The 63,261-nt window shown below is 36.8% G+C and overlaps 1 protein-coding gene across 1 annotated transcript; it reads left to right on the plus strand.

The window, feature by feature from the left end:
* Window positions 1-20,323: 20,323 nt before the first annotated feature.
* On the plus strand, window positions 20,324-50,276 carry SAR1B (secretion associated Ras related GTPase 1B). The gene is made up of 7 exons (XM_072629918.1): window positions 20,324-20,448; window positions 35,541-35,616; window positions 39,079-39,198; window positions 41,547-41,612; window positions 46,426-46,529; window positions 47,573-47,704; window positions 49,626-50,276. Exons 2-7 carry the CDS (start codon window positions 35,559-35,561, stop codon window positions 49,740-49,742), a joined length of 597 nt encoding a protein of 198 aa, XP_072486019.1. The 5' UTR covers window positions 20,324-20,448; window positions 35,541-35,558; the 3' UTR covers window positions 49,743-50,276.
* Window positions 50,277-63,261: the final 12,985 nt, after the last annotated feature.

Consider the following 63,261-nt stretch of genomic DNA (forward strand, 5'->3'; position numbering starts at 1 on the left):
GTGACTTGTGTACCTAACCTATTCTCCTGATCTACCACTCTATTCCTTAGCCAGTACCAAATAGTTTTCTTGATTGTTGCTTTCTAATATAGTTTTAGATGTATGACTAGGTCACCTTTCTTTGTACTTTTTTCATTAATTCCCTTCATTTTCTTGATGTTTTTCTTCTTCCAGATAAATTTTGGTTTTTTTTTGTCTAATTCTATAAAATAAATTTGTGGTAGTTTGATTGGTATGGCACTGAATAAATAATTTCATTTAGGTAGAATTGCCATTTTTATTATATTAGTTTGGTCTACTTATGAGCAGCTAATATTTTTCCAGTTACTTACATCTGACTTTATTTGTGTGAAAAGTGTTTTATAATTGTGTTGCTATAGTTCCTGGGTTTGTCTAAGCAGGTAAGATTCCCAAGTATTTTACATTTTCTACATTTATTTTAATGAAATTTCTCTTTCTATCTCTTGTTGCTGGGTTTTGCTGGTAATATATAGAAATACCAATGATTTATGTGGGTTTATTTTATATCTTGCAAGTTTGCTGAAGTTGTTAATTATTTTAAGTAGTTTTTTTTAGTTGATTAAAGAGTGATAGCTTTGTTTCCTCATTACCTATTCTGATTCCTTCAATTTCTTTTTCTTCTCTTATTGCTAAAGCTAACATTTCTACTACAGTATTGAATAACAGCGGTGATAATGGACATTCTTGTTTCATCCCTGATCTTATTGGGAAAGCTTCTAGTTTATCTCCTTTACATATAAGGCTTGCTGCTAGTTTTAGATATATGCTACTTATCATTTTAATGAAAACTCCATTTATTCCTTTGCTCTCTAGTGTTTTTAATAAGAATGAATGCTGTATTTTGTCAAAAGCTTTTTCTGCATCTGCTGATATAATCATATGATTTCTGTTCATTTTGTTATTGGTATAGTCAATTATGCTGATAGTTTTCCTAATATCGAACCACCCCTGCATTCTTGGTATAAATTCTACATGGCCATAGTGTATTATCCTTCAGATAAATTGCTGTAATCTCTTTGGTAATATGTTATTATTGCATCAATATTAATCAGTGAAATTGGTCTATAATTTTCTTGTTCTGTTTAGGCTTTTCCTGGTTTAGGTATCAGCTCTATATTTGTATCATAAAAAGAATTTGGTAGGACTCCTTCTTCACCTGTTTTTCCAAATAGTTTATATAGTATTGGAATTAATTGTTCTTTAAATGTTTGGGGGGGGCGGAGCCAAGATGGTGGAGTAGAAAGACGCACATACACATAGCTCTGAACCCACAACCCATAGAACATCCACAAAGAAGTAACTCACGGCGAATTCTGCACCCAGAGGCCACAGAACATTGGAGCGAGGGAGATTTCTGTTCCGGAGAGACCTGCAAACCTCTCGCAAAAGGTCCTTCGCGCTGCGGACTGGGCGCCAGGACTGGGAGCTGAGTACAGCCCTGCCGCGGCCACGGCACCGAGAGGAAAAGATCCGAGTGGGCTTCAGGGACGGGATCTCCAGTGGCCACGCGGATCCCTCCACCCACAGGTGACAGGGGTCGGTGAGAGGGTCTCTTTGGCGGGTCGAGAGGGGAGTGGGGTGCCCCCATAACTCAGGCCCCCTTGGGAGGCAACAGTGGAGGCGGGAGCAGACGGGGGCTCCCCAAGCAGGCAGGAGCCCGGATCCATTGTTAAAGGTCTCTGCATAAACCCCCTGAGGGAACTGAGTCTGTGAGGCGGCCCTGCCCCGACCTGAGCACCTGAATTTAATCTCACACTGAATAGCAGCCCTGCCCCCGCCCAAAGCAGTGAGGCTGGGAAGCAGCATTTGATTCTCAGACCCCAAGCAAGGGCTGGGAGGATCAGGAGGCGAGGTGGGTGTGAGGAGAATATTCAGAGCTCAAGTCACTGGCTGGGAAAATGCCCAGAAAAGGGAAAAAAACCAAGACTATTGAGGGTTACTTTCTGATGAGGAAGAGCGGTGCTCACCATCAGGGGAAGACACAGAAGTCAGTGCTTCTACATCCCAGCCCACTCAATGGGATCGGTTCTGGGAAAAGGTCTTAAAGAGCCCAAACAATTTTCAAAATCATGATAGAGAGGTAGAGGAAAAACTGGGAAGAGCAATAAAAGACTTGCAAGCAAAGTATGAACAACAAATCAGCACCCTGCTAAAGGAGACCCAAAAAAATGCTGAAGAAAATAACACCCTGAAAAATAGGCTAACTCAATTGGCAAAGGAGGTTCAAGAAGCCAATGAGGAGAAGAATGCTTTCAAAAGCAGAATTAGCCAAATGGAAAAGGAGATTCAAAAGCTCACTGAAGAAAATAATTCTTTCAAAATTAGAATGGAACAGATGGAGGCTAATGACTTTATGAGAAACCAAGAAATCACAAAACAAAACCAAAAGAATGAAAAAATGGAAGATAATGTGAAATATCTCATTGGAAAAACAACTGACCTGGAGAATAGATCCAGGAGAGACAATTTAAAAATTATGGGCCTACCTGAAAGCCATGATCAAAAAAAGAGCCTAGACATCATCTTTCATGAAATTATCAAGGAAAACTGCCCTGAGATTCTAGAACCAGAGGGCAAAATAAGTATTCAAGGAATCCACAGATCACCGCCTGAAAGAGATCCAGAAAGAGAAACTCCTAGGAACATTGTGGCCAAATTCCAGAGTTCCCAGATCAAGGAGAAAATATTGCAAGCAGCTAGAAAGAAACAATTCAAGTATTGTGGAAATACAATCAGGATAACACAAGATCTAGCAGCTTCCACATTAAGGGATTGAAGGGCGTGGAATATGATATTCCAGAAGTCAAAGGAACTAGGACTACAACCAAGAATCACCTACCCAGCAAAATTGAGTATAATACTTCAGGGGAAAAATTGGTCTTTCAATGAAATAGAGGACTTTCAAGCATTCTTGATGAAAAAACCAGAGCTGAAAAGAAAATTTGACTTTCAAACACAAGAATGAAGAGAAGCATGAAAAAGTAAATAGCAAAGAGAAGTCATAAGGGACTTTACAAAAGTTGAACTGTTTACATTCCTACATGGAAAGACAATATTTGTAACTCTTGAAACTATTCAGCATCTGGGTACAGGGTGGGATAACACACACACACATGCACACGCACATGCACACACACATAGAGACAGAGTGCACAGAGTGAACTGAAGAGGAGGGGATCATATCTTAAAAAAAAAAATGAAATCAAGCAGTGAGAGAGAAATATATTGGGAGGAGAAAGGGAGAAATGGAATGGGACAAATTATCTCTCATAAAAGAGGCAAGCAAAAGACTTTTTAGTGGAGGGAAAAAGAGGGGAGGTGAGAGAAAAACATGAAGTTTACTCTCATCACATTCCACTAAAGGAAGGAATAAAATGCACAGTCATTTTGGTATGAACACCTATCTTACAATACAGGAAAGTGGGGGATAAGGGGATAAGCAGGGTGGGGGGGATGATGGAAGGGAGGGCACGGGGAGGAGGGAGCAATTTGAGGTCAACACTCATGGGGAGGGACAGGATCAAAAGAGAACAGAAGTAATGGGGGACAGGATAGGATGGAGGGAAATATAATTAATTCTTACACAACACTACTATTATGGAAGTCATTTGCAAAACTACACAGATTGGCCTATATTGATTTGCTTGCCTTCCAAAGGGAAGGGGTGGGGAGGGAGGGAGGGCAGATTGGCAGACAGGGGCAATTAGAACGCTCCATGTTTTGGGGTAGGGGGAGGGGAAAAAAGAGGAGAAAATGTGGAACCCAAAATTTTGTGAAAATGAATGTTAAAAATTAAATTAAAAAAAAATGTTTGGTAGTCAGAGCTCTTTATATTATAGATTTCAATTATGTTCATGATAATTTTTGTTATTGCAAATAGTTATTCTGGGCATTATAATGAGATTACTAACATTGCAGAACTTACTAAATGAGATTCATAATTATTCAACAGAGCATCTACAATCCACTTAGAAAAAAATCAAATGGAGAAAGAATGCCTGTGGCCTAGATGATAATATGAATGAACAATCTATAGAGATGGACAAGTAGTTCTTATATCTTCAAAAAACATTGTGGATGATTTAAGAGGATTCATGATGAGACATGCTGCCTTCCTCCTGATAGATTCAGAATGAAGATTGAGACATTTTTGGGGCATGATTAATACAGGAATTTGTTTATGTGACTATACACGTTTGTAACAAGGGTTTTGTTTTTCTTGATTTCTCACTGGGGGAGGGAGGAAGAGAAGGTGGAAGAGAGAGAAGGTGAATCTTTGAAAATAAAATAAAATAAAATTTAACTAAAAAAATAACATTGTGGAAGAACAATGAGTTCAGTCTAGAATTGAATAGATAGAGAAGAGCAAACTTTTTTGCCTTTGAGAAATTGCACCATATTTTTTCTTTCTTTTAAAAATTTAAAAAAAACTTAGGACTTAAACACCAAAAAACCCAAACACTCAAACATTTCCATACATACAATGTAACACAAAAAGACAATTCTTTACAAAACTGTTAATCTCCATTTTATCCCAGTTTTTTTCTCAAGAATATAATAAATTATGCCCGTTTCTTTCAAAACTTTTCTACTTGAACTCTAAGGTTCTATGTCATACACATCAAATTGGTAAAGGTGACAAAAAAGGAAAATGACAAATGTTGGAGGGGTTTCTGGAAAAAAGGTACATTAATGCACTGTTAGTGGAGCTGTGAATTGGTCTAGACATTCTGAAAAGCAATTTGGAAACATAGCATACCCTTTGACTCTGTGATACTATCACTTGTCCTATACCTGAAAGAGATCAAAAAAAAAAAAAAAAAGACCCTATAGATAGAAAAATCAGATAGTGTTTTTTGTAGTAGCAAAGAACCAGAAACAAATTGCCCATCAATGGAAATGACAAAACAAATTATTCTTTGTTAATGTAGTGGAATACTATTGCATGATAAGAAATGATGAAAAGGACAGTTTCAGAAAAACCTGAGAAGACTTGTATGAACTGATACACAGCGAAGTGAGTAGATCCAGCAGAAAAATTTGTACTACATCAATAACAAAGTAAAAATAAACAGCTTTGAAGGACTGAAGAACTCTGATCACCATGTTATCAGTCATGATCAATCATGATTCCAGCAGACTGGTGAGGAATTATACTACTTACCTTCTGATCAGAGAGGCAATGGAATCAGGGTATAGAATAAGACACATTTTTGGAAATGGCCAATGGAGGAATTTGGTTTGTTGAAGTATGAGAATAATTTTGTTTAAGTGGGTCTCCCCTCATTACAAAAGCTCTTTGAAGGCACAGATTTCAAGGACAACCTTGAAATATTTATTTATTTACTTATTTTGGAGGAGGAAAGGCAAAGCAGTTGGGATTAAGTGACTTGCCCAAGAGAAATATTTATTTTTAACATTAATTTTAAAAAGAAATTTGAGTTTCATATTCTCTCCCTTCCTTCAACCATTCCCCTCACTCCAATGAGAAGGCAAGCAATATGATATCAATTATGCATATGAAATCATTCAATGAATATTTCTGTATTATATAAATAAAGTGAAAAAAATTACACTTCAGTTTGTACTCCAAATCCATCAGTTCTTTCTCTGGAGGTGGATAGCATTTTTCATTATGAGTCCTTTAAATTGTCTTGGATCATTATATTGATCAGAGTAGCTAAGTCTTTCACAGTTGGTCATCATTATAATATTACTATTGCTATGTGCAATGGTCTCCTGGTTATAATCATTTTATATTGCATCAAGTATTCTCAGGCTTTTTTGAAATCATTTTATGGACAATGTCACTAGTACAGCTTAAGCAATTTGTGATGGCAGAGACTGTGTCATTTTTCATCTTTATATACCCTGGGTCTAGCTTAGTGTCTTATATGTAATTGGCACTTAATAAATGGTTTTTGACTAAAATTCAATTTATTAAATAGGAAATATAAATAATACAGAAACTATGACTTAAAGGATCATAGATTTAGAGCTAGAAGGTGATTTTGAATTCATTTTTTCAACTTCTTCATTTTATGAATTAGAAAACTAAGTCTAAGAGAGTCTAAGGTCATGCAGGCAATAGCTAATGGGTCTAACATTTGAACCCAGAACTTCTCACTCCAGATATAACAGTCTTTCCACTGTACCATGCTGCCTGAGTCAGCAGAGACCAAGCAGAAAATCAGTCAACAACTGCAAACAGACAAATTTCTAGTCCTATTCTCAGACATCTATTTTTGGTAGAGTTTTCTCTCTTATTTAACAGACTTCCAACGTTGTTTTGTACATTAACCTTGATCTAGAACAAAGTATAATTCTTGATTTTTTTTCTTCTAGAAATAGGGAATGATTTATTCAAGTTCTCCTTGGACTTTGTTGTGGTTTAATCAATATCTCAGGGTATTTAGAGGACACTGATGAGGGAAGATGAGACATTTAAAAATAAATAACCAGATCAGTAGATACTAGTTGAAACAATATAATGTATTACTAACATAATACATATTATATAACATATATAATATATTATTATATGTGATATAATATTATATAAAATATGTTATACAATATGCAAACTACTATTAAAGTAAAAAATGATCTATTTTAAAAATCTTTTATTTGGTTACTAGGCTTCTCTCTTTTGTTCTCTGGAAGTCAAAGTTCAGTCTTAAATATTCTGAAGAGTTTGTTATAAAACACAGGTGAGAAAAAAGTATTTATCCTGGATCAAAATTTTAGGACAAGTGGGAATATGAATCTAAGATGCATTACAATTTCTAATGATGACAGTTTATTAAAATTATTTAGCATATATTAAGTTTTAGTCCCAGATTTACTTCTCTGGTCCTCAGTTTCTTCATCTATATCTTTCTTACATATATAAAATGAAAGGGTTGGGCAAAATGACATCTAAGGTCCCTTCTAATTCTAACATTTGTCATATTAAATTTTTAGTATATAATGAGAATTGTGCATCTAGTATTAAGTGAAAAGAGAGGCAACATGGGATAGTAAATAGATATCTGACCTCGGAGTCAAAAAGACCTGGGTTCAAAACAAACTACTTGTGTGACCATGGGCAAGTCACATAACATCTTAGCGCCTCAGGTAACTCTCTTAAGAATATATGTTCTAGAAGAGTTACTCATTTGCTCTTATGGTGGGAATTTCTATACTGAGAGAAGCCTACACCAAAAAAATTTCAGGTCTAGACCAAGAACAAAAATCAGATTAATGTTACCTCTGCTTTCCAGAAGTATTACCTTACAAGATATGCTGTATGATATTATGGTAATTACTGTGTCTCAAAGATTTTTCTATTTTATAGATACGTTGTCTACCCTATTATTAAATCATTTTAGTTAACACTTATTTTCCTTGCATCACCTTGCTTTGCATTGTACATTTCCAGAATTATGTAAATAATAAATTTGCACACATCCTTTCTGTGATAAATCTTTCTGAAGAAACAGGACCTTCCTATGTAAACACTTGGTTTTCTCTTTTGATTTGCTGCACTTTTTCAGTAGATTTATAAACAGTAAAAACTTGTTCAGTAAGATAACAAGCACTGCATACACAACCAAATGAAATGGTGTGCTCTTTGTAAATACAAACTGGAGATAGAGATTAGCATTTCTAGCAAAATTTGCTAATGAACAAAAGCAAATGAGTGACTCTGAGGCTCTTTTTGTCTGTTGCTTTTTCATATCTGCTTTTTCATATTGTATCATATTTTTTATATCTTGCTGTGAGTCCTGAATTGATATGACTAATTTTAATAAGACCTTCATGGATGGAATCAATTTTGATTTCCCTTCCCAGTCAGAGGGAAATTTACAGTCTTTTAGTAATGATAACCTGGGATATATGAGATGAGTGTGTGGAAATCTTCCTTTTCCATGTGTGTCTGCACATACATTTGAATTCATCTAGAAGATGAACAACATTTGGTTATGTCATAGGCTAAAAGGCTGGGATGGGACAATCTTCTGGTCATGCAATACTTTCTAGAATAAGAAGGATTTCAGAACCAAGTTTTTCTTTTTTGTTTTTTAAGTTTATTTTTATTTTTTAACATTCAGTTCCATAAGTTTTGAATTTTTTCCCCCTCACTGCCCAAACCTTGTAACACCAATGCAGTGCCTGTAGCAGCCACCATGACTATGTATGAGTATTTCCAGCACAAATTTGCAAAATACAATAAATTCTCTTCCTCAAAGGCAAAACCTAAATATTTATTTGGGGCATCATTAGAATACCAGGAAGTAAAATTTAACAGGGTACTTGTAACTAATCCAGGGAGTACCAACATCTTAAACCTTCTTTCTGTCAAGTTTCCCCACAAAAACAAGTTCCCCTAGACAAATTTTTCCCTCTGCCCACTCACAGCTTGCTTCTCTGTCTCTGCTCTGCCTGCTCTCACTCTCTGCTTATGATCTTTCTCTCTCCTCCTTGGGCAAGCTCCTCTCAATCTGAACTCCACATGACCACAGGCTTCATGTGATCATAGGTTGCATGTGTTAGGCCTATTAATGGTCAGGGAAGGTCTTCCTATTCTATTAACATTACATTCAGCCCCAAGATCTTTCATGTTCATTACATAGGCCAATGGGACTTTAGGGGTAACTTATATCAACATAACTTGCATAACAATAAAAAAGGGATAACACAAAATAAACATATACAACAATATCTTAGGGTGGGGTCTTGAGCATAAGCACCCCATCATTCTTCCCTCAAATGAATGGGACCCAAAATCTGTTGGAGTACGGGGTGAAGGTCTCATCTTCTGAAGCTACTTCCTGCTGAGATTGGATGTGGAGCTGTCCCTGTCTCTTGAGGTCCTATTTGAAGGGTCAGTTCCTTAACCAGTATGTGGAGCTTTGTCAGTGCTGGGTCTAAGGGTGACATATCGCAGTCTTGGAAAAAGGGTGACTTCCAGCTTAAGCAGTCAATCATCTACAAGCAGAGGCCACTAAGCCTATAAAAGACAAATTTAACAAACAGATTAAACAAACAAACAAAGGCCAAAAAGAATAAAGAAACAATAGCAGGGTAAATAAAGAGACAAGAAGCAGGGTAAATATAATGCAACCATGCTTCTGGAGTCCATGAACCTGCTAAAACTACATTAATACCTATCTTCCTTACTGTAAATTGATATCTTCCTTCAGGCAAACTTAAAGTCATACCTCTTAATATTTCTATCCCAACGATGTCTTCAAGAACAGGTACAATTACTGCTGTATATTCTTTCTTAGGTAATTGCCCAATTTTCATTGTTAGTTTAACTTGTCTGGCTGGTATTTCAGCCCCTCCCAGTCCTGTGGTGGTAATAGAGGTTTCACATTTAAATTTATCAGTTTCCACCCCAGTATCTATTAATTCCCTAGTTACAGTGGTTGAACCATTTTTTCAATATATAGTTAAACTGATATGGGGTATGTAATCCCATCTATGTACTTCTTTAATCTGGGCTGGGGCTTGACCAATTTCCTATTCTTCCTGCAGGTATGACAAACTTGGATATAATGATTCAGGAGGATTTGTAGGGGCAGTTCTTACTTCCCTATTCCATCTTAAGTCACTTTTCCTGGTACATCTTATAGTTTGTTAATTGGAATACCATCTATTCTTCCATAATCTATCCCTGTCCTCAATAAAGCAGCAAACATTTCTCTCCTTGTTAATCTGTTCTGACTTTGAATCTTCTGACTATTTTCTCTTCTCTTTTGAGGAAATTTATCTTTTCCCCATTCCTCTAAGTCGCCTAACTGTACAATCTTATCTAACACATCTGAAAGAGGGTGCCCTATTTCCTCAATTAGTAGAGTCAGTATTAGGTATTTATAAGCAGGAGGAGAAGACTTCACTAATATATTTCTGAGAAACTGTTAAATGCTGTGATACACACCTGCATTTCTAATCATGATTACCTCTAACTTTTTCATACAGTCTCTAAGCAAATACTAGGGTCTATCTCCACTTGGCCACATAGAGTCAGTGGGATACTGTTTATTGTATCCCTCAGCAGCTAAAGCTAACAAATTAGTTCCATTGTAATCTCCTTGAATATGGTAATCCCTAAAAGCTTGTTGTACAAAAGGATTCTAATAAATTTCAAATAATCTATGTTATCTACCCATACTTCTCTAGCTTCCTCTTCACTGATTCTCACCATCCAAGATACTAGTGATTCTTCATTTTTTTTGGATGAGTTGACTTAAAGTATTTGTGACCTGCTGAGTAAAATCCTCAGTTACTTCCTTAAACACTTCCCTTCTCCTGCTTCCTTTTTAGTATTGGGAGAATATCCACATTCCTAGAAACCTTCTCATCTAAATTTGTTTCTTTTTCCCCTCACACATCTTCCTTCCAGGTGTCCAGGTCCGACATGCCAGGGTTGCATGCACCTTCCTCTTGTTAACTTTTCTCTTCTTTTTCTGAGCTAAACTCACATTTGTCTTTTCTGCTGCCACCTGATATTTTCTAGCTTGCTCTTCTAAAGGGAAGTTCTGTATAGTATAGAAAGCTTCTCATGCAAATCAGCTGACTCCTTTTTCAGCTGAACCTTTTCTTCCAGCAATTTGTCTCTACTTTTATATATAATATGATAACTTGCTAACAACACCAATCCTCTGCTTCATACCTCTGCCATTTCTTTCCCTGGTTCTATTGGTATTCCTTGCAAACATCTTTCTAAATCTAAGGGTTCTTCCTTCTGTAGCCTTGGTTTCCAATTTTCACAAATTCCTGTGCTTTTAGCCCATTCTCTCACCAAGGAGGAATAAGGTAAATCCTCCCATCCCAGGATATCCATTTCCTTCCCTAGAGTCTTCCTGTTTCCAAGTAGAGTTTTTTTATTTTGTAATCTCATTCTTGTCACCATTTGTAATGCCAATGCAGTACCTATAGCAGCCACCATGAATATGCATGTGTATTTCCAGTGTAAATTTGCAAAATACAATAAATTCTCTTCCTCAAAGGCAAAACCTAAATATTTATTTGGGGCATCATTAGAATACCAGGAAGTAAGATTTAACAGGGCACTTATCACTAATTCAGGGAGCACCAAATCTTAAACTTTCTTTCTGTCAAGCTTCCCCACAAAAACAAGTTCCCCTAGACAAATTCTTCCCTCTGCCCACTCACAGCTTGCTTTTCTTTTTCTGCTCATACTGTCTCTATCTTTCTCTTTCTCTCTCTCTCTCTCTCTCCTCCTTGGGCAAGCTCCTCCTAGTCTGAGCTCCATGTGATCACAGACTCCATGTGTTAGGCCTATTAATGGTCAGGGAAGACCTTCCTAATCCATTAACATTACACCCCCCTCCCCAAGACAGCATGCGATATGATATAGTTTCTACATATATATTTCTATTAAACATATTTTCACATTAATCATATTGTATAGAAGAATTAGAATGAACGGAAGGAACCATGAAAAAGAAAAAAACAACAACAAAAAAAGAAAATGGTCTGCTTCACTCTGCATTCAGACTCCATAGTTCTTTCTCTGGATGTGGATGGAATTTTCCATAATGAGTCCTTTGGAATTGTTTCAGGTCCTTGCATTGCTGTGAAGGCCTAATCTATCAAAAACAGTCCTTGTGACTGTTACTATGTATAATGTTCTCCTGCTTCTGCTCACTTCATTCAGCATCAGTTCACGTAAGTAAGTCTTTCCAGGTTTTTCTGAAGTTTGCCTGTTTATCATTTCTTATAGCACAATAGTATTCCCTTATATTCATATACCACAACTTGTTCAGCCATTCTCCAGTTGATGGGCATCCCCTCAATTTCCAGTTCTTGACCACCACAAAAAGAGCTGCTATAAATATTTTTGTACATATGGGTCCTTTCCCCATTTTTATGATCTCTTTGGGATACAGACCTAGAAGTGGTATTGCTAGGTCAAAGGGTATGCACATTTTTATAGCCCTTTGGGCATAGTTCCAAATTGCTCTCCAGAATGGTTGGATCAGCTCACAGCTCTACCAGCAATGAATTAGTGCTCCCACTCTCCCACATCTTCTCCAACATGTATCATTTTTCTGTTTTGTCATGTTAGCCAATCTGATAGGTGTGACATGGTACCTCAGAGTTGTTTTGATTTGCATTTCTGTAGTTAATAGTGATTTAGAGTATTTGTCAGATTTATTGAGAAGGGAAGAATTTTTGACTAAACAAGAGATAGAAAACATTATGAAGTGCCAAATGGATAATTTTGATTACAGTAAATTGAAAAGGTTTTGCACAAACAAACACCCAACATATTCTTTAGTATTTAGTGACTTTGATGGAAAAGTGCATATAGGAAAGAAAAGTAAAAATATGTTGGGAAAACACGACTTAGGAATAAGAAGTAAAGCTACAGACCACTGCAAGGTCAATAGAGAGACCAATAGTTCAGAGTTGAAAATAGACGTAGAACTGCACGGTCTAATATTCCATTTATTTATTTATTTTTTGAATTGTTTAATTGTTTTTGTAAAAATTTATTTATTTAACTTTTAACATTCATTTTCACAAAACTTTGGGTTCCAAATTTTCTCCCTATTTGTCCCCTCCCCCAACCCCAAAACACCAAGCATTCTAATTGCCCCTATCATCAATCTGCCCTCTCTTCTATCCTCCCTCTCTGCCCTTGTCTCCGTCTTCTCTTTTGTCCTGTAGGGCCAGATAACTTTCTCTACCCCTTTACCTGTATTTTTTATTTCCTAGTAGCAAGAACAGAACTCGACAGTTGTTCCTAAAACTTTGAGTTCCAACTTCTCTTCATCCCTCCCTCCCCACCCATTCCCTTTGGAAGGCAAGCAATTCAATATAGGCCATATCTGTGTAGTTTTGCAAATGACTTCCATAATAGTCATGTTGTGTAAGACTAACTTTATTTCCCTCCATCCTATCCTGCCCCCCATTGCTTCTATTCTCTCTTTTGATCCTGTCCCTCCCCAAGAGTGTTGACTTCAAATCGCTCCCTCCTCCCATTGCCCTCCCTTCCATCATCCCCCCCCACCCTGCTTATCTCCTTCTCCCCCACTTTCCTGTATTGTAAGATAGGTTTTCATACCAGAATGAGTGTGCATTTCATTCCTTCCTTTAGTGGAATGTGATGAGAGTAAACTTCATGTTTTTCTCTCACCTCCCCTCTTTTTCCCTCCACTAAAAAGTCTTTTGCTTGCCTCTTTTATGAGAGATAATTTGTCCCATTCCATTTCTCCCTTTCTCCTCCCAATATATTTCTCTCTCACTGCTTGATTTCATTTTTTTAAGATATGATCGCATCCTACTCAATTCACTCTGTACTCTGTCTGTGTGTGTGTGTGTGTGTGTAATCCCACCTACTACCTAGATACTGAAAAGTTTCAAGAGTTACAAATATTGTCTTTCCATGTAGGAATGTAAACAGTTCAACTTTAGTAAGTCCCTTATGACTTCTCTTTGCTGTTTACCTTTTCATGCTTCTCTTCATTCTTGTGTTTGAAAGTCAAATTTTCTTTTCAGCTCTGATCTTTTCATCAAGAATGCTTGAAAGTCCTAGATTTCATTGAAAGACCATTTTTCCCCTGAAGTATTATACTCAGTTTTGCTGGGTAGGTGATCCTTAGTTTTAGTCCTAGTTCCTTTGACTTCTGGAATATCCTATTCCATGCCCTTCGATCCCTTAATGTAGAAGCTGCTAGATCTTGTGTTATCCTGATTGTATTTCCACAGTACTTGAATTGTTTCTTTCTAGCTGCTTGCAATATTTTCTCCTTGACCAGGGAACTCCGGAATTTGGCCACAATGTTCCTAGGAGTTTCTCTTTTTGGATCTCTTTCAGGCAATGATCGGTGGATTCCTTGAATACTTATTTTGCCCTCTGGTTCTAGAATCTCAGGGCAGTTTTCCTGAAAGATGATGTCTAGGCTCTTTTTTTTGATCATGGCTTTCAGGTAGGCCCATAATTTTTAAATTGTCTCTCCTGGATCTATTTTCCAGGTCAGTTGTATTTCCAATGAGATATTTCACATTATCTTCTATTTTGTCATTCTTTTGGTTTTGTTTTGTGATTTCTTGGTTTCTCATAAAGTCATTAGCCTCCATCTGTTCCATTCTAATTTTGAAAGAACTATTTTCTTCAGTGAGCTTTTGAACCTCCTTTTCCATTTGGCTAATTCTGCTTTTGAAAGCATTCTTCTCCTCATTGGCTTTTTGAACCTCTTTTGCCAATTGAGTTAGCCTATTTTTCAAGGTGTTATTTTCTTCAGCATTTTTTTGTGTCTCCTTTAGCAAGGTGTTGACCAGCTTTTCCTGCTTTTCTTGCATCTCTCTCATTTCTCTTCCCAGTTTTTCCTCCACCTCTCTAATTTGATTTTCAAAATCCTTTTTGAGCTCTTCCATGGCCTGAGCCCATTTTTGGAATATTTATTTTAGGTGTTTGGGATACAGAAGCCTTGATTTCTGTGTCTTTCCCTGATAGTAAGCATTGTTCTTCCTCCTCTGAAAGGAAGGGAGGAGATATCTGTTCACCAAGAAAGTAACCTTCTATGGTCTTATTTTTTTCCCCCCTTTCTGGGCATTTTCCCAGCCAGTGACTTGACTTCTGAGTGTCCTCTCCACACCCATTTCTCCTCCAGATCTGCCCAGCCAGCACTTGGGGTCTGAAATTCAAATGCTGCTTCCCAGCCTCAGGGCTTTTGGCAGGGGCAGGGCTGCTATTCAGTGTGAGATTAAGTTTAGGTGCTCAGGTGGGGGCAGGGCCACCACAGGGGGCTCAGTTCCCTCAGGGGGTTTATGCAGAGACCTTCAACAATGGATCTGAGCTCCTGCCTGCTTTGGGAGCCCCTGTCTGCTGCTGCCTCCCAAGGGGGCCTGAGGTATTGGGGCACCCCACTCCCCTCTCAGCGAGCTGAAAAAACCATCTCACTGATCTTTGGCACCTGTGGGTGGAGGGACCAGTGTGGCTGCTGGAGATTCTGTCCCTAAAGCCTGCTTGGATCTGCTCCTCTAGGTGCCGCGCAGCCAAGGCAGGGCTTGGCTCTGCTCCAGGTCTGGAGCGCGACAGACCTTTCGCGTTGGTTTTTCAGGGCTCTCTGGAACAGAAATCTCCTCCACTCTGTTGTTCTGTGGTCTGCTGCTCAGAATTTGTTGGGAGTTCTTCTTTACAGGTATTTTATGGGTTATGGGTTTGGAACTAGCATATGTGTATCTTTCGACTCTGCCATCTTGGCGCCTCTATCTAGAGCATTTTTTCATATGATTCTCTCTTTAATTTCTTCCTTTGAAAACTGCCTATTCATATCTTTTGACCATTTATCAGTTGGGGAATGACTTATATTCTTATAAATTTGACTCAGTTCTCTATGCATTTTAGAAATGAGGTCTTTCTCAGAGACACTGGTTATAAAAATTCTTTCCCAGTTTTCTGCTTCCCTCCTAATCTTGGTTACATTGGCTTTGTTTGTGCAAAACCTTTTCAGTTTAAGGACTGAGTTTTTCTTTGAAGTGGTGGAGGAAGGGAGAAAGAAAGGAGAAAAAGTGGGAGTAAGAGAAGAAATGAACATAACTGTAACTGCCATGGAGTGACTATGGCATTTCTCCAAGGCTGTGAAATTTGGAGAATGTGGAAAGTACTTGTACTCTTTCTTCAGACAGAAACAAATAAATAACTGTAGAGCATATAGTTAGTAAAAATAGTTAAAACAGGAATTTGCCAAAAGGCACTTCCCCTCCACTACCTCTGTAGGCATATCTCAGATAAGCTCTTCCCCTGATTAATCTTTTCATGGCTTCCCTGAAAATTTGCTCAGTAGCAGCCTTAAGATGTTTCCTCCACAAGGTACATAGTATTACTGCTTTTCACTTTCTCTTCTGCATCAGTCATATGCTAGAACCTCTTGCTCCTTTTTGACCTTGTGTCTACTGGGTCTCTCTTCTCCTCTACCCATCTTAATTCATTAACTTGACCAAGGAGATAGAATTACTAGTAATAATCCTGGCATGGCCAGTTAATTTGATTGTAGCTTGCAGACTCTCCTTGCCTTTGTTAGGATTTACTAACTGATTTGTATTGTCCTCATTGTGATTGAATCGGGGAGCAACTGTTCCCAGAAAAGTGGCAGGGAAGGAGGAAACAACATGAAGTGAGGGGAAGGGGAAGCAAGAAAAGGAGAAACCATTCCATGCCTAGTATAGAGGGATAAGGTTAGCTTTTGGAGGCAATGAAGGCAATATTTTGTTGAGAGCCAAGGGAATTTATGCTCAAAAAACATTAAAACTGAAAAGGGCTTTAGTGGTCATTTAATCAAACTTCCTCATATTATTTAAAAAAGTTTTTAAACATTTTGTTATTCTGCACTTGATAAACACCAACAAATACAAACATTTTCATATTAAAAAACTGAAAAAAAGGATTATCTATGAAACTATGGATTTTGTAAAATGGTTTTTTTAAAAAAGTATATACTCCATTCAACATGAGAGTTCCAACTCTGAACTGCCTTTTCATTTATTGTGTATTTTTAAAAAAATGCTTCATTGAAACTCCTTTCTATATTCCTTTAATTGGCACCACTATCACTAGCCCCCTTTGTCTCTTCAATTCCTGCCTCCTTCCTCTCCTCCCCAATCCTCCCTTGTAACAATTTAGCATTGTCAAAACAGATCCATACACAGGCCATGTCTGAAAATGTTATGTCTTACTTTGTACCTGGTTTCCATCATCCCTCTGTCAAGAGATGGGAAGTATTCATTATTCATCATAGGTCTTCTGATCATGGCTGATCCTTTCATAGAACAGAGTTCTTCTCAAGTTATTTTTCTTTTACAATGTTAAAGTCATTATATAAGTAGTTCTCCTGGTTCTACTCATCTCAGTCTGCATCAGTTCATAATATCTTCCCATATTTCTCTGAATCTGTTTCTTTTGTCATTTTGTATGTTGCAATAATATTTCATTACAGTCATATACCATAATTTATATTCACCTGTTCCCCAATTGATAGGCAACCCTTTAGATTTCAATCCTTTGCTCTAACAAAAAGTGCTGCTATGGATATTTTTGTACATACAGGTCCTTTCCCTCTTCCTTTTAGCCTTTTGGGGTATATGCCTAGTACTGATATTGCTAGGTCAAAAGATATGCACTGTTTCCAATTTTCTTTACCGAATGGTTGTATCAATTCACAGTTCCACGAAGACTGCAATAGGGTGACTGTCCTCCCACAACTCCTCCAGTGACTGTTATTTCCCTTTTTGTCATCTTTGCCAGTCTGATAGGGATGAATTGGAACTTCAGAGTTGTTTTAATTTTCATTTCTCATATTATTGATGATTTGGAGCAGTAGCATCAAACTCAAATAGAAATGGATACAACCAAAGATACCCAATGGGCAGCATTTTTGACTTAACCATATATGAACATTATGTTCTAATGTATTTTTTTTTATTAAATACTTCCCAATTACATTGTGGTCCCTGAACATTTTTCATATAGTTGCTGATTGCTTTAATTTCTTCTTTTGACAATACGTGATCACATCCTTTGATATGGCTCATATATATTTCAATAAGTTCCCTATATATCTTGGATATCAGACATTTCACAGAAACTTGCTACAAAGATTTTTTTTCCCAGTTAAGTGTTTCCTTTCTAATTTAATTGCATTGATTTTATACAAAAATTTTTATGTAATCAAATTTATCCATTTTAATTCCTGTCATCCTCTCTATCCCTTGTTTGGATAACAACTGTTACATCATTTTCCATTTCTCCTGCCACCACCCCAGTACAATCCCTTATCACTTTACACCTAGATTACTGTAAGTCTCCTAAATGACTTCCTCTCCGTAAAATTTTTCCCCTTCCATACTTTATACAGGTGCCAGGCTAATTTTCCTCACCCACAGACCTAGCTGTGTTATACTTATAATGTGTGTTATTTTATAAAGAGCTGTGGATTTGAGGTTAGAGGACCTGGGTTTCAGTGTAAGCTCTTCTACTTATTACCTATTTACAACTTACTTGGCAAATTCTCCTCATCTCTTCTCTCTGTGTTTTCATAAAACTCCTCCCTGTTTCTCCTATTATCTGTCTGACTGCTTCTTCTCAGTCTCTTGCTTAGCTTCATCCAAATCAGGCCCATTAGTCACACTATGGGGGGTTTTCCCAAGACTCTGTCTTGGGCCTTCTTCTCACCTACCTTTATATAATTTTGTTTGGTCTTCTTAGCATCTTCCATGGATTTTATTATCCTCTTTATGCAGACTGGTCACTTATCTAACCCTAACCTCTCTCCATATCTCTAGTCTCACATCTCCAACTGCCTATCAGATATCTCAAACTGGATGCCTCATAGACATCTTAAACTCACATATCCAAAACTAAACTCATTAATTTTCCCTCCTAATCTTTCCTCATCCACCCAGTCTCCTTGGGTGTTATCCTTGATTGCTCATATCCAATCTGTCGCCAAATTCTGTTGTTTCTACCTTGGCAACTTGTCTCATATAACTTCGTCTCTCCTCTGACATTGCCACCACCGTGATTCAGGCTCTTATCTCACATCTGGACAACTGCAATAACCTGCTAGTTGGTTTTCCTATCTCAGGTTTCTCTCCACTTCCACCTTCCACCTTCTATTCAGCTGTCAGTGTTCTTCCTAAAGCACAAGTCTGATCATGTCATTCCCCTGTTCAGTCAACTCCACTGGCTCTCTATTACTTCTAGCATTAAGTATAAAAACCATTGTTTGGCTCTTAAAGTCCTTCATCACCTGACCCCTTTCCAGGCTTTTTACATCTGACTCCCCTTTATGAAACCTAATTTTAAAAATAGTTTGATAGCTATATTTCAATTTAATTGGTTTTCTTTGTAATCCTATTGTATTTTATATATTTAAACACATCATTCTGAGTTCCATAGATTCCCCAAACATGGACCCAAAGGGGTCCATGACACAAAAAAAGTTTAGAATCCCTGCTATCTCATTAAGCATGAAACGTTAATAATAAATTTAGGGCACTGTTCTGGCACAAATATACAAAAGTAATAACTAAGATTTTTTTTCACAGTAAATATGGAAAAAATTTTATTAGAAAAGAAGATAAAAAGCATGGTTTCTAATGTTCACACAGAGGAGCAACAAAATCAGGAAAATCAACTATTTAAAAAGTATGTAGGGTGTCATGAGGTTGGCTTAACAGTAATACAATACCTGTAAGTAAATGAAACCCAGACATCATTCATGAAAACAAGCATTAAGGAAAATTCAGAATAGTATAGGAATGTTGACAGTAAAGGTCACCATGAGAATTAAGGACACTGTACATGTTGACGCAAAATACGCAAGATGAAAAATAATAAATCAGGCAATTTACAAGAAATGTTTATAGTTTACATTGCTGTGTAACTTAGTAAATTTAATAACTAAGATTTTTTTGTGTTTGACAGTAACAAGTCAGCTTTATACAGACAGTCCATTGCAGTTTACCAAGCACTTTCCCGTTTTCCCTGCTCCTGAAATAGGTATTCTAAGTATTGCTATGACTCGTTTATGAATTAAGGAAACTGGGACTGAGGATTTGCTCAGGGTCACACAGCTATTAAATATGTCAGGATTCCAAGCCAGTCTACTGAATCCACATAAGTGCCTTATTTTCTCCAGTCTTAATTAGTGCAGAATGTTCTTTTAAAACACCCAGAAATTCACAGTGTTCCTGCCATCAATGTGGTCACACTCTGTTTTCAAGGAGAGGCAGGGTGGTACAGTGGAAGGAGCTCTGGATTCTCCCTGAACCTGGAAATGAGGGGTCTGGGTTAGATAATCTTGAGAGTCTCTAATATGACTCCAAAAGCGCATCCCAAAGCACTCCTCCTCCTCTTCCACTATGTCGCTACTACAACCATAACCACTACTGCCCTTGCTCTTACTACTAGTACTACCACCGGCACCAGCACCACCCTTCGCAGCTAACACTTAGAGAGCAGCATTTTATCCTCACTACAATCCTGTACGGAACAGGCTGTCATTATCCCCATTTTACAACTAGAAAAGGAACCAGATTTGCCCCCACAGCTGGTATCTGAAGGGGTCTTTGACACCGGGGCTTCAGGTCTAGCCTTCTAGCCGCGGTGTCCCGCACTTGAGAGCCGGTCAGGTGAGCCGCAGGAAGGGGGGTGGGGGAGGGGCGGGGGGTTGGCCCTCGAACTGCCTCGGGATTGGCGGGCGGAACCCAGGAGGCGGAACGGATGTTGCGGCGGCTCAGGGCGCCCGGCCTGGGGAAGGCAGCGGTTGTAACGCCGGGAGCCGGAAGGCGCTGACGGAGCGGAGGGAGCAAGGGAGCAAGGGAGCAAGGGAGCAAGGGAAGGCCATCGCGCTGTGCTCGTTGTGGCTCTCGGAGGCCGAGGCCGGGAATCGTGTTCTCCGCCGTCAGGTGAGGGACCCGCCCCTGCCCGTCTGGAGGGCGGCGCGTCCGTCAGCTCCGGTTCTCGGGACTTGTGGACGGGAGCCAGGGCCGAGGCCCGGCCCGAGCGGGGTCGGACGTGCCCCGGACCCTGAGCCGCCCTGACTCGGGCCCTCGTCCCCGTGTCAGGCCGGGCCTCGGTGCGCCCGTTGGGCCCAGGAGCGCTCTTCCGAGCCCGGGACAGGAGTGCGGCCCGGGGCGGCCGCGTCTTGGTTGGCGGCCCCGACGCCCGGCCGGGGCGCGGTAGTGTCCGGCGGGATTAGGCAGGTGACCGCTCTTGTCGGAGGGTAGGGACTGCTCCGATGGTGGCCAGGCGTTTCCCTCCTCGTCTGTGAGACGGGGAGGAGGCGATAAGTAACTCCTGCGCTGCTTCTCTCGCAGGGCTTTGGGGGCAGACCGCTTGTTAGGCGTGTCAGCGCTGTAGACGCGTATCCCTAAGCACCGTGCCTGACGCCGGGGTCGGCTTACCCGAGGCGTCTAATTTCAGTTTACCCTTGGTCACACGGAAGTCGATTTCCCTAAGAAACTGACACTTGTTAGTTACAGAGCCCGAGTGTCATATCAGAGGATTTCTAGAACAAGAAAGGACCTGAGGGATTGTTCAACCTTTTAAATTTTACCGGAAATTAAGGCGCAGAAAGATTAAATGATTTGAATAACATCACCCGGGAGGTGACAGACCTTGACTCACGATTCCAAATCCGTGGTTCTCTACTGCGCCACCCATTTTAGCCCAGGCTCTTGCTGTTGGATTTTTTTTTTAAAGGTTATTGTGAGGGCTGGGGGTGGGGCGGGTTAGGAATGAAGTGTGCAGACCTAGTACACAAGTTTTTGTGATCTTACTTGACCATTTAGTTGAATGCCGTAAAGGTTTTGAAGCACTAGAGTTTCTCAGGCTGAGCAGTTGAGAAAATTGTTTTGAAACATATGTATACTGAAACCTCGGCATTGTTTTCGAAATGAACCTAGTCTGGAATTTCATATATTTTACAAATTAAGGTAGAAAAATTATCTGAGTTAAGAAATGAGACCTGAATTTTTTTTTTGAATGGTCCCATAGTAAGGATTATTTTCAACGTTTTCCCCACCTGAGCAAAGGCATATTCATTTGGAAAAAAAAAAAAGGTCATTTTTGTATCAGTGAAGAGTAGTACATCTCATTGAAAAATCTATAGAGGATGAAGTTATTTGAAGTTAAGACTCAATGTCTCTCTGTGTGTATTTCAGCTATGTCTGGTAATTCAGTTTTTCCATAAAAATAAAGTTAGTTCATTTTGTTTTGCATACTTATATTTCTTATGTGAGTCATCGATTTTTACAGTGTCACAGAATGTTTTAGTTGGAACCTCAGTGACTATCTGCCTCCAAACCCCAAGAATCTGTATTTTGACAAACCCAACAAATTTTCCTCAGTTTGCAGTTAATAATAATAACTTAACAGTAATGAAAAGGACCAAAGGGTATAAAACTGATGTAAATAATGCTTTCTGGAGTTTTATTGTTTAAAAAGATTAGTGTTTCTATGTGGAGTTTTATGTTGTAATAGAAATTTAGGTATGAAATATGACTCCAAAATTTAGCTTTTGGAAATTACTTTGTTATCTTTTGAAGTAGTGGTAGTTTTGAATCTTAAGAATCAGAATTTCATAGTATGATTCACTGTTTCTCCTTTCTCCTCTTCACCTACATACATGCCTAAAAAATTATTTTAAAATTTTCTCTGTGTACAAAAAAACCCACAAGAAGTTTTAAATCGTTTTTAGAAATGCTTTTCTTGATTCATTTTTTAAAAGATACATTCCTAGTTGAAAAGTTTTCTGACAACTTCTTTGTGTAACTTTTTTTTCCCCACTCAGCATGAATAAGTACTCAGTAACATTAATAATGATAACTGACATTTGTGTAAGGCTTTAAAGTTTTCTAAGGGCATTATGTATGGTATCTCATTTGAGGTGGACACCAACGCTATAAGTACTTTATGCATTTAGGTAATGACACTGAGACAGAAAGTTCAAATGACTTAGTCATATAGCTAGTAAGTATAAAAGTCATATGTGAACAGTGATCCCTCCTGACTCCCAAGTCCAGCATTCCGTTTGCTGTACCACAGTACTGCATTGTAGAAATAGACAGTTTATTTTTTCTTAATATTTACTTCTATAAGCGGCTGTTTGCATTTATGGTTTGTTCCTTTCCTGTGTGCCTATTTTGTAAAAAATTATTAACAGACATGTATTGAGCACTTTGTGTAGAGCATTCTACTAGGTGTCTGAGAATGGATACAAAGTTTAGGTAAGACATGATCCTTCCGGGATTTTTTATAGACTATTTAGAGGTATCTGGTGTTATGAGAAAAGGAAATCAGTTAGTATTGATTACTTTGATTTTTTTTTTTGTTTGATTATAGTATTAAACTTCCTTCTTTAGGAAAAGCTAGTGTTAACAGCTAAGCCAGACTAACATAGTCTCAGAAATCTAGGTTACCTATAGATTTACTGAACAGATAAATTGATAGAACTTTATCATTTAGTAGCAGACAGTTTAGAGTAAGACATGTATCTTTGTAGGAATAAAATAATCATAGGCTAAGCTCTTCTTTTTAGCAGCAGAAGAAAGGGAGGGGGTTGGTTAGCCAAAGGTTATATTTCTTTTTCCCAGTTTAGTGGATAAGGTCTTGTTTTTCTTGAGCTAGTCTAAGTTGAGTAATGGATCTTCTAAGGTGGGCAGCTGGAAGAAGCAGGGTGACTGCTGACTACTGACCACAAGTTTCTTTTTACCCAATAAGCTTTCTGATTGCAAAAGGCATCACCTGTAGAGCAAGGACATAATCTCACTTTGGCAGCTAGATGTTACTAGGAGAAGTGCACTAGTCAGATAGCTTGTCTTGTCCAACTGAATTATGTTCAAAGCAGTATAACATAGTATTTTGTATTCCTCTCTTGTTATAAAGATTAGCTCAGAAAATCACTCCTTGTCTCTGATATCTGAGGAATCAGATGACCTGGTTTAATATGCAAATACTAGCTTTCCCAAATTAAAAGATAAATGCTTTGTAACTTTGTAACTCAGTTTCTTTTTATTTCAGATAATTTTAACCTATAGCTTCATTAGAGTTAGAATTACAAAACTAAGTACTTGCAGTACTAATATGTGTGTGTTCATCCTTCATTGCCGAAGAAGACCATGCCATCAGAGAAATGATGACATGACTTGCACTTGACTTTGTTTTGAGTGAGGGAGGACTGTGCAGGTCACCAGCCTCACTTCTCCTCCAGAGCCATCTGAATCCAGTGACCAGATATTCATCAGGATGACTGGAGATGACCCAGGATGAGGCAATTGGAGTTAAGTGACTTGTCCAAGGTCACACAGCTAGTGAGTGTCAGGTGTCTGAGGTGAGATTTGAACTCAGGTTCTCCTGAGAGCACCTCCTGGTGCTCTATCCACTGCACCACCTACATGCTCTGGAGTACTAATAGATCAATACCACAAAGAAAAATACTTTATATTGTTTCTGTATGTAAGTACTTTATATAACAGTATAAAAAGTACTTTATGTATTGCAGTTTATATTGTTAGTCTTCCATTCTTTTGCATGAGAAGTAATCTTAATGTAGTTTTTTAAAAACTAAGTTGCAGAATAAGTACTGATTTACTTTAGTAGAAGTTGCTTCTTAATGGGAGTTTCCTATGCTGAGGAAATGACAGATATGGTCCTAAAAGTAATCTTAATGTAAGTATGCTGCAGGAGAAATATTGTTGGGGTTTGATATGGACACAGATGAGGTGAGGTGAGACAGTTTAGTTGCATTCAGTCACAATTTCTCTTTAGGGTTGAGCATAATTGCTTCTAGTAATTTTTTGGGGGGCTTATTTTATTTACTTTAGGAATTCTATTAATCAGATCAAACTAAATTTTGGAGAAATGTTATAAGGTAGCAGTGTCTCAAGTCATTTAAAATCATAACATTTTGGACATAGTAATCAGATATGTCATTGTTGAACATTTCAGATTACTGGCTTACTTTATGCCTTTATTGTTTTTGAATTGTGGCTTTTTATCATAATGCTTGTTCTATCATACTTAAATTGTTTAAAATAAATTTGTTTTGTTTAATCATGTATTTTTGAGTTCAGTTGCATTTTAAAATGTTATTCAACAATAATAAAATACTTTTTCCTTGGAAAAGTTCTGGAAATATATTCATTCTTTTGAAATTTACAAATTAATAGACATCTCATTAGTGAACTGTCTAATGATATATTTTATACATGCAGTTGAGTCAAAAGTGGTTTTTGCAGGTTAATTCTTAAATGTGGAATAAGTTGATCAAACTAATTAGCTATTGCTTTAATTCTAATGATACGAAGTTGGTTTTAATCACTTTTACAAATTGTAAATGGAAAATAATCCAAATTTTTATGATTGCCTCAGAACTTATAGCAGTATTTGAAGTATACCAAATTCAGTATCATAATTCTGTAATGAAATGTTTGTACAAGTTGCCATGCAAAATATTGAATATAACTTCAGTCAAAAGGGCAGTTATTCTTACTTAAGTCTGTGTTTAGACACAGAAAATGCCAACTGACATATGTAGTATCCTCAGACTCTTAATGTAATTTCAAGCTTCAGTTGCTTAAAACTTCACCCAGACTTTTGGAACACCCTGTATATCATAGGATTTCAAAGTTTCAAAGCCTAGCCTATCTAGGGTCTTCTTTATGATACATCTGATAAATAGTCATCCAGCCTTGATTCAAACACCTTGAGTAAAGGGGAACAGACTGCTTCTGCAGGAAGCCCATTTTTCTTATGGATAGCTGTTAGAAATTTTGCCTTACATCACACCTAAAGCTTCTTCTTCACAACTAGTTTCTGTTAGTTTTACTATTTGAGACTGAAGGGAACAAATTTACTCCCTTCTATATGACTGCTCTTCAAATAGCAAAAATTCCCCATAATTCTTCTGATCTCCATACTTGAAACCTTTATTTACTTAAGCAGGCATCTATATGATGCCTTTTACTTATTCTGGTTAGCTACTTTGGACACATGCTGGCCCAGGAGTTCTTAACCATACCCCTTCCCAGAATAATATATTTTATTTAATGTACAAAATAAAATACTTAGTATGTCAAAAGAAATTATATTGAAATGGTTATCAAAATATTTTTTTTAAAAGTTCATGGACTTCAGACTAAGAATCCTTGCCTAGCCTTTCAAAGCCTTTCTGTGGCAGCCAGAACTGAACACAATACTCCGGCTAGAGAACGGTGGATGGTTACCTCCTTATTCCTGGACACTATAGCTGTCTTGGTTCTCATATCACATTGATTTATGTTGAGTTTATAGTGCACTAAAACCCCCATGTAATTTCCATATAATCTGCTTTCTAGCCATTCTTGCTTCCCCATCTTGTATTTGTGAAGCTAATTTTTTGAAAATACTTTACATTTATGACTATTAAACTTCATCCTAATAGATTTGGTCAAATGTTTTAGTTTGTCAAAAATCTTGAAATTTGACTTATCCAGATTGTTGGCTGTCTCTTAGCTCTGGATCATCTGAATATTTGATAAGCATGCCATTATGCATTTATCCATATCATTGTTAAAAATGTATGTCTAGTTTATGTGTCTCCTCTTCATCATAGGAATAGTATCAAATACTTTATTAAATGCTTGACTAAAATCTTGCAAAGCTATATCCACAGCATTCCTTCCTTCTACCAATTTAGTAATCCTGTCTGAAAGGGAAATAAGATTAGTTTGGCATGACCTATTCTTGCTGAAGTCATGCTCGTTCTTTGTGATTACTGTTTTCTTTTCTAGAAATTCATTAACCACGTCTTTCATAATATGTTCTAGAATTTTGCCAGAAATCAAAGCAGATTCACTGGCCTGCAGTTTGCAGATTCCATTTTCTTCCCTTTTTACAAAATTGGGACATTTACCTACTCTAGTCCTGTGGCATTTCTGTTCTCTACAGTCTTTTAAAAGAAAATCTTATTGCTCCCTTTTTTAATATCACCTGTATTTCCCAAAATATTCTCCTTCCTCCCCCCAGACAGTAGTTACTTATAGCCAAGTAAAAGAAAGAGGGAAAAAGAGTTAAGTGACACTAATCAATACACCAACCAAGTCCAGTATTATGTGCATTTTTTCACAACTGAAGTTACCCGCTTTTGCAAAGAAGGAATTGAAGTGCATTTTCATTTCTCTTCTTTGGTGCTATGCTTGATCATTATAATTTCTTAGCATTCAGGTTTCATTGTTTTGTTCCATTGTTGTCCTGTTTACGTTGTAGTCATTACATATATTGTTTTTCTGTTTCTGATTTACTTCCCTTTGTATCAGGTCACAGGCTTTTCCATGCTCCTCTGTATTCATAATTCCTTAACAGCATGGTAATATTCATGTAACATTCTTCATGTTTAGCCATTCCCCATTCTATGAGCACTTATTTCTGGTTCTTTGTTACTTCAAAAAATATTTCTCTTAATATTTTGGTGTGGGATATTTCTTATCATTGATGTCATTAAACTTTTAAAAGTAATCAGCAATGACCTAGTAATCACATCTAATATTTCTTTCAAGACTATGATGTAGCTCCATATGATAGAATTTAGATATTTTATGACATCTAAATATCCCAGTTTATGAGAATATTTTTGGTTCATTTTCCTAAAGGAAATAATTCCATTTCTAGTTGAAATGTTGCTTACAACTTTAAAGTTGTTAGAGTTAAATTTAAAAAGTTGAAACTTGACTGATAGTTAAAAACTGTACTTTAAAATAATTTAAAAACATGTTAAAATATCCTTCTATTAATGTTTTTAGTACTTCAATCTTTGATTTCCTTTTTCAAAACAAATAGAATGTGACTTTTAGTTAATTTGTTGTGGTATGTTTTCTAAAACCACTGTTTTGACAAAGATTGTTTTATTACTACCTAATACAGCATGTCTCTCTAGAAGAGAAATCTTTTCTTACTTCCTAGTTTAGTGTTTAGAATGTCTGCGCCTTTCATAATTTAAAATTTTTTTCCTATAAGAACTTACAGAAACCTATGGGGAATTTGCCTAAATTTTATGTGAGGAAAGATTTAAAAAAAGTTATTTTCACCCTGGCAACTGAGAAGTTCTTTTGCATCATACTCTGCATGGATTTCAATGTTACTTGATTAGACTGCTTTTCTAATCCTCATAGAGGTTTCTTGAGTAGCATTTTATTCACGCTGAATAAATTTGTTGATGTGTATGTTAACTTCTTGGGGCAGCTAGGTGGTGCAGTGGATAGAGTGCTGGGTCTGAGGTCAGGAAGACTCTTTTTCAAATCTGTCCTCAAGATATTTTCTAGGTATGTGACCCTGGGCAAGTCACTTAACCCTGTTTCCTTCAAGTTTCCTCATCTGTAAAGTGAGCTGGGGAAGAAAATGGCAAAACACTCCAGTTTCTTTGCCAACAAAACTCCAAGAAGGTCACGAAGAGTTGGACATGACTAAAAGGACTGAACAATGTTAACTTTTCTTGACCTTTGTTTTTCAGGTTTTTTAACTATTGGAGTAATCATAATATTATGTAACCTATTCTTGTGCCCAATTATTAATGTACCACAAGACTATTACTTCTTAATTCAGTATAACTTATAAATATTTTTAGACAGTTAATTTTTATTTATAATAATTCTTGTAGTCTTCTTGGAGGATCCTAGAAGACTAAGTTTTATTTGGCTAAATCTTACCTGGTTCCTTCCTCCCTTTTCATTCTTCTTATACCTTACTTTCCTCCAGGAAGTCTTTACTCTAGTTCCTATTCCTCAACCAGGATATTCCATTTTCCATTTCCTTATCTTTCTACTGACTGTCCCCCATGACCGGAATTCTCTACCCTGTCAACTCCACCTCTTAATTTCTCTAACTTCCTTCAAAATTTAGCTTGAGTCTCCCCAGCTGCTAGTGTCTTCCTCTCTGAAGTTGCCTTCTATCTACTCTGTACTTATCTTGTAGGTACTAAATTGTTTACATGTTGTCTTCCCCATTAGAATATATGCTTCTTGAGGGTAGGGACTGTTTTTTTGTTCTGTTTCCTGCTTAGCATAATACTTGGCATGTAGTAAACACTTATTAAGTACTTATTGACTAACTGAAATTGCAGACATGTCCCTGCACAGGTTGTCATGAAGTATGTTAGTTCATTTACTTAAGTCTAAAGGCGTGGAATTGGGTCTCCTTTGAGCTGAGTTCTTGTATTTGAAACATTAGAATGAAGATTCAGACTATTGGTCATTTGTGGGACAAGTAGTTTGTGTGTATGATTCTAGTCATATTCATCACAACTAATTAGAAAAATGTAAAACACTGATGGTGGGTTTGTAGCTTCATCTTATATTGGTTAAATACCATAGTTACTGTGGTACCCATTGTAATTGCTCCTGATTGACTAGATTTTAAATCACTAGTCAGAACCATTTCCATTTATTTGCTTTTAAAAACCTTGGAACATGTTCTTCACAACTTAGAGCATTAATTTTTAAAAGTATACTACGGTATTTTTTTGATAGTTTACAACTATCATAAAACAGAATTGGTTATTTTATTTATTAAAGTTAATATAAGCATACATTTGTGAAGTGATAGATGAATCATATCCAGTATTACATATTAACATTTGATCTTTGAGGGACATTTTTGTCACACTGTAACAAGATGAAAGATATTTAAGGTTTTTAAGTCATCAATTTCCAAACTAATTTAGCCATGAAACATTTTTTAGCTTGAAAAATTGATTTAACAGATGTTCATTTAGAGAAATTTTGGAGCAAAAGAAGAAATTAAATTATTTTTATACCAAAAATTGTATGTATGTTTTTTGCACATAATTTCATATTTAATATTTTAGAGGCTTACACAGAAAATTTCTCACTTTACCCTATCATTCAGAACACCATGTTTCAAAGGAATGCCTTTTGGGAAATGCTTGTGTATTTTAGATATTTTTCTTTATCCAATAAACTTTGAACACTTAGATTGGGTTAGGTTTTGGTGGAGTACAAACATGAATAAGAAACACTTCCTGCCTCTGAGGAGCTTACAATTTAGTAGGGAAAATAAGACACATAACTGTAATTCAAGGCAGCCTGTGATGAATGCATTAAGAGTGTTACTAATAAGAAGTCAGAGAGAGAGAGAAAGAGAAAGATTTCATTTGGGCCTTGAAGGATATTTCAGTAAACATGAAAGTATAGCTGGATTGATATAAGAAGAGGTGCAAAGGAAGGGAAGAACAAGTTGTGCGCAGTGTCAAGCCTCACTGTTTGGCTATTGCAGTGTTAGGAAATCTAGAGCAGTGATGGAAAGTGAAGCTGAAAAAGTACATTGGGGCCAAATTGTGAAGGACCTTGAATGCCAGACTGAAAGATGTTAGATTCTGTAGCAATTAGTTGAGGATGTTTGACCAAGAGGTTTGAGTCAAGCGGTCAGAATAATACTATGGAAAGACAAGTAGTTTTGTACAGAACACAGAGGGGGAAAAATATGGCAGCATGTAGGAGGTCACTACCTGAAGTCTTCTGAGTGTTAGGTAACAAGGGTGGGACACTGAACATTATAAGCAAAGGGACAGATGTAAAGATGTTTCAAAGGAGTAATCAACAGAATTTGGTGAGTGATTTAATGGTAGAGCAAGGGCGAGATAAGAGTCAAAAGTAACTGGTTTTGCAGCCTGGGTGACTTGAGAAAGATTTATAATCATTTTAACAAACATTTAAAGTTTACATTAGGACACAGGATCATAAATTTAAATATAGAAGGAATCTTAGAGATCATATAGTCAATTCCATCTTTTATAGATAGGGGAAATTGAGGGCCTGGGGAAAGGCTTTTAATTTTAAATTTGAGCTCTGCTCCCAGGATGAAAGGGGCACATCTCAGGCTTCTTGTGCCAGGCCTTGCCTCTTTACATGGTGTTGCACTGTTGTTGCCCTGAGGCCCTTGGGGGACCCTTGTGTCTGGTGCTGTGCAGAGTGGGTAGGGTGGGTAGGGTGGTACTGCTGGAGGCTGTTGTTGTGTTCGTCCTTCATTGCCGAAGAAGACCATGCCATCAGAGAAATGATGACATGACTTGCACTTGACTATTTTGAGGAAGGGCTGTGCAGGTCACCAGCCTCACTTCTCTTCCAGAGCCATTTGAATCTAGTGACCTGATATTCCTCAGGATGACTGGAGGTGATCCACGATGCACTGGGAGACCTTGGCCCCTGTAGGCCAAAGTCTATGCAGGTACTCAGTTAAGGTGAGGTAATGCCCATTCATTGAATAGGTCTCTTTGAGAAGTAGTCAGGGTATGGCTCCTTTAATGAGGCATAGGAAAAAAAAATGACATCAGGCTGGGGGGAAACAGCAAGTTACTATTGATAGTCACTCTTAAACCAGGAGTGTCCAGAAGAGCCCTTAGGCAGGGGGCAGGGGCCCCATGATGTCTGAGCTTCAGAATGCAGTAGGCTTCAGATTCAGGGAAGGGAAGGGAGACTGGCCAGTAAAATCCAAGTCACCTGGGCATCTTTTGGCCATCCAAATTTACCTTCCTTTGGAGAGGAGAAGGAAGGGGAGGGGAAGACAGACAGGAGAGGAGGAACTCAGTCTACTCACAGGGTTGTGTTTGTCCTTCGTTGCTGAAGATCATGCCATCAGAGAAATGATGACATGACTTGCACTTGACTTTGTTTTGAGTGAGAAAGGGCTATGCAAGGTCACCAGCCTCACTTCTCTTCCAGAACCATCTGAATCCAGTGACCTGATAATTCATAAGGATGACTGTAGATGACTCGCTGGAGGCTGTAGGGGTCTGGCAGCTTACCTGGTGCTGAGTTGCGGTCCTAGTGCTAATATCTGGCATATGCTGAGGCCACTGGAGTGTTTCTTTTTCCCCAGGGCTACACTGAAGCACATTGGAGACTGTTTGCCTGGAGATATGCTGAAGCCCACGGTTGTTCTTGGAGCTTTGCTGAGGCATGGGGGGAGTCCTGGTGTTGTTTTTTGCCTGTTCTACTTCACTGGGGCTTAGGATCTTACACTGGTTTGCTGAGGTGTGGCTTATTGCTGGCTTGCTGGAATGCTTCCTTTCCTGGACTGAGCTCCTTTCATTTGAATGAGACAGACCTTTCTTGCTGACCTTACAAGTTTCTTGGGCTAAAAGATTGTTTCACGTTGTCTTTTTACTAGTTCTGTTTTTTCAGGATTTGTTTTGGGGTGCTATTTTGTGGTTGTTTGGAGGTGACTATGGGAGAGTTATGGCGATTTACAGCTATTCTGCCATCTTGGCTCCCGGAAGTCTCCTACCTCTTTTTTCTTTTCTTTTCTTTCTTTCTTTTTTTTTTTTTTTTTTTGGTAAGGCAATTGTGTTGACTTGCCCAGGATCACACAGCTAGGAAGTGTCCATTGTCAGGTCAGATTTGAACTCAGATCCTCCTGACTCCAGGGATGATGCTATATTTACTGTACCACCTAGCTGCCCCAGTCTCTTGACTCTTATTGAATTTATGGATATGTAGTATAAAGAATCTTCAAAGATTTCAATACCTCTATGCTAAAGGACATCAGTGGAGAGCTTTTACATATTTTTTCCTAACTTCTTTGTATGTTTCACTTGTTTGTGGGGCACTTCCTGTTGAACTAAGCCTTACCCCATTTTTACTCAAGGGCAGTTTTATAGGATTTGTGCTATTAAAATATTTTTTAAAGTTTTGGTATCATAGAATCTTAAAGGAACCTCAAAGGTCATCTTGTTTAACCTATCCTGAACAGGATCTCTTTTCTTCAAACCTCCATTGGAGGGAAACCTGATACTTCCCCTGGCTGCCACTTTTGGAGAGTTCTGATCATTAGGATGTGATTTTTTATGACTAGCCTCAGATTTTCTGACCCATAACTCTTGCTTCTTCTCTTAGGTAAAATTCAGTGAGAAAGGAGCGTCACTTTAAGAATTGAATATACTTACTTTCAGAAGACATGTACAATTTTAGCCCAAAATTTAATTATGAGTAATTATGTAGTTCAGAGTACCAATTTTATCCGAAAAAGTCTAACCACTCTTTAAGAAGTGAAAAAGGGGGAAAGCTGTGGAAAGGGTGTTTGCTTCTTTTGTAAAGGGATTTGGGCATAGGACTTCAGTGACTGATTTTTTCAGATACAATCTGCTCCATAATTCTGCATTTTAGAGCAGGGCTTCTTAAAACTTTTTCCCCTTGTGACAACTTCAGTGCTTCTTAAACTGTGGGTTTAAGACCCCTATATGGAGTTGTGACCCACAGTTTAAAAAAGCTCTATAAATCTACAGGACAGCAGAATGTAGTGGAAGAATATTGGATTTTGAGCCCAAATATCTGAGTTTAATTTAGTCTCTGCAGTTTTACCACCTGTGTCACCTTGCATTCACTTAGCTTTCCTGGAACTCAGTTTCTCACCTGTAGTATTAGGGGCGTAAAATGAAGTGGAGTGCTAAGGTCTAGCTCTTGAATTCCAAGAGGATATTTGCTCTCTTGGATTTTGAAACATCAGTAGGTGCAGGGTCTATTTAGCATGGCCATGAAGGTGAGTAAGTTAGGGAGTTGTAAAAGATTGCCTTGCCAAAATGAGACCCAGCTGAGGATGTTTGAAGGAGTTGGGATTTGCATTGGTACCCATATGGATGAGATCACAATCTGTTTTAGAATAGAACTGGGAACTTTTGTATTGTTTTTCAATTAGATATCTTAATTAATGCCCCATCTTTCTTTGACTCTGTAAATAACAATGTAAGTGTTAGTATCAGATTCCATGTGCTTAAAATTACTTTTAAAAGCAAAACATCAGAGACGCATATTGATGGTTCTCTGAGCTAATGTAAGAAGATCATGTTCTTAAAGATTTTATTACCCATTCCTACTTCCTTGTGGGAACTACTATTGGTCAATTATTGTTCGTGATTTGTAATTTGAACTGTGTATTTCTGATTTTGCTCATCTATAAATGGAATCATATCCAAAAATATCTACATTCCAAGTTTTTATCCTATGACATCTCCATTCATTTCAACAAATGTCTCTTAAGTACAAGGTTCTTAAAGCTTTTCTATTTTACTATCAGTGGAAATTAACAAAGTACATTTTAGACTGGATAGTCCTAAGTGGAAACTTTTATTGATGGGTGTTTATTGTTACTTAGGGATTTGGTGAAGGGTCAATTAATATTACTCAAGTTGGACTGTGACCTTTTCTTCAGCTCTTACCTGTTATTCTTCAACTAAGTTCATGTTATAAAATGGAGACCTTTGTACATTAGGAATCGAAGAGCAAGACCCTTCTTCTTTTCTGGGCTTTAAGCAGTGTAGAAAATCAGTTTAGAATTCAATTGACCAACTACACTTAAGGCTAATAAAAGCCTGTCTTTTTCAGGGTAATAAATCAGAAAAAGGAAATCTTTCAGTGCCATTCTAGAAGTTTGATAGGACCTAAACTTAACATAAACAACATATTCCTGTCACAGAGTAGGTACTTAGTAGATACTTGTTGATTGATTGACTCTATTTTTCTACTAGCTAATCTCCCTTGCCTATAATTTCTCTCTCCCCACCTCAACCTCTTAGTCTTAGTTTCCTTCCCAGCTCGTATCTTGTATCTATTTTGTATCTGTTTCTGTATGTTATCTATGTATATGTTCTATTGTCTTTGTAGCCCCTGTGCCCGGTACAGTGTTGATTCAGCAAGTGCTTTAATAAATGCATGTTAATTGATTAAAAATAAAGGATTTAAGAAAAAGGAAAACAATTACACTATTTTTTACACCCAGAACATTTGTTGGAGAATGATAGCCTTTAAAAAACAAATAGAATAATAAACTTGTGAAGTAGGTTAGAAACACTTTTATTTACAATTTCTCATACACTTTTTTTGTGTGAGAAACTATAACTGCGTATTTGGTAAGTGATAGCAAATAATGCAAAATAAAAATCATATTGTTTGGTGATTAATATTGATTATACTTCACTGGACTCTTAAATTAGCCAGTTTTCATGAGATCAGAGAAGTTAACAGGGACTTTAAATGTCATCCAGTCCAGTCTTGTCATTTTACAGGTGAGCAAACTGAGATAAATCAAGAATGGTTAAGCGACTTGCAAAGTCATATGTTTATTAGTAAGTAGTGATGATTTGCCAACAAAGCCCCCTTACTCCAAACCTAGTGCTCTTCCCACTGCACCATGCTGACCCTATCAATGCAGAAAAGACATTACTTTATAAGATATGATCACAATCACTTTTGTCTACAACCCCCTACACACACACACACACACACACACACACACACACACCAGTATTTCAAAGAGCTGTCCTTTCATGTTTGTGGTTATGTTTTCATCCTTATGAACGACAACCTCTCCATAATTTAGTGGATGGTCTTTGGAAGTTGTTGTGGCTGAAAAAAATCTGTTTGCCGATGGCCAACTCGGGGGCTTGGTGTAGAATCTTCCAGAGCTTGAATTCTGCTGACAGATTTTGAAACTGCTGCATGAAACAATGAGGAATGGGGGAAAGGAGTGTGTGTGTGTGTGTGTGTGTGCGCGCGCACATGCGTGCGTGTGTGTGTGTGTGCGTGCGTGTGCGTGCATGTACATATGCATAGTTCTAATCATGTCCGTAGATCACATAGCTGCACAATCAGTCTTATATAGTGACTACCATAGTTTACATATTCCTATATACAGATACAATTATTGGAAAATGTTTATAGTTAATTTATGGTAATTTCAATTTGTTGTTACTCTCATTTATTTACTCAGTCAGATCATATACTGAATTACTCTGCAGACTGTTTTGAGGTAGTCCAGTCCTTCCTTGAACATTCTGCTACATAAGGTATATTCGCGTCAGTGACTTGTAAATAATTCATTCAATCACTGTACAGTGGTATAGATTTTAGAGTTATCCTCAGTCTATTTTACATGAAATAGTTTGGTGGTGATGTTGGTGTTTAAAAATATATGTATTTATATTACATATTTAAAAATAGCATTTATTTTTCAGACCCTTTAAAATTTGGATATGTCCTTCATATTCGACTGGATTTACAGTGGTTTCAGCAGTGTACTACAGTTTTTAGGTAATGTTGACCTCTTTATTTCTTGGCTGCTACTATTCACCTTTTCAGATTTCTGTTGATGAAAGTTAAGTATACTTTCACAGTGCACCTTAGTTATGAAAATATGAATTGTTGAATAAAGCTCGCTTACTCAGTTGTGCTGATCAGTGACGCTCCTTTTAACTGGCTTCATTCTGTGCCTTAAACTTTTGTTTTATTTTTTGCTTAAGCTTTGACTTTTCTGTGAAATTTAAATTCTTTTTATTCATTTAAAAAAAAAACTATCATAATAATCTGCATCTGAGAGTGTTCCTATCTCCTTCAGAGGATCAAATTATACCCCAAATTTGATTTCTAAAATCTGTCTCGTAATAAACTGGCAAAATGGAGTGGTATTTAATAGAGTATAGCAACTCTCAGAATAATTGTAATCTTCATTGTAAATATTTTTCTTCTTTCACAAACAATGCCTTGGTTCAGTGATTAGAACTGGGCTGCAAGTGCTGAGACTTAGATTAAAGTGGTTAAAAATGTAAGAGGAAAAACTTTTAATTATTGCATTTTTATTACTTTGTTGAACTTCTGTATTCTGAGACATTTAAAGTAAATGTGCATTATATTTGGTTTAGTGTTACACTATAGGTCAGATATCAAATCCTACAAAAGTGACTACAAAAAATACTTAAATTTCTTTTCTCCTACTGAAATTTTGTTTAGTAGAGCATAGAAGCCTTCAGTGTTAAAACTGGAAGGGACCTCAGAGATCATCCCCTTCATTTAAAGAGGAGGAAACTGAGGCCAGGGAAAGAAAGTGTCTTGTTTCAAGCCATGTAGCTAGAGTTAGAGTTGCGATTTACAATGTAGGTTTTCTGTTTCCCATCACAAATGATATAATTTTAGATCTGGAAGTAAAATGTTACTTGAAATAATTGAGCCATCAGTTACATATAAGAATCATTCAGCTGTTAAAAGGGTATATTTTAAAAATTCTAGGAACTATCTTAGAATTTCATCATCTATATTTACCATTTAAAAGTGGGGCTAATAATGTTAGTGATATTAATGTGGGTTATCTTTATACAAAGCATTTTCCTAAAAGATCAGATATTAAAAGAAAGGCAAGACAGAGGAGTTAGAGCGGAAAGGGAAGGATGCCTTATTTCAGAGAGGTTAACTGAATTTGCCCCAAGTTCATACAGACAGTATGTATTAGAGTTGGAATTTAAGCCCAGCTCACTGACTCCAGCTCCAGCACATTTTTACCATACTAACTTGCTAACTAACTTGAGTTCAAATCATTGGATTGTGGATGTAGATCTGTAAGGAAACTTAGAAGTTGTTTAGTGTAATCCATTCAATTTATAGATGAGAAAACTGAAGTCCAAAGAAGTGAAAATGTCTCCTTTGTACTGCCCCCACCCCCAGACCACAGCATCACACAGATAGTAAGTAGCAGCTTGAGAATTGAGAATTCAAAGGCAGGTCCTTTAACCCCAAATTCAGCTGTTTTTCCATTATAGCCTCACATGGGCCTCACAATTGTAGTTGCCCTGTGACTAGGCAGCATATGTATAACAATCCTTTCCTTACCAGGACGTTGAGAAGTGAAGGGAATTGTCAGTAGTCATGTGGCAAATAAGTGGCAGAGGTAGGGCTCAAATCTGATACAGAATCTGAGGTGGAAAGGGCCTAGTGCCAGCCACCGATCAGGAATCCCCTTTGCCCTGTTACTTGCCAACTGGATGCCTTTGCTCTAGTGATACCAATATATCTGACATTCCCAGTCACCCTCTTTGTCCTTTCATACACCATCCCTGCAATTCTTTTTCAAAACATAGCTTTTCCAAGTTTTCCAAAGTACAACTCACTTCTATTCTGACCCATACTTAGTGCTGAGCTGTCTAATCCAGCCCAGCCCATTGTATTGAGAACAAATTTGAGGCCTGGAATGGAAAGAAAGGGACTTAGACTTATCAGAGATCACATAATGAATGTCAGTAGCAGGTTAGGGTCTAGATCCAGGTTTTCTGACTTCTATTTGAGCTGTTCCATTCTCACTCTCTTCAACTTAGCTATAGTTTATTTTTGAGTTATGATTTCTTTGCTATTTGGTTTTGTATGGATGTAAAATATCTTATAGTCTATAATATTTAATAAGACAAAGAGAAAATTATGTAATGTTTTAATGCTCTAAGCCTGGAGAACATAAGCCTTGGTTCTGCCCTCTGGGAGCAAACAGAATTAAGTCTAATACTTCTACATGACTATCCTTCAGATATTTGAAAATAGCTGTCCTTCCTGGTTCTTCTCTTCACCAGGATCCACATAACTAATTCCTTCATCCAAACTGCATCTGAAAGAAGTCCCTACGCCATATACATTGAGATATCCTTCCTCTGTATGCTCTCCAGTTTACCAATATTCTTCATAAACAGGCTTCTAGAACTGAACACAATCCAAATTTTTATGAGGCAGAGAGCTGGGAATTTTAACAGGAAGCCTTTAATAGTATTAATAATAATAATAGCTAATATTGATATTGCTCTTTGGTGCTTACAAAGCTCTTTACATATAATATCTCATTTAATTTAAATTTTTTAAACACTATGAGGTAGGTGCTATTGTTCTCATTTTACAGATGAGGAAACAGGCTCAAGTTAAAGTGATTTGCTGTTATAGCTAGTGTTTGAGGCACAGGATTCAAATTCAGGCTTTCCTGACTCCAAGTCTAGTGTGCCATTATCAAAAATATGCTAGTTTGCAGCTGGCTGGGGAATTGAATTCTGGGCACAGTCCCATTTCCTAAAACTATTCTATGAAACAAGACCTAGAAATTGTATAATTTTGCATGAACTTATTCATGATTGGCAAATAGGTGATTCAGGACTCTAATTGTTCAGTACTCTAGAATGTTTACATACCTGATTATAGGAATTATATGATCAACCATAAATTATTGAATTATATTTTCTTCTCTTTTCACATTTAGCTGAAATTTCTCAAAATGATAGCTTTATTTTTTATTTCATAATTATATGCAGCCTCATAATGAAAAACTTGATCATATTCTCAGGAGAATTTGACACTGCTCTTCCTGACCCTTTTTCTTAAAAATCTCAACCCAACTTTTATTCTACTAATCATACATCAGTGTGATGAAATCTCATTTTTTTTCTCTTTTTGCTTTGCTTTATTAATACAAGATGGGATAGATTTGTGTGTCTAGGTTTTAAAATGTGATTATTTTAAAACTGAGAATAAATTTAGTAATGAAAGATTACCTTGGAAATCACAAATACATAAGGAGGTGTGGAAATATCTTTTCTCCTTTTTTGAGCGTGTAGAAATTTATTGGACAGAAAAGGAAGTTATTTTAGCTAGCTAAAAACTGTTGATAGCTATAAATAAAAAAAGAAAAAACTGTCTCTTGTAGATACATACATGGACTTAATATCAGTTTTGTCAATTGTGATTTCTCTGCAGGACTGTACAAGAAATCTGGTAAATTAGTATTTCTTGGATTGGACAATGCTGGAAAAACAACACTACTACATATGTTAAAAGATGACAGACTTGGACAGCATGTACCTACATTACATCCCAGTAAGTGAAGGTCCTTTACTATCAGCATTTTAGAAATGATGTGGTTCAGTTCTGATCACAGTGTTATAACTCACTGTATGATAAATATGTTGAACCTGCTCATCGGGAGTTTGTTTTAATTTTGATGGAACAGAAATCCATTCTGTCAGTTAATACCACTCTGCACTTAAAATAATTAAAGGTTTCTGTCTCCTGTGTTCTTATGGCTTCTAGGTCCCTAGTTATTATCCAGGGTCCAAAGGGTATAGCTGGACTAATGAACTAAACCATAGAATGCAGTAGCTGGATGGTTGGAATAACAACCTTGGCTATTTAGTCATTATGAATTATTAACTAGTGCCAATTTCTTCACTGTCACAATCATAAGGGTGTTTGGTTCAGAAGAGTTTTTAGACAGTGTGATGATGAGGCAGTATGACATATTGGATAGATGCTGGACTTGGAATCAGGAAGCCCTGGCTTCAGATCTTGCCCGATATGCTTCCTAACTATGTAACCCTTGGTAAGTCCCAGTCTCTCACATTCTCAGTTTTCTCATCTGTAAAATGGAGACAGTATACATGTGGTTCTTAGCTAATGACTGTTGAGGATCACATGAAACAATGTATAATTATAATAATCATGTATAAAAGTGTAAAATACTTTTCTTTCAAACCTGAAGTTGCCTTAAATGTAAATGTCAATTATTATTGTTGTGGAATTTTTAAACACATTTTAAAAATAAGTAAATTTACAGTGCTACCTATTTTGAATGGCTGAATTCTCTCATTTACAATGTCATGTAGCTTACAAAATAATTTTATATTTTCTAACAAAACTTGTACCCAAATTAGCCAGGCAGCATTATTTTTTCCATTTTACATATGAAAAAACTAATGCTCAGATAGGTAGAGTGACTTGCCTGAGGTCATATAGTTGGTATGTGGCAGATCTGTCTGTGACTCATGCCCATATCTTCAGATGGGCAGTCTGAGCCCTTTCCTCTAATTTGGAGATCAATCAGTATACCCTGTCATGTATGTAAGGTCATAAGGCTTACTTCAGAATATAAAGTAACATTCAGGGAAGACATCACTCAAAATATAATCCAATGAACAGATGCTCTGTGATGTATCATTAGTGAAGAACCTCGGACGAGAATGGTACATAGTTCAAATATAAATTGTGCCACACAATCATTGCATAACCCCAGGTATATTGCTTTAGTCCTTTCAGTATGAAACTGAGTAAAAGTGGAGCAATACCAATAACTACATCAGTGTAATTACTTAGCTGTAGTAAATGTTCACATAACTAAGAATATTATAGAAGAGATTTGGGAAAAAACCTAAAATATTGAAGTAAGCTGAATTCTGCCTAATCTCATCATGCTGTGGCTATTTATTTCATCCTTTTTGCCAGTTGAGTAAGGTTTTCCAAAATTGCCTTTCTTCAGAGGAGCCAAAGAGGAGTTCACTCCTCTTTCGCTCCCCTCTACTTTCTACATAAATTTTCATATATGCTGGTCTGCCACTTTATAACCTAGTTTTCACTGTAGTGTGGGAGGAGTTAAGGAGGTAACAGAAGAGTAGCTGATATGCTTCAAGGTGTCAGGTTGTACAATATCTTTTCTCTCTGCAAATCCAGCGGGAAATAGTAAACCTCATTGTCAGCTTCTACAAATGTGATTGGAGCCATGGGTAGCAACACTATATACTATCCTAGAGCAGAACCAAAGTATGGTGGACATCTAGTTTTATCTTTATGCTGGAAAGCAGAGAGCATTATTAATAAGTTAAAGTCTACTATAAACATATAAAATGGTTATTTTTTTCCTTGAGAACATCTCTTAACATGGAGATTACAGAGCACATTTGTTATGCTGGAATAATGTTGGAAAGGAATTTTTAAAAAAAATCAGTAAAATACTGTTACTATAGTCATCAGATGAGATTTGGAGAATAATTGTGTTGTTAATGGTGAACTTTGACGTGAAGCAATATGTCTTCCTTATATGATAGTCATCATTAGAGAAATAGATTATTTTATTGGTATGATTTAAGATAAACTGAATAAGAAATTGTAAGATTAGGGTGATTTGTAGAAGGAGGAAGAGAGGAGGAAAAAAATTAGGGAGAAATATGCTAGATCCACAGATGAACAACTTTTCTGTGTATCCTCCATTCTAACATGAAGTCTTGCCCTTGACAACATGAAAGGATAAAAGCATGGTTAACTACAAATAAAGTGGTTTTTAATTATTTTGTTTAGCTCTTAATATTTAAGATTCATTTCTTTAACCAGTAAGTAGTGGAGTAGGTCATAAGTCTATGGTACAATGTAATATTTATAAAATATTTGTTGTTTAGCATCAGAAGAATTGACCATTGCTGGCATGACTTTTACCACTTTTGATCTGGGTGGGCATGCTCAAGGTAAGCCGTCATTATCTGATTATTATTTAATGTTATAATTAGTTAACAAAAAAGAGACCACTCACTTCCAATGCAAGATTACATTCAAACAAGTGAAAGAATTTGGTCTTATAATTCAAAATTTATTATCTCTCCCTCCTCTACCAGATCATGTTTTAAAAGCAAAAGTTCATCTCCAAACATCTCCTTTCTTCAGTTTTTGAGTTAGTACTGAGTTGCTGCTTGATTGGAAGTAGCATGAATGGGATGTTTTGAAGTTTTGAGTGATATGCATGTACTTTAAACTGAGTGTGTAGTTTTTTTAATGTAAGTGGTAGTAACTGGTGCAATACTTTCATTTTAAGTATGTTATACAAAAGTTGATTTTGTAAAATAAGCTATATGAAATCAGCTTCTATAATATTTTGATTAGAAGGAATGGCAGGAATTTTTCTGAGATTTTAATAAAATGTTTAAGAAGTGGCATAAGATAACATCACCAAGAATCTGATTTTTGTCCATTTTGCTAGCTTGAAAGCTGAAAAGAATTTGAAAAAAACCCTCTCTTTTTAGAAAGGCATTGCGATCTCTTGAAAACAAAACTTAGAAAGAGATATGTCATATATAATGGTCTTTAGATATTTTATTTTAACCTGTAAGTTTTTACTACTTACAAAGGAAGAAAATGATACTGTTATTTTCATTGATTTAGAAATTCATAGTCTACTGAGGTGAAAATCCTCTTCCCTTCCCATCTCTCCCTACACCCTACTCTCATCTATACTCAGTTCAATACTACTGCTCCAAAGTCCTTTTTTGTCCTAGTTCTTTCCTTGTATTGTGCTCCTTGGAACTCACATGTTAATCTTGACATAATGTCACCATTCTGGTGCTATACTTAGATATAGGAAAAGTTGGGTTTGACTCTCACTTGAAGATAGATGCTGTGTGATCCTGGGCATTGTCTCTAAGGCTCAGGTTTCTCATCTGTAAAATAGTATACTATTATATAATATTGCATATATATATCTATATACATATATACACACACACACATATATATATATATATATATATACATATATTTATAAAAGAGTAAAATAATGCTCTTAACATTTATTTACCTCTAAGAGTTGTGAGGATTAGGTGAGATAATAAATGTAAAAGTGCTTAGCAAACCTTAAAGCACAGGAAAAATGCTCACTATTCTAATTGTTTTTCTTTTCTTGAATTTATGAAATCTTGGCTGTCTCCAGGAACACTGCGTCCCTGGCCACTATCTCCCTGCAGTTCTTGTAGCTTCTTTTTTCATCTACATTCTTCCATGCCACATTCTCTCTCCAAACATTGGACCAGGAGGAGGAGTCAGCAGTCTTGTTACCATTGTTGTGTCTAGAAATTCTTTCTCTTGTCATCTCTCAACAACTATTAGGTCTTTTGAGATTTACTCCATTTCTTTATATCATCTGGTTCAGTTCCTTATTGCTAAAATTTGCTGGTCTCCTGTTTGTCTTTCTTAAGATGTTCAGTCTTTCTTCCTAGTCTTGCCTTTAAACTTGAAGTCTTCGTTATACGTGTTTTTCTTTTTTCATTATACATGGTGGCCCTCAAACACTCTGATTTTCTAGTTTGTCAACTTCCTCAACTCTTCCTACCTTAGCCACCTGTTGGGATTGTTATATCTTAATTTCGCTATTGCTGTCCTGTTCCATTTTTATGATCTGAAATTATGAAAATCTCTTCTCATAATGATTTCCTGTTCTTCTATCTCTTCCCTTTGTCTTCTCTTAAACCTGTTCTTTGTCTTTACTGAGAACTTCACCTCTTCTACTTTTACCTTTTCTCCCAGATTAAATTTATAAATAAAAAATTCAACTATCATTCATCCATGAATCTCTTGCCTTCTTTGATGGTGCAGTGGGTCCAGAAAGACCTGAATTCAAATCTGGCCTCAGACACTTATTAACTGTGTGATGCTGGGCATGTCAAGTAACCTTTATCTGCCTCAGTTTTCTCAACTGTAAAATAGGGATAATAGTAGCACCTACTTCATGAGGATTGTTGTGAGGATCAAATGAGATGATGTTTGTAATGTGCTTAGCACAGTGACTGGCATATACTGGACTCAGTACATCCTTGTTCCCTTCCCCGTGGCTCACCTCTACCTCTCTTCTTCATTCCTTTTCCTGTGCTCCTGAACACTAATGGAGGAAGTCTCACAATACACTGTGTTCTGCTTGGGTCTGCTAAAAATTTGTATTATCTAATTTCAACTGAGCTCTCTATCCTGCACACCATTTCTTTTATTCTTCCTTGCTTGTTTCTCTGTCACACTCTACTGAGTACTGTTCTAGACTGTCTCCTCTTTCTTCATACTTCCTAAGACCTGCTAACCTCCTCTCTCAGGTGACATTGCCCCCAACTTGACGAAGAAAATCAAGCTTCCTTATCTCCTCTATTCTATATTTCAAAACCCTCCCATTTCACTTTTTCTTTATTCTGAGAAAGATATATCCCATTTCCTTGACAAGACCAACTGCTCTTATGCCCTTGATTCTATCTCTTCTTATCTCTTCTAGAAGGTAGTTCATCATATCACTCATCCCTCTCTCTGCTTCCTATCTATAGGCTCCTTCCCTACTACCTGTAAACATGTCTAGCTCTTCTCCAGACTTAAAAAAATCCATTCACTTGACTGTATCAGTAAAAAGAATCTATTTACCCTATTATCCCCTCAACTTATTGTCATATATCTCCTCCCTTTAATTGCCAAACTCTTTTCTAAAAGAATCTCCTACACTTATTTCCTCTCTTTCATCACCACATACTCCAAAGCCTCTTGAAACCTGGCTTATTTCCCCAGTTTAGCCAGTTAACATTTAGTAAGTGCCAAGTACTCGTAAGTATTGGGGATTCAGAGAAAGGCAAAATTAAGTCCCTACCTCTCAAGGAGCTTACATTCACTGTTGAGATAGGGGACAACATGTGCACAGTTAAATACTACAGAGTAAATGCATAATAATTGGGAGTGGGGAGGATATTAACAACTGGAAGATCAGGATAGGCTTCCTGGAGGAGGTGGCGGCACCTAAGCTGTCTTATGAAAGAAGGTAATGATCTCTGAGGCAGAGATTAGGAGAAAGAGCATTCCATGTTTGAGGAGCAGTCAATTCAAAGACAGAAGTGCATAGGTGGAGTATATAGGAACCAGCCAGGAGTCTACCTTGATAGCAACATGGAGTGCACAAAAAGGAGTATAAAATCAATTTGAAGTTATATTAGAACTAGCATTCTTCAAATGCTAAAGCAGAAGAATTTGTATTTTATACTAGAGCCATTAGGAAAGCACTGAAACTCGAGCCTCTGAGAGACATGGTTAGACTTTCATTTTAGGAATTTCACTCTGGTCGTTTTGTGGGGGATGGATTGGATGGGAAAGAGACTGGAGGCAAAAAGATCAGTTAACGTAGGAATAGGGAGGGAAAAGAGAGAACACAGATTGGCCTCAGTGCTAACTGAGGCCCTTCACGCTCCTCAGGTTGGCCTTTGTAGTGTCCCATAATCTACCTAGTTCCAGTCTACCTTTCTGGCTTCATTTGCTCTTACTTCACTTGTATTCTGCCTTTCAGCCCAGCTGCACTACTTCCATGAAATTGATGTTTTGCCTCCTTCTGTATATAGACTGCATCTAATACTTGGCATCCATCATTTCTCGCCATCTTTGAGAATCTCTTTTTTTTCCTTCAGACCTCAGCTCAGATACCATCTCTTCCATGAAGCTTTCATTTCTATTTCCACTCAACCTACCCCATTTGCTAATGTTTTCTCCCTCCTCAGGTTACCTTGTGTTTACTTCTCTGTCTACATATTGTATTTCGTACAGTATAAACTTCTTTAGGGCCAAGAGCTGCTTTGTTGTGCCTTTAGTAGGTGCTTAATAAAAGTTTGTTAAGTTGAATGAAAAAGACTATCTTTCCTTGGTTTCTTCCCATTACTGACCTTTGTTGCTGAAGAAGACCATGTCCCAGGATGCACTGGGAAACCTTGAGCCCTTTAGGCCAAGGACTTTGCAGGTACTCACTTAAGGTGAGGCAATGCCCATTCATTGAATTGGCCTGTTTAAGAAGTAGCCAGGGCATGACCCCTTTAATGAGGCCAAGAAAAAAGAAAAAAATCAGGCTGGGTGAAAAACAGCAACAGTTACTATTGATAATCACTCTAAAGCTAAGGGGGGGGGGGGGGGCGGTCCAGAGAAGCCCTTAGGCAGGGGCCCATTGGTGTCCTAGTTTCAGAGTGCAGTAGGTTTAAGGTTTTGGGAAAGGAGAGGGGAAGGGAGGAGAGGGGAGGGCTCAAGGTCTCCCAGTGCATCCTGGGTCATCTACAGTCATCCTGATGAATATCTGGTCACTGGATTCAGATGGCTCTGGAGGAGAAGTGAGGCTGGTGACCTGCACAGCCCTCCCTCACTCAAAACAAAGTCAAGTGCAAGTCACGTCATCATTCCTCTGATGACATGGTCTTCTTCTTATCTTTAAAACATATTTAAAGTAATTATTAGCAAAAAATTGGCTCCACTTTATAAGTGGAGAAAATGAGAAGTTAAGTCTTACCAGTGATCTTGGACAGAACTAGGGTTTAAATGAATGTTTCCTGAATCCTTGTACAGTGTTTTATTACTTAGGCCATAAAATCATATTTATAATTTTTATATATGGTAAACATATATAATAGTAACTAGGTGACATTTTCTCTTAGATGTATTTTTGCTTGAGTTTTCCTGCAATCGTATTATAAATTTAGACAGCCATGTCTAATTCCTAATTGTTTTCATTAGCTCGAAGAGTATGGAAAAACTATCTGCCTGCCATAAATGGCATTGTTTTTCTGGTGGACTGTGCAGACCATGAACGACTGTTAGAATCAAAAGAAGAACTGGATGTAAGTTCCTTGTCCAAACATAAATAACTAGACAAAGCAAATAAGGAAAGGGTTGTTAACGTACATAGTTTTTTGCTATTCAGGAATGAGACCACTTAATAATTCTTGTGACTGAGGGGTTATTTTTCGAGAGATCAGTACTCATAGTGGCCATGATACTTTCATTTCTGAAGATGAACCATTCTGTGTATCATCCTCAAGATTCAAAGAACTGGCCATTTCATGAAGTATCTTGCCAGTCTTGGAACTAAATCATTTTGTTGTTTCTTAAGAAAATGGCTAGATTGTGAAGAGGTATCACTTTCATTATTTTAAATTCCTAAGAGAAAAAAGTCAAGGGCATTTCTAGTTCTACATCGCAGATGACCATGATGTCTCAGGGTTTACTTCTTCACTTAATGCAGCAGACTGAGGTAGTTCTAGACCTCTGTTATTCTGACTTAGTAATGGAACACAGACATATAGTTTACTAGGCATTTGTGTACATGGAAAAGCTCAGGTAGGATAGCTTAGGTGCAAGGTGGCCTATGTGTCTGTGATTATCATAGGTGTCATTATTTCTGCCTTGCATATTTTTGCAAAATTATTGTGAGAAACAACTGTGTTAACTATTAGTATATATGTAGTAACTATGTGTACTACATATAAGTTTAGCTATCAGTTGCATGTAACATAAGAAAATCAGTTCCACTCTCTGGATTTCATTTTCCCCATCGGTAAAATGAGGGGATTATATATAGCTGGACTCTTAAGTTTCTTTCCATTTCTAACATTATAACTAAATATAGTAGTCTTGGGGAGACAGAGTAAAAAGTTGAGAGGAAACCAGATGGATGAGACAGAAGGAGAGGATTCAATGAAAAGGACTTGATAAAGGAAGTTCTTTTCACAGAATCTTTCATTTAACTAAGATATGGACATGGGTTGACTACATAAAGATGCCTGGATTGCCTTTTAATGTAGGGGCTTGTCTACTTAGGAATCCTAATAAATTAAATACTTTGATAGCCCTGTCACAGCTTGGACTTCCTATTTCTTTGCAGTCTCTTATGACAGATGAAACAATAGCTAATGTGCCTATCCTGATTCTTGGAAATAAGATTGATAGACCTGAAGCCATTAGTGAAGAGCGGTTACGAGAGATGTTTGGTCTGTATGGTCAAACAACAGGAAAGGTAATTATTTTTTTCTCATATCAACTTAGAGCTTTCTAATTCTCTGCTGTATAAATGTTATCTTAATTAGTATTGTCTAACTGCGCAAACACTCATTTAGTTGTTTCTTAACTCACTGAAAACCTATCACCTGTGGTAATTCAGTTCAACAATTATTTATTAAGCAGAAAAAAATTTTTTTAATAGTCCCTGTCTTCAAGAACCTCATGTTTTACTGGAGTCTAGATTTTAGTTTTAGTTTTCTGCCATCAAAGAAGATCATCTTTAGATCATTTTTCAATGTTTTATAAATAAAATTTGGAATAAATGAAACAAACCAAAAAAACTACATGAAATCTGATAATTTGGGTTATGTTTTTGCAACCTTCATTTTTAGTATATTTTGAGATGTGTCCAGTATTATCAGTGTACATTACTGGGCTCACTACCATTAAGAAGAATCCAGTACTTGAAGAGTTAATGGAGGAAGCCCCATTTCCCAATGAGTTATCAATTACATTTCTTTATGTGTAAAGTTCCTTAGGGTCGAGAGCTATGTATTATGTTAAACACCATATATTTCAATTTATTTCATACATGAAATACAGTTTTAAAAATACTTATTTACCCTGTTATATTCAAGATATTATATGCTAGGTGCTGTAGATAAAGATAAAAACACAGTAGTCCTGCTCTCTAGAAACAGTAGTTTAGTAAGGGAGGTAAAGACATATAAATAACCCTCAGACATACTCTAGTATGTAGGTACATACCAGAGGGTAAAAGGGTGTCCTGAGAGAGAGTTGGAGAGGGAGAGAGCTTTTCTAAGCTCTAGGGGGAAGAGACAGGAGAAGGGGGTGAAATTAGAGGGAGAAGAATGGAGAACTGAGGAAACCATCATGGATTGCCACCAATCTATAATATAGTCTGTTTTTAAGAGCAGCGAGCTTTCTGACAGTTTTTATAAAGTATTCGAAAGTCAAGACAAACACTTATGTGCTTCCTATATGTCAGGTACTGTGCTAAGCATTCGGGATACAATGTAAACAGAAAGAAAGACAGTCCTTACTTTCAAGGAACTTATATTCTAATGGGGAAGACATCAGATGAAAGGAAGCTCAAAATGGTGGCGAGATTATGTGGGAATGAATGTACCCAGGAAGGAACATTGGAGCCAGACAGCAGCCTGGAGGGGAATGAAGACATGGCTGGCCTGGGTAGCCTTAAAATGAGATTCTGGGAGGAACCAGTTCATTGGAGGAAGAATTTTTCCAATATGAGAAATCCAGAGGTTGGAAGAGTATTCAGGGTGAAAACTTTTTCTTTGATGTTGTGGAGAAAGTCTGAGGACTTTCAGGTATTCTGTAATGTAAAGTGATATAATGTAATGTAGTGTAATGTGATGTGATTCTTAGAATGACAATAACTTCAGATCTAGTGACTTTATTTGCTATGCTTTTTATTTCACTTTATTCTATCTCAAATTAAGTTAAATTTTTTTTAACAAAAATGTTTTTTTCTCCTTTTCACCACCACTCCCTTGAAAAAGAAAAATGGAACCCTTGTAACAAAAATTCAGAGACAAGCAAAACAAATTTCTGCATTGGCCATTTCAAAAAAACAAAATGTCTCACTCTTCACCTTGAGTCCCTTGCCTCTCTGGAGGTGGGTTTGGGTGCAGTTTTTTTAAAAGCCATACTGTTAATTCTTGTATGGCTCTTTGTTCTGTCAGTTGTTTCACTATGCCATAGGAGACTGAAAAGAAGCACCTACTTATATTTGAAAGGAATATTATATACATTTAGAAATGAAGATGTAAGAAACCATTGATATTTTTTTTGCTCCAGTTTTTTTAAAAATACGTTAAGAATATTCACTTTGTTGTGTAGTACCACTATTTTGTCAAGATTATTTCAACCTAATGTTTATTTTTCTCCTCTAGGGAAGTGTTTCATTGAAAGAATTAAATGCCAGACCTTTAGAAGTCTTCATGTGCAGTGTGCTAAAGAGACAAGGCTATGGTGAAGGCTTTCGTTGGGTGGCACAGTACATCGATTAATGCCAAATCCACATCTCTCTGTGTCTGAATACTAAGTCTGCTCAGTTATTTGATCACTCAGCATACATGACTTGAATTCAATAGACTTTTGTTGGTTATAAAGAATAAGTTTTTTAGATCATTAATATTACATCAACTATTAATTGTGAGAGTGAGGATTGAAAACTGATTTCAGGCAAGTTTGGATATCACATTGTTAGCTTTCTAATCCTATAAAATAATTTATGTTCTTTTACAATTTACAATTGGACATTTGCACCCAGCACCATTTTTGGACAGAGTAACTTTCCAGTCCAGTATGTTTGAATGCACTTTTTAACAGCTAAAAACTACAGATATGTGAATGGTATTTAATGCTCATCATGTTAAATTTTTTATGTACTTTTTTGGAACTGGTTTTATAAATTTAGACTATATAACCACCTGTCTTTAAGGTACAATTAATAATTAGCTTATTAATTGCATGATGCCTTACAGTTTTTAATAATATTCTTATGCAACGTCATGCAATAAAACAGAATTTAATTTTTGGCATATTTGGTGGGGAAATGTTTCATTTTGATGTGTGAGGATGTTCTTTGAAAATATAAGTATGTGATATTTAGTGGACAATAGGAGATTGTTTTAGCATACTGATATTATAAATGTTTAAGTTCCAGTAGATTTTTTAATTTCTCTAGGTGGACTTTTGTGACAGAATGCTTCTTTTACCACTTTTCTTCCCTGTGAACTCTGCCTATTATTCAATTACCAGTGTCAAGAGAATCCATTTTCAAGTAGTGAAACTGTTTGAACTCCTGGAGGAGAATAATTTTTTGTCTTATCACATGCTGAATTCTTAGTAGGCCCTCAATTCTGTCACAATTGTTTGATTCTGAAGTACTTTTAACTGTATTGGTGCTGATTTGAGGAACATGTCCTTATTGTAAGAAACAAGTCACCAATCTTTATATATGATGGGATTCCCAAGTCAAATTAGAGGCTGTCTTCTATGTACAATTTTAGCTTGGTAGCCTGCTTGTTTGCCTTACTTAAGAGAAGCAGCTTGTTATTTAAGTTTTATCATCAAGATATTTTACTCAGTGGATTTTTTGCTTCTTGTCCCATTCTTCATGGCATTGAAGGATTATTATTTCTTACTATGGAAAAAACTGAACACTTTTTTCATCTTCTTACTCTTGTTTTGGACAGTTTTTTTGTTTATAACACTCAGGTTTTCATCTACACATGTAATGTTTGTTATTCTGTATTCCCCTCTACAAGCCTTTGTGGTAATTACAGATAACATCTGATAAGAACTTGATAACTTTATCAAGATCTTTTTCTGTTTTCTCACATTCACTGCATTAGAACTTTAAGACACAAGAGTAAATAGATAATGGTATATACGTCAAGAGAATTTAAAAGTATATGACTTTGTTTCTTATTATACAAAGATCTTATTTATCAGAATTTAACTGTGGTATAATTGAAATTAAATCTTTTCTTAAGCTTTTAATGTAATCCTGAGAGAAGCCTTACAGTACTAAAGTAGATAATGCAACCTTTATTTCAGATAAACATACAACAATGCTGCTAATGAGATGTTTTACCGTTTTTACACTGAGGAACCTAAACTTTGTGGAATCATTTCTTACTTTGAAATTGGATTTTAGTCATTCAAATCTGCCAGGTTTCATATTCAGTTCCTTTCCAAGAAAAACTAAAAGGGCTGTTTCCTATATAACTGATAATGCATCAGTAACAGGCTACATTTCTAACTTATTGGACATTATACTAGATATTATAAAAGGGAGGTTGCCTCTCAGGTGCTCATTGAATGTGAACAAGGCATCAGTGATTAAAATTAACTCCCTTTTGCTGATGGCATCTCATACACTGAGGACATGTCTTTCTCCATTTCTTTTAATGTCAGCATAATTTAAGAAGTTGAGAACTGACACTGTAAATAGAGAAACAAGTTGTTTGCCTAAAATAGTCTGTTCAAGACTTGGAATGCTCTTATCATGGAGTTGACACTTGGTAAAAAAGAAGCAGACAGGTTAACTTTATAAAAAAAGTATATGTAAGCAATGTGAGTCTTGTGCCCAGTGGAAGTAGGGGGGATTCTTGTGACCTAAGCCTGTGGAAGTGAAGCTGGACAAAGCAATGACCGCTGAAATACCCTCCTCCTCTCAGGAACATGCCTTTTGCTAGCTGATCCATGAGGCAGCTTTGAGAGGGACCCCCAGTGGCTCCTTGTGTTATTATTTCCAATACACATAAGTAAATTGAGGTAGCAGAAAAGAAGTGCAGAAGAATATGTGTGAGTATATATGTGATACTTGGGGATAAATATTAATGTTGCATATATGCAAATTTTATATTTCACACTGTACAGTGTTAGTTTAAAATGTGGTTGTAACCTCTTGAATTCATGCAAATCGGATGCACACTAATCAGTTAGCATTCAGAAAATCTAAGCTAATTTTAAAAAGTAATGTGTATAAAAACTCAGTTCTAAAACCTGGACTTATAAAATGTTTCAGATTGACATTCTTAGTATAGCATCTTGTGTTTCATTAACTGCTGTTAAATTTATTTTTAATATTCTAGGCTGACTAGAATGACAGACTCAGTTTCATATTTAAACTTGCCTGCTTAATATTTTAGATGGAATAGTTTATAGGATAGTAGAAATTTAGAGACACAGACAGTTCCCAAGACACATGGAAGAATTTTCCCTTCCATCTAATCTCTTATTAGTTTACTTGAAAACCAGTATTGTCTTATGTGTGCCAAAGATTTTTTTTTAAAGTATACTTCCAAATATTACCTATGTAAATCTGAGTTTAAGGGTTATTTGCACACATGAAGGCACTGCCATTTGCAAAATATGCCATAATTATGAGTAGAACTTCATATTTCTAGTTTTGAACTGACTCACTTTACTGCAGGTTTCACAGGTAAATTTACAGATGGGTGAATAAGGTGACAGTTGTAATAACTTCCTTAACTTCTGCAAAGTGATTTCACTACTCATTCATAATTCAGCATTTTTACAAGTTTCAGAATTAATCACCAGTGAGACAGCTCACAATATTTATACTGTTTTGATTAAAGAGTTTTAGGGTAAATGTTTACATTTTCTGAATTGTTGCTATTTGACATTATTAGTATGATATTTCATTCCTGTTCAAGTCACAGGATTAAGTTGACATGGCTGTACTGTCAAGGAAGTGGACATTTGGAAAGGATATTTGGAGTGCATTTGGAAAGTATATTAGAAGGAAAAGAAAAAATTTCACCTCATACATACTTTGTTTCCATTTTATTAAGAATGTACTAATTTTACTAAATTTATTTTGCCCTTTTTTACTTCTGGAAGTTGTGGATATGTAAAAAGTTTCATTGAAATTTCAAATCAGCTTCATAATGGGGAAAAAGTCTTAAAGATAAGTTTAAGTTGGCAGATAAAAAATAGCTAAAAAAATATTAATGAGGCATTAACTGTAACTTGGAGTAAAACAAGATTTGGTACTATAAGTTTGAATTAATGAGGCTTGGCTATAAATCCAAGAGGTCAGGGAATTTTAAGCCATATACTAAGTTGAATTCTCGAAGCCACATGTGTATGGGCCCAGTCATTTCCATTAATGTCCTCCCTTCAGAGATGCAAGTGGCTTCTTTTAAGACTAAGATAGGTTCTTTGAAAAGGCAGCCATGCCATTTCTAAATACATACGTGTGATTATGTGTGTGTTTCTGTGTGTATATATACATATATATACATGCATATGCACACCCATACCCACGCATCTATGTCTATCTATTCTTCCTTTCATCATCCAGCCTTCCACACCATGCTCCCTGCCACCTCCCACCATCCAAAAATGTGATGGAAAATATTAAGGTTTACACTAGGATGCAGTGCTAATTGTGTTCATGGTGTTTGAGTTCTAGATGTGCCCTTAGCTTCTGCTTGTTTTTGTCTTCTTAAATTAGTACTTTTATGTTCTAAAATGTGATTGTGCTGACATTTGGTTTAATAGTACAGTTTGACATATCCTGTCACACAGTATCTTGAAATTATTTGGGGTTTTAGCCAGTCTTTCAAAAAACAAAAATAAAGCAGAACCAAGGCATTCTTAGTTTCTTCAAAAGAAGCACCTACTATATTGGATTTTAGGGGGAAAATAGAAAGATCTTCAGGGGGTTTTGTCTAAAATTATTTCTAGAAAAGGAATATTTGAATGGATAGACTTTTTAAGGCATGTGTTGGAAATAAAAAAAAAATTTTTTTCAACATTTGTGGATAAAGGTGGGCAACACTTATACTAACTTTGAATGTAAAAAAGCCACTTTAGAATGAACTTTTTAATTCCTGGAATTTCACACCTGGTTAATGTACTATAACAGCTACTCAACCAATACACACCAGGTCCTTGTACACGTGGCTAAGTTTGTTTTAAGGCTACTAGGAAGTATTTTTATTTAGAAATAGGACATTAACAGACATCTGGAGTGGGAAGCCAATGATTTGTTAATCACTAACCTCTTTTGCACTTTTGTATACCACTGCTTGCACTAGTTTCTCAGTGTGGAATTTTAACATTATCATTTGGAATGTGAATAAATGTTTTAAACATAATTTGTATAAAGAATTTCTTTGTTTACCTTTATGTATTTTGCAGAAGTGTAGCAAACAGATGGTCGAATGTTTTTGAACTTTGTTGTGTTATTTTGATTATTCTGTTGTGTTATCTCATTGCACACTATGAATTTGAGTGCCAGGAATAGCAAAATAAAACTCTAACCTGAACAATGAAGAATTCTAGTGTAGAGTTCCATTTCTCATTAGTTGTGTTAATTAATATTCTTTGTTAGAAGTGAATGGAAATTCCTTGGACTTTGGAATCAGAAATATGAAGGAATATCTTTTCCCAGCTAAGTATCTCTTTGATTTGGCCTTTGAATCTGGTGCCTTGTGACACTTACCCAAACACAGATTCCCAGCTTACTTTAAAAAGCTAAGAGCGTACCATGGCTGAATCCGTTTAGTGTTAAATGGAAGTTGGAAAAGTAAGACAACCATTTGGTTTTGTCTGTGTCATGCAAAACAAGCACTGACTAATTTTCCTGCTTTGCTAACTGGACCATTCATTCAAAATAACCAAACTAATGATATGTTGATATACATTCCTTAAGTCAGAGCTCAAGAGAAGTAGAAAATGAAGATATAACAGTTGGTTAATGCCAGACATATATTTGCCCTCATCTCTTTAACTTAGGTCTTGTCACTAGCACTCAGGATGATCCAGTGATGGACATTTTGTGTTGTTTTTTGTCATTGACACTTTTACTGGAGATTAGTGAAAATAAATGAACCTAGGGTAGTAGTCAGGCAGTATTAATTCTGTTAGTTCCCTAAATTTAAAAGTTTCCAGTTTTTAACTTATTCACCTAAAAATAATTATTGAGTGGAAACTACAGTTTTTGTTTTGTTCAATATAATGTCCAGGTAGTAGACACACTGAAATAAGATCCAGAAATAAGGCATATTTAAAACATTTTATCTAGCTAGTTCCCAAATAGATAATTGTGTCACTCAAATGTAAACTAAAAATAGTACAAATGTTTTAGTCCTGTGGAAAAATGGGAATACTTTGGATATTATATAGTGAATAAATGAAATGCCTTACATTGGAATTTAATTGAGAGCATTGTCTGTTGTTAGGGATTTAATAAAGTGATTATAGGCTGTTTTATTAATCCTTTATGTTCCTCCTGTTGACAGTTCTTTTAACTAAATTTTCTGTATAAACAACCTAGCAGTTCATTAGAAGTAGAGATTTTTTTCCCCCTTAATTGTATGAAAGGTCTTCCTACTGGTAACTTTAAAATTTTGATTAAAAGGATAAACCTTCTTATGAAACATCTACCAATCTGACCTCATGGGAACAGTATTTGGAGATTGGAATGAAGCCCTTCTCTTCTGTTTTCTTGTAAAGGAAATAGTGTGTGGTTTGAAAGGTAGAAACAGCACAACTTTTAGAGCTATCCATAGTTTACTAACTTTTATTACAAGAGGTTAATTTTGCAAAATGGAGAAATAAATAAGTAAAAAAATATATCCTACAAAGTGGAGCAGCTAGGTGGCACAGTGAATAGAACATTGGACCTGGAGTCAGGAGGAGTTCAAATGTGGCCTCAAACACTTGACATGTACTAGCCGTTGATGGTCAGCGCAAGTGACCTTGGGCAAGTCACTTAACCCTAATTGCCTTGCCTTCCCCTCACTCCAAAACAATAACAACAACAAAACAAAAAGTAAATAACTCTTCCTTAAGTTTGAAATCCAGACTTCAAAAGAGTGGTCAGTTAAGGTCAGTGATAACTTTGTTATGTGTTGGCACAGATATTGTTAGAAATTGCTCCATTTAAAAAAGAATGGTTGTTTTCCTAAGTTGTGTTAAAGGTTAACTTTTTGACTTTATCAAGGGTACAGCAAAGTTTTCTTCTTTCCTATGCATCTGGGCTAAAGACATTGCTTTTCTATATTTTACATTAAAAAAAACAAATAATGTTTGTGAAAGTAGTTATCAACATGGTGTAGTGGAAAGAGCTTTGGATTTCACAGATTTATAAAATCTTAAGAATTGAAAGGAATCCCCAATTTTACCTTGTCTAATCTATTCCTGACCCAAAATCCCTTCTACAGCATGCCCAACAACATGCCCGGTCTTCATGGAAAGGCCTAAAGCAATGGGAAATCCACTATTTCCCAAGGCAGTCCATTACATTTTGAGTAAGCTCTAATTGCTGAAGATTTTTCCTTACGTGGAAGTTAAATCTGTAATTTTTGCTTATCCCTACTCATTCTTCTCTTTGGGTCCAAACTGAACAAGTCAAATTCCTTTTCCATGTTATAGACCTTGAAATACTTGAAGACACCTGTCATATCCTCCAATAAGTCTTCTCTTATGGCTAACCATCCTCATTTCTCCCAGTTGATCCTTGTATGGAACGGTTTCAATGCTTCTTTGAAGGCTTTCCGGTTGATCAAGGTCATTTTAAAATTTGGCTCTGAGAATTATCTTCAATATTCTAGATGGAGTCTGACTGGGACAAAGAATAGTAGGAAAATTTCTTTAACTGCCTTCCAGTTTTCTAGAGATGGTGCCTTTTAATGAAACCTACGATGGAATTAATTTCTTTGGCTGCTAAACTGTTCAGTTCAACAAGCATTATTAAGCATCAACTATGTGCCCTTGCACATTGACTAAATGTTGACTAAAAAAGCTTGCATTACATTGAAATGCCTAGAACTTTGAACACATTATCTAGCTCTGCCTCTCTCCCATCTTGTATTGATGTAGTTGAAGTTGGAGATTTTTTCTTTTTGTTTTTTGAACCTCTTTGTATGACTTTACATTTAATTTTATTAGATTTCTTCTTAATAGATTCATTATTTTATCTAACTCGATTTTTTAATCTTCTTCATCCTCCTTTTCCCTCAGCATAGCTTAAAATATCCAATTTTTTTTTGTTGTCTAAGCATTAGTTTCTAGTCTTGGCTCAGGTTGAGCTATAGCACTATTTAAAAATATTTTTTGAGATATGTTTTTTTGACATATCTGAACTTTCCAACAAACATTCAGAGAGAACTTTCCAACCAATATCCAGAGAGGCTCTCAAAAGGTGCATTCTTCTAAAACAGTTAAGTAAAAATTGCATGATTTCGTAGTATGTATCACTTTTTGCTTTTGAATTTACCATTTATTAACAGAAAGGATGTGTGCTTTAAATTGAACTGCAGCTTTGATAAACATTCCATTTATGGCTTCATCTGAGATGCTGATAAAAATGTTTAACGTAGCAGTGTCAAGGAGTATGATACCAACATTATTTTTTGTATTTGACTTGAGTTTTGTTGCCTTTTTGTGTTGTTTGGATTTACATTGTTTTAGTTATTTGAATCTTTCTTCACTCTGCATTGCTGCATACAAGTTAAGCATGTTTATCTGAATTCCTCATGTTTGTCTTAGTTACAGTGTTTTAGTTGTTTTTCATTCATTTCAGTCATGTCTCACTCTTTGTGACCCTATTTGAGGTTTTCTTGGCAAAGATCCTGGAGTGGTTTGCCATTTCCTTTTCTAGCTCACTTTAAAGATGAGGAAACTAAGGCAAATAGAGTTAAGTGACTTGCCCAGGGTCACACAACTAGGAAGTGTCCGAGGCCAGATTTGAACTCAGAAGATGAATCTTCCTGACTTCAGCCGTGGCTCTCTATTCACTGCACCACCTAGCTGCCCACTTACAATGTAGTGATATTTGATTCCATTCATATAACACAATTTTGTTTAATCATACTTGAATCTTTTGGGGCACATGGTTTGTTTTCAGCTTTCTGAAAGTGGGATGGCTTCTGTTTGCATCTTCACAATTTCATTTTTGAGAGTTTCCCATCTTTCTTGGGCTGACATCCCTTGTAGAATTCTGGGCCACGAACATATCCTTTTTCCAGAATTTTTTGGAATCTCTCCTCCCCAAATTTATGATGCATACCACAGAAAGCCCAGCTTTCCTCTTCTTTATCATGAATTCTAAGGTGAAGCAGTTACTTTCCCACAAGATTCCCATTGTTTCTACATCGAAAACTAGTTCTTTCCTTGGTCAGAATCAGGAACAGAGTAGCAGTTTTCCTTGTCATTTGCTTCACATTTTGAAGGATAAAGGCATGTTACTCTGCTTTTATCAAATCATGTGCCAGATATTCAGGAAATTGAAGTTATCCATTAGTAGTGTAACATGCCTTCTTGCCAGACTTATAATCTGCTTCCCAAATTCACCTATTTTCTCCTCTTGTCCAGGTGGTCTATAGTATACTTATGTGAAAAGATTGTTTCTCTTTTTCCCCGTGTTCATCTTTATCCAAGTCTTCTCCACCATTCTTTCTTTCTCAGGTCCCTGGATTCTTTTAATTTTATTTGTTTTCGGTCATCAAAAAATGTATCTCCTCTTCTCATATGTCACCTTTCTCCTTTAGCGTTCCATCACATTTATATACTACACATTCCCCAATTAACGGATGCCCCCCTCAGTTTCTAATTCTTTGCCACCACAAAAAGAGCCACTATAAATACTTTTGTTCAGCCATAGGGTTTGTTTTGCTAAGGAGTCATTCTTCGCTTAAACTACCCTCCTTATTCCCCCTCTTCTTTCTTCCTTTTCCTTCCACTTTACCTGTTGAGTGAAATCTTTTTTCTGTACCCAACTATGCATATATATTCATGCTTCCTTTGACTGACTCAGATGAACATAAGTGCCACTGGTTTCCCCAACAATCTTTTCCACCTGATTTGTATAGTTTTGTATTTGGGCTTGCCAATTATGTGAGATAATTTCACCTCTACCTTTTCTCTCCCTTTTCCCTCCTAATTCATGTCTTTCCTCTTCCTTTCCTTTTTTTCTTTTAAGATCATCAAAACACAACAAAATCAATTCCAGGCCTTCTGTCTTATTAGACTTTTCCCATAACCTCTGATGATAATAGGATTCTTAGGATACACATATCATCTTCTCTTATTAGAATGTAGGCCCTCTTCTTACGCTGATATATAACTTCTTCCTGCATTGAAATATTCTATTTGGGGCATTCCTAGCCAGACCCAGTGATCAGTGTCTTAGACTTCTCTATAGGTCTTCTTATGCCAACCAGGTCTGGAGAAATGACTCATATTGATTTTTTTTCTTGGATTTCATGATCAGGATTAGGGCTGCTGCACATTCTAGATCAGAGGTTTCCAAACTTATTTGGTCTGCTGTCCCCTTTAAAAAAAAAAATTACTCAGTGTTCCCCTGGGAAATCTACTTTCCTTAATCCTTTAATGTTTTTCTTAATTGCATCATTTAAAAAATACTTTTTAAAAAATGATGCATTTTAAATTTAATAATTTACTGTAAATTTGTGGGGTTTTTCCTGCATTGAAACTTTGATGATTCAATATTGTATCATGTAACTTTATAGTATCGTATTGTAAACGAGTCATTACACACACATATTCCTGTTGGTGTGTGCTGGACTTACTGACGATGCACAGTCTCCGCAATGCACATCATGCCTACTTGCCAACACTTGCTTGTTAAGACCTGTTGGTGGACTTGACCATTGATGGGTTATAACTTTCATTTTGTATGTATATCTGGAAAATAACATAGTCACTACAAGTTTTAACTCTGTTACACAACAGATGAAACATGTACGAACAGTTTTTCAAAATTCTCTTATGCTTGTACCTATCCCCTTATTTTTATTTAGTGCCCCGTAATTGCACCCAAGGCTACTACTGTTCTCCCCATCCCCCCATCATTTCAGTGTCGCCTAGGGGGCGATATTGCTCACCTTGGGAACCTCCCTCTTTTCAAAAGAGTTTAGTGGGGAGCCTGCTGTACTTCCTGCTGTTCCACGTTGGTTCCACCTTTATCTCTTTTTTTCCTCTATATATTTTCAATATATAGTGCTCCTCTGCTGCCTTCTCTTATCTATTCTGTTCGCTTTTAATAAGGTGTACACTTTTTGAGATATAGAACTCAGATTCTGAGTCCCACATCATATCAAGTCTCAGTAATACTTATAAAATCATATTTGCCTCTTTGATCAGGATCTCTAGTTTACCTTGCTTACTATCCATATTTTGTACATTTGTCATATATCTTTGATAAAGATTTCATGGCTAGCTCTTTTCTTGGATTTGGGGTCCTGTATATTACTCTATGTATCTACCATTAATCTCTTAAGTTATCCTGCTTGACAATTAGCAACTTTCTCCTTCACCTTCCCTTTTGCATTTAAATTCCTTCAGTTAGAAGCATAAAAGTGCTGGACTTGGAGGCAAATTAATCTGAGTTAGAATTCTACCTTAGACGCTAGCTGTGTGACCCTATTAACCTCTCTAAACCTTAACCTCTCTATGCCTCAGTTAACTAATTTTTAAAATGGGGAGCATGGACTAAATGGCCTCTTTCATTTATCATCTTGTGATTCCCTTTGATCAGAGTTGCCAGATTGCTCACAAATGTGTGGTTTATTTGTGCACGTTATCCATGTCCTCCTAGGGTTTTTGAGGAAAGTGGTTTATCAGCTATAAAGCAATATATAAATGTGTTTATTATTATAAAAATAGTCACGTGCATGTAAGCTCACTTCAAACCTTGTGTGAGTCTGTGATTTTAGTTACGTAGCCCTGCCTTCCAACATTACAGATGGCAGCCCATTTACCTCATGCTCTTCAGTTCTTGTCCATGTTCTCCCATGAGTCCTCCACAGTGAGCCTACCCAGTGTGTTAGGGGGCCTTCATTTAGATCTCTTGGCATTAGTTGGATACAAATGGAGCATGCAGGCTATCGTTATCCAGTGCTCACACAGCATGACTGGCCTACTTACCCCTTTCAAGGTCATACATCTCTTTGATGATAGATAACTTTTTTCCTGCTTCTGGTGTGCATTTCTTTATTGTCACTATGCTCTTATTATATCCATCATGCTTTTCTCTATCTTTCCAGGATGATGGTATTTCATGACTTATAACCAGAACGGTATTGATGTTAAAAATAAGATGGACCTTTGTTTCTTTAAGAAGTTGGGGGTTGTTTGATGCTCTACGCTATACAATTTTCCAAGTACAATCCAAATACAATCTTTCTCCTCCTGTTCCTCCTATTCCTTTTTCAACCTAGTTCCTAGTCTGTTCACAGTATCTGTCCTAGTACAGATGGGCCAATTGTATTGGTTGTCCATTCAATTGTGAGCCATTATCTAGATAACAGGTAATCTTCACCCACTTGGTTTTTCCTCACAGACAAGAAAAAAGACCCTTTTGGTTGATCATGGATCACATTTGGGAAGCGCTAATGTTCTAGGACTTGATGCAATCAGCGCAGTGTCATCCCCAAACAGGAGTACCTCACCATCCATACGGAATCTCCTTTTTCAATTTTGACTTTGTCTTGAACTTCCCTATTTTATACGTTGCTTTATTGTTGATATTAATAATCAAAGTGGTGTCAAAAATATTTTCTTTGTTGTTTCATTGGCTGGAGGTAATTTTGATTCAGGTCCAACCCATGTTGGACTAATGACCAATGAAATCCTTTCTTCCCAACCCTGAAAATATGTGGATTCTGTGACTCAAGGGATCTCATGTGATTTAAAAATGCGTGGTATTTAAAGTGGCATTTTGTTGCATTGAATTGAATGTAAACTATAACCCTTAACATCTAGAAAAGCAGTGTTTGGGGGATGTTCTGAATCAGCTTCCATCTTGTTGCCCCTTACTCGATTGTTACTACATTTCAGTGCTACTCCCCCACACACAAGACTGTCTGATCCCCTTAAATACCTCCAGGAAGCCTGTGACTACCCATAAGTAAGGGATATGAAAGGCTAAAGATGGAATTCTTCTTTGGAATCTTAAATTACAATCTCAAGATGAAGTCAAGTGACCCTAATTTCCTGTTCCTCTTCTAACCTCAAAGTGAGGTTGTTGATTATTCACACAGCCTGTCCTGTGTCCTGTTGAGTCCTGAGGGAAAGAGTGCAAAGGCTGTGTTGTTCCCCTGCCAGTATCATGAGAGATGTTGGCAAAAGAATACACCCAGTGCCTGCTTCTGGGTCTGAATGTTCTACTAAATTGGTTTAGAAGAAGAGAAAATCAGTAGTACCTGGAGAGCAATGGACTTTCCTCCTCACTGATAACACTGACCCAGGCTGTCATTGTATGTGTGCCACTCTGTAGTTTGCTCCATATCAGTGTCTTGGTTTTCATCAGTCCTTATCTGTTAGTACCATGCGCTTTGTCCACAGCTATAGGAGAGAGGTGCTGTCAGGGAAGGAGTAGGTGCTGATGGACTCACATTTTTTGGTTGGGGGAAATAGGATGCCTGCGTGGAAAGAGACATGATAATCCAAGGTCACATGGGAGAAGAGCTAAATAAGTGATGTAGACAGCTCTGTGGGAGGACACAGGTAGGAGATCTGGTTATACTGCCCAGGTGGTGGAAGAAGGTAAAATGGAAGTGGCATTTTCCTTACTGCTGCATCTCCCTACACCTGTACCTCAGTTTTTGTGGCCATGAAGAAGCAGGTTGCACAACCTTGATACTGATTGGAAAGTTGCAATTCTACCCACTGCTCAGGGGGCCCAAGCAGCTGGCAGATGTGTGAAGCTATTTAGAGAACACGTAATTGAGCATTGACTATGTCACAGCAGGCCAGCTTCTATTTTGGTCAAGGTAAATAAGAAGTCAGAAAACAGCCTGCCTGAAATTCAAGGCCCCTTCTCTGTACCCTGTTAAGTCTTATAAGGAACATTCTGGTTTGGTTAGGGTTTCAGATTTCAGTTTGCACGCTGAGTGAACAAGTTTCCCCACTTCCTTGGTTGCATTGTAATTGAAACACATTCTCAATTCAGTAAATAGTTATTAAGGACTTTGGGTGTTACCAGCATGAGCTGCGGCTCATAATCTCAGGAACTTAAGA

The sequence above is a fragment of the Notamacropus eugenii genome, chromosome 1, assembly GCF_028372415.1.
Source record: "Notamacropus eugenii isolate mMacEug1 chromosome 1, mMacEug1.pri_v2, whole genome shotgun sequence".
NCBI lineage: Eukaryota > Metazoa > Chordata > Mammalia > Diprotodontia > Macropodidae > Notamacropus > Notamacropus eugenii.

What these genes read in the sequence shown, in the direction of transcription:
- SAR1B (XM_072629918.1), top strand. Translation starts at nt 35,559, where the DNA reads ATGTCCTTCATATTCGACTGGATTTACAGTGGTTTCAGCAGTGTACTA. An exon ending in TGTACCTACATTACATCCCA is followed by an intron (nt 39,199 to 41,546) that starts GTAAGTGAAGGT and finishes TTTGTTGTTTAG; the next exon opens with CATCAGAAGAATTGACCATT. An exon ending in AATCAAAAGAAGAACTGGAT is followed by an intron (nt 46,530 to 47,572) that starts GTAAGTTCCTTG and finishes ATTTCTTTGCAG; the next exon opens with TCTCTTATGACAGATGAAAC.